The sequence below is a fragment of the Anas acuta genome, chromosome 6 (assembly GCF_963932015.1).
Source record: "Anas acuta chromosome 6, bAnaAcu1.1, whole genome shotgun sequence".
In the NCBI taxonomy this organism is placed as follows: Eukaryota; Metazoa; Chordata; class Aves; order Anseriformes; family Anatidae; genus Anas; species Anas acuta.
The window spans coordinates 6,720,934-6,778,323 of NC_088984.1; the positions used below are offsets into that span (position 1 = coordinate 6,720,934).

The 57,390-nt window shown below is 51.1% G+C and overlaps 1 protein-coding gene across 3 annotated transcripts; it reads left to right on the plus strand.

Annotated features, from left to right (window-relative positions):
- The first annotated feature begins 3,906 nt into the window (after positions 1-3,906).
- Positions 3,907-55,163, plus strand: IGFBP2 (insulin like growth factor binding protein 2). 3 transcript variants are annotated; one of them, XM_068687170.1, is made up of 4 exons: positions 3,907-4,467; positions 50,881-51,104; positions 52,198-52,338; positions 53,736-55,163. In XM_068687170.1, exons 1-4 carry the CDS (start codon positions 4,041-4,043, stop codon positions 53,901-53,903), a joined length of 960 nt encoding a protein of 319 aa, XP_068543271.1. In that variant the 5' UTR covers positions 3,907-4,040; the 3' UTR covers positions 53,904-55,163. The 3 variants fall into 3 exon arrangements, with proteins under 3 accessions (XP_068543271.1, XP_068543273.1, XP_068543272.1); XM_068687172.1 differs by lacking the exon at positions 3,907-4,467 and adding an exon at positions 20,147-20,267; XM_068687171.1 differs by lacking the exon at positions 3,907-4,467 and adding an exon at positions 36,374-36,461.
- The last annotated feature ends 2,227 nt before the right edge of the window (positions 55,164-57,390 follow it).

The following is a 57,390-nucleotide window of genomic DNA, read 5'->3' on the forward strand; positions in this document are numbered from 1 at the left end:
TTTTTTTTTTTTTTTCTATTTATTTTCCTCTTCTTATTTTTTTTTTCCTTACCCCTAGAGCTAAAAATGAGGGAGAGAAAAATGCAGGAGGACACATTGTTTTCTTTTCCCCCCACCCAGCGCTGTAAAATACTTCTTAATGGTTGGGAGCAAGAGGATCTCCGGGCTGGGCCTCCACTTTGTGTTTGCGAGTTTATTTTTCTTAATTCATCCTTGACAAAGGACAGAGCCATAAAAGACCCGACCAGCACGTCTGTGGGAAAAAACTGCCCTGAAAAGGGTCGGAGGAATACTGTAGCATTTACAAACAATCCCGAGGGCTAAAGCCTCTGTGAGATGCAGCTTCAGTTATAACTTGCCTTTCTAGGAACAAGCCTACATCTGTTTGGCAATGCCATATTTTGTAGGGTAAAATAAACCCTTGAGAACAAACAGGCCAGCTTATGCAGAGGGGTAAATGCCTGGGAACAGAGCTCACTTGTTAATCCTAAAACTGTCAGCAAAGACCCACTGGAGAAATTATAGCCGGCCATGGGCACTCAAGCTGTTTTCTCCTCGCCTCCCCCCACAAGCACAACAGCTGTAAAATCTTCTTTATTGTTCTTCTCTGGCCGAGGAGCTCGGCAGCGAGGTCTCTGGTGGGAGAACACGGGCAGCATCTGCCCCGCCGTGCTTGCACCAAGAAAGTGGTGGTGATAAAAAAAACATGGGGCACCTCCGATGGAGGCTACAAAGAGGGAAAGCCGGCTGGATCCCTCATCGGAGCTGCACATTTCTTTCCCCGCAGGGTCCTTACGTGCAAGGTCCTGCTGCAATTCGGGAAGAAGCCCCTTCCCTCCCCCTCGGCTCTCTCCCTGCCCTTCCCTCGCCGGCTCCAAGCTCTCCCTGGGGAAAACCCATTTGTGCACCAGCAGCCGACAGCAGGGTGCTTATCGGGCATCTGCCCCTGCCAGGAGTTATTAATGGCACGCCAGCAAGCGCCCCAGCACAACGGGCCTCGCAAGCATCAAGTGCCTGCTGAAGAAACGGGTTTAAATCCTCCCTTGGGGAATGACCTGCCGGCCACCTAAAAAATGCAGGATCGCTTCACTTGATAATTAAGTTCAGGCCATCTCTTGTGCTTACACACGCAGAAACCCAGATGTCAGCCTGGTACGAGTCAAAGCGCTGGGCTGCTTTTACAGCCCCAGCAGCACGGAGAGCACGAGGGCACAGCGCTTGCCACTGGAAGAAAACCTACTTGGAATACTTGGAATATTTAACTGACTGCAACAGATAATTAGCCAAACCCTCTTACGCCTCCAAATATAGATTCATTAGTCATATGAAAATATCTCATTGGAACCAAATGTGAGTCATTAGTGAAGTCAACGGCAGATCATAAAAAAGGTACGGAGAGCCTCCCCCCCCCCCCCGAAAAGTCGTGAGTGTGCAGCGAGAATAACTCGCTCCCTTGTCTATGGAACATCTGCTCGCAAATCCGTGCTAAAGGGAGGCTTTGAGGGGCTGCTGTGTGCTGTGCGTCCCATTTTCCCACCCTGAGATTTGTAGGAGTAACAAATGCAAAGTCCTTTCTTTTCTTTTCTTTTCTTTTCTTTTCTTTTCTTTTCTTTTCTTTTCTTTTCTTTTCTTTTCTTTTCTTTTCTTTTCTTTTCTTTTCTTTTCTTTTCTTTTCTTTTCTTTTCTTTTCTTTTCTTTTCTTTTCTTTTCTTTTCTTTTTTCTTCTCTTCTCTTCTCTTCTCTTCTCTTCTCTTCTCTTCTCTTCTCTTCTCTTCTCTTCTCTTCTCTTCTCTTCTCTTCTCTTCTCTTCTCTTCTTTCTTTCTTTCTTTCTTTCTTCTTGGCTTTTAAAGGGACTTTCTTGAGTCACTCAGGCTAAGTTTCTGGTTCTGTCATGCAAAAGGGGATTTTGTAACATGAAGTGATGAAGCAAAACAAAAATATCTTCATTATTTGCTTCTAATTTCAGGGCAATGTTTTTGTTGGCTTGGAGTTTTGGAGTCCCTTGCATTCTGAGCAGGGAGTGCTGCAACCACATGCCGCTGCTGCAGGGACCCCAAAAGTGACCGGGTTCCTCCAGAAGTGACACCAGGATGGCTAAAATCACCACGAGGTGCAAAGATGCGGCTGTAGGATTTCACAAATAAAGCGAGCTGGCAGCCCTTTCATAACAACATAGCAGAAGCGTGATGGGTGGTCGGAGAAAGGGACCCTGCCTGATTAAACCCTTGTAAAAACCTGAGTTATTTCTTGGGGGGTGGGATGGGAACGTGTGTTAGGTGCCGGGACGCACACTGTGGGTTTTGCAGCGTGCCAGATGCCACAGACCGCTGTTCCTCTCTGGGCTCATGGCTCCCGCAAACAAATGTGTTATAAAACTCCAAGGCCATGAGTAATCCCGTGCTGAACGTCGTGTTGCATGAGAGGCATAAGCAGCTGCACTTTGCGTTTGCCTTAATTTGAGAAGAAAAACCCAAACACCAGCAAACCTGCAGCAGAAAATGCTAACGCTGAGTGCCACAGAGCCGGCATTCCCGCGGGTGAGGGAGCTCCAGCTCTCAGCGCCTGGCTTTAACCATATCATCCCACAACGATGTTAACAGGGATTTCCAGCTTCATTAGCCTTGTTGCGTTCCCTTGGCTTTGCAATTAACATTTTTAACTAATGAAGAAGTCAGTCACATCTGTGTGATGATTGAGGGTCTGCATCCCAGTCTGAGGGCCAGCATCCCAGTCTCAGGGTGAACATCCCAGTTTTGGGGTGAGCATCCCACTCTGGGGGTTGGCGTTCCAGTCTGGGAGTGAGCACCTCAGTTTGGGGTTGAGCATCCCAATCTGAGGGTCAGCATCCCAGTTTGGGGGTGAGCATCTCAGGAGGGGGTCAGCATCCCAGTCTGGGAGCCAGCATCCCAGTTTGGGATTGAACATCCCGGTCTGGGAGCCAGCATCCAAGTCTGGGGGTAAGCACCCCACTCTGGGAGCCAGCATCCCAGTCTGGGGGTCAGTATCACAGTTTGGGGTTGAGAATCCCAGTTTGGGGGCGAGCATCCCAGTCTGGGGGCCATCATCCCAGTCTGGGGGTCAGTATCCCAGTCTGGGGTTGATCATCCCAGTCTGGGGGCCAGCATCCCAGTCTAGGAGCCAGCATCCCAGTCTGGGGTGAGCATCCCACCCTGGAAGCCATCATCCCAGTCTGGGGGTCAGTATCGCAGTTTGGGGTTGAGCATCCAAGTCTGGGGGTGAGCATGCCAGTCTGGGGGCCACCATCCCAGTTTGGGGGTGAGCACCCCACTCTGAGGGCGAGCATCCCAGTCTAGGAGCCAGCATCCCAGTTTGGGGGTGAGCACCCCACTTTGGGAGCCAGCATGCCAGTCTGGGGGCGAGCATCCCAGTCTGGGGACCATCGTCCCAGTCTGGGGGTCAGTATCACAGTCTGGGGTTGATCATCCCAGTCTGGGGGCCAGCATCCCAGTCTGGGGGTCAGTATCGCAGTCTAGGAGCCAGCATCCCAGTTTGGGGGTGAGCATCCCAGGCTGGGGGTGAGCATGCCAGTCTGGGGGCCATCATCCCAGTTTGGGGGCAAGCACCCCACTCTGGGAGCCAGCATCCCAGTCTGGGGGTCAATATCCCAGTCTAGGAGCCAGCATCCCAGTTTGGGGGTGAGCATCCCAGCCTGTGGGCCAGCACCCCAATTTATGGACCACCACCCCAATTTGAGTGCCACCACCCCAATCTGCTGCCAACACCCCCATCACCTCCCCCCCTTCCCCCCCCCCCCTTCCCACTCCCCAAATCCCCCCGCTCCCCGGCGCGGGCCGGCTCTAGGACCCAGCGCGTCCCCTGCAGGCGGGCGCCCGGCCCCGCTCCGCACAGCAGGGCTCGGGCTCTCTCCCCTCTCTCTCTCCCTCTCCCTCCCTCCCTCTCTCCCCTTTTTTCCTCTCTCTTCTCTCCGAGCCGTGCCGAGCCGCGCCGCCGGGGGGCCGAGCGCCTCGCGTCCACCCATCCATCCACCTGCCGGCCCCGCCGCGCCCTCAGTCCCGCCATGGCGCTCGGCGGGCTCGGTGCTGGTGGCGGTGGCGGCGGTGGCGGCGGTGGCGGCGGCGGCGGCGCCGCGGCTCGGGCCCCGTGGCCGCGGCTGCTGCTGGCGCTGGCGCTGGCGGGGCCGGCGCTGCCCGAGGTGCTGTTCCGCTGCCCTCCGTGCACGGCCGAGCGTTTGGCCGCTTGCCCCCCGGCTTCCCGACCGCCTTGCCCGGAGCTGGTGAGGGAACCGGGTTGCGGTTGTTGCCCGGTTTGCGCTCGCTTGGAGGCCGAAGCTTGCGGCGTTTACACCCCGCGCTGCGCCGCCGGTTTGCGCTGCTACCCCGATCCCGGAGCCGAGCTGCCCCTACAAGCCCTGGTGCAAGGGCAGGGCACCTGCGCCCGCCGCAGGGATGCCGCCGAGTACGGGGCCAGCGCCGAGAGACCCGCAGGTGAGACCCCCCCCCGGGAGCTGCTGGAGCACCGGGGGGCAACGGGGGGGACCCCACCGGGGAGAGGGGAGCATCCCCTTGGAAGGGGGATTTGGGGTTCCTCACCCCCGGGGTGATCCCGGGGAGCATCCCCTTGGAAGGGGGATTTGGGGTTCCTCACCCCCGGGGTGATCCCTCGGAGCATCCCCTTGGAAGGGGGGGTTTGGGGTTGTGCACCCCCCGGGGTGATCCCTCGGAGCATCCCCTTGGAAGGGGGGGTTTGGGGTTGTGCACCCCCGGGGTGATCCCGGGGAGCATCCCCTTGGAAAGGGGGGTTTGGGGTTGTGCACCCCCAGGGTGATCCCTCGGAGCATCCCCTTGGAAGGGGGGGTGCTGCTGTATGGGGAGCCCGGGGGTGGTGGGTGGGAAAGCGGGGACCCCACTGGGAGCGAGGGTTGTGGGGTTGCACAGGGGTTGGGGTGTTATGGGGGAAAAAAAGCCCCAGTGGGGGGATTTAGGGGGAAAGCGTGGGGTGATGCAGCCAAGGGGAAGCCCTTCGGGGAGCAAGGGGAGGTGGAGGTGCACAGCAGGGCTCGGTGGGGGGCTGAAGGCACCCCAAAAAGTGACCGATGCCCTAAAAGCCCCGGACCATGCGCTGGCTGGGGAGCTATGATATGGGGACCCCCAGCCCCATGACCCCAACGGAGCCCACCGCAGAGGTTGGGACCCCCTCTGCCCTCCTCGCCAGCCCTGGCACTGGGTGCTGGGGAGCAGCGGGAGCATCGCGGAGCACCCAGCCCTAAGGACGGGGCGCTACAGGCTCCCGACCTGTTGCTGCGGGACGCAGCTCTCCCGGGGATGCCGATGCATGGGTTTGTGAGCTCCGATCGAGAGGGAGAAGCAGAAGGAGAGAAGGAGAAAGAAAAAAAAACGGAGGTGCAGGGAACTTTGCACGCCGCAAGCTGCTGCTTCGCTGCAGGCACTGCGGCCGCTGCGGGCCCCGCTGCTGTCCCCCTCCTCTGCCCGGCTGCGGAGGACACGAGGATGGGAAATCCTGCTCGGCTACAGCACACGGGTGTCAAGGGAGTGAGTTTTCCACTCGCCAGAAGAAGCCAAGGGCATTTAGATCTCAGGAATCTGGCGCTGACTTCAGGCTTGTGCTTTTGGAAGAGGTTGGGGGGGAGGTGGGGGGGAGTGGGGAAGGCTGCAGAGATGGGTTAAGAGGTGATTTTCTGAGTTAACGCTGCTTTTTTGGTTTTATGGTCCTTTTTTTTTTTTTTTCCAGAATTTTTACATTACTTCACCGGGTGTTTTGCTTGATTTTACTACCCTTACTCCTTCACAGTGCGTGTGATTTATTTGACCATATCTCTGTGTGTATGTAACACGCACACACTCCTATATAAATAGCGCAGTTTTAGAACACTTTAATGTATGTGGTGCTCTGTAATGTCCATAGGGGGTGAATAATAAAAATACTGGCACATCTTTAACCAGCGTGATGTGAAACATGCAGCTGGAATATTCACAGTCGAGCACGTCTTGGCAGAGGAGCTTGGACATCCAGAAAAGGGTTCGCTCTCTTCAGATTACAAAACTTTTAACAGGTTGCTGTAGCCATTAAAAAAATAATAAAAAAAAAAGAAAAATAATTTTTAAAAAAGAAAACAACCCACAACAAAAACAAAACCCCGACCGGCCAGCTTCACTTGATGCTCTTCTGTTCAGGCTCACATCTCTGTTTCCATCTGCAGCATGCCTGCAAAATATATACCAGGGAGAGTTTGCTTTTCGTTCAAAGCAGTGACAGGGAAAGCAGTCTGGCACCCCAAGCGCAGGGATTGGAATTCCCTTTCAAATGCTGATGTCAAGCTTGTTTCACCAGTGCCCCGAGAGCAGGTTTTTGCCTGCAAAAGGCAGGTGTTGAGCCTTTCTTTTTTTTTTTTTTTCAAATGTGCTTAAAGGTATTTGCCCTTTTTCCCCTTTCCAGCTTGAAAAGGCTCCTTTGGCTGATTGAGGACTGGAATGCAGAGCTCGTGCTATTCCTAAATTAAGAGGTTGGCAAGTTTTTTTGTCCCTGATGAGAGGCAGAAGGATTGCCCAAATGAAACAAGGAATAAAACTCTGCAAATTCTCCTGCTGTGGCTCCAGCATTGTTTAGTCTTCCACTTAGGTCTGTAAAGCCAATCCTGAAATGGTTGTAGGCGGAAAGTAACATAAACCACCATGTAGCTAGGAAGCAGGGGATGTTGCTCATTGCACAAGAGGCTTTGGGTATTTTGAAGATGTTGGGAATGTTGGAACAAAATAGCAGCAGTCTGTGGAAATCAGGCTGAGAACCTCTACCTCCTCGGGGAGCCGGGGGCACGAACTCCCGCTGATGGAGGCAGCGAGATGGAGGCTCAGCACCTCCAGGGATCAGGGCCTCTGAAATAGTTTCGATGCCACTGGACCACACTGTTTTCCAGTTTATTTCAGGTCATCGTGTAACAAACTTTACATGCTGCTGCCTGAAGCACACGGGACAGAGGGTTGTTATTGTGCGCGAAGCTCTCATGCCAGTCTCCAGTGTATTTATTTATTCCTGCAGCACGGCCGGGAGGTCTGCGCACCATTTTAAGGCTGAGTAACGGGCTGGGCACGTGGAGCAGAGTGAGGATGGCCTTTGTGTCATGTTAGCACTTGTGTCCCTGTCCCTGATAGCCATCTTCTGGCTAAGCAGGTCCGGGGTGGCCCAAGACCCAAGAGGAGCTGGACTCAGAGCCAGCTTTGAGAGGCGTTTTGGGTACCAGGGGATACCCAGGCTCGTGCTGTCAGCCCTGCAGAGAGCCAGCCCCAAGAAACGAGGCAGTGGGTTTTTCTGTCGGATCAGCGACCTGACCTGGCTGAGGGCTCAGCGGGGTGCTGGTGCTGCTCCAGGGCAAACAGCGGGAGCCGTGCTGGGAGGTGGAGCAGGGCAGAGCTTTGCAGCGTCAGCAGATGGCCCAAAGCGTCTTGCCTGAGTTAGAGGAGAGCTGAAGAACATCTGTTTTCTCCTCATGGAGACACTACCCTAGGATTAAAGCTCGTCTCTCAAAGAGTTTTGTGAAAGTGACCAGTTAAGGGACTTTTTTCCCCGATGGCAGTGCAGTTCAGGTGGGTTTGTAGTCCCGTTTTACCGTGTTGTTGGGATATTTGTGCTAATGGAGTGAGGTGCCTCTCTGAACCCACTGCTGGCTGCTGAGTTCTGCTTCAGAATCCCACTTTTTTAGCAAAGGAAATGCGTCCTGCAGCCCATGCTGCTCAGGGCAACCTTTCCAGATGGAAGGAGAGCTGGGCAAAGACCGTGGCCTCAGGCAAACTTGAACTTGCAAGGCTGGGGCTGTCCCCTTCACCTGGTCAGGGGCTGCCGTGGAACAAAAACAGCGTCAAAATAGTTAACTGTTAGAAGAGCAGCTCCTTTTAACATGCAGCTCAGATCCTTATTTGGGTAGCCCCAAATGCCACACATCCTTCCTTATGGGTCAAATGTCAAAACCTCCATTTCCCCTTGGCAGGCAGCTGCTAAAAGACAGTTTAATGTATTGCTCCAAAACACAGAAGACTCTGAGGCTGGAGGTAGCATAATATAAGTGGAATTTTAACAGCAACTCGAAAACCATGCCAGCAATGCTATGACTACATTTCTCACATCCACTGAATTGCCAGGAAGACTTCTGCTTCTCTCCAGCTTTTCTAGGGAAACGAAGCATTTGTTGTCATCCGCACGTGCGTGCGTGTGTGTGTCCCTGTCCTTCTGCCCCCACGGCTTCTGCCCCTTCGGTCGGTGTGACCAGGTCCGACAGAGCCTCAGAGGCTGTGAATTTGCTGCCTTGCTGAAAGCGGGTGAGATGCAGGGGAGAGCCCTTCTGGGAGCATCCCCTTTGCTCCGTGCCAGGCATCTTTTGGGGTGGCAGCGCACGGGCATGGGAGAAGTTCACGATGAGTGCTGCAACCAGGTCTTCAGCCTGGCTTGTGCAAGCTTGGGCGTTACAGGACATCAGAGAAAAGAGCTGCAAGAAGCCAGCCTGCTGTGTTAATATCCCTGCAGCCGCTGCTGCAGCTCTCCCCCGGCTATACTGAAGGGCTGCAGAGCTCTTTGTTGTGGAAGAAGTTATTAGAAGTGAAATGCAATTAATAACAGCTCTGAGGGTGATACGTGAATGAAAAAGCATACGGCTCGTCCGTCCTTGTTGCCTCTGGGGCTTTGCCAGTAGATGGACCAGGTTTCCAAGCTCTTCTGCAGCAGCTGTGTCTGGTCAAGGACTAAACCCATCAGGTCCTGGGCCGGTTGTCATCTTTAAGTATGAAGATAATAAATAACACCTTGTGGAGCAGCTTCTTGACAATAATGCTCCTCCAGGCCCAAGCCCACTGGCTTTGCTGTGGTGGGGGTGATAGCGGTGTGAAAATGGGCTGGAGGGAAGGGGGAGTCTGGGAGGATTTCAAGGCTCTGGCCCAAAAGGAGAAATGTGTTTTCATGCTGTCCCTTGGCAAATGATCTGTTTCCTTCTTGCCCTTTGCAGTTGTTTCCTTTCCTCTGGGTTTCAGGCTCATGCTCGCTGAGCGTGGTATTTGTCAAGGGAAGAGCGAGAAGCCCCGTCTGTGAGAAAGTCCATGTCGTTTGTTTTATCCACATCCAGGAATTGAGCCGAGATAAACAATTCAGGAGGCAAAGCAGCAAAAAGCTGGAATGCGAGAGGTGTATTCGTGTTTGGCTCTGGGCTAGACCTGGCTGCAGCATCAGCTGGGGCTGCTGTGTCCGACCGATGAGCTGTTGGCATCATTGCCCACAGACATAGCCGGGTTTTGGAGGACAGGGTTTTGTCTGGTGGCACTTCTGTGCCTGTTCTTCCAGGGCAAGTGTTCATCATGATGGGGCTACGAGGAGCAGCAGTTGTCCTGTGTGCATTTCTGCTTGGATTGGGCTACTCCAGCTTTCTGGGCATGGTTACAGCCCAGCTCCCTCCTGGGGCTGCGATTCCTTCGGGGAAGGTCTTTTGTTTGAGGCCAGCAGAGTAAGATGAAGGGCAAGGTAACACGTGAAGATGCTTTTAAAGCATTTCTGTCACACGAGGAGGACCGAGCTCAGGCGTGTACTGAGTTTCCAGATGTTCCTCCCTCTTCCTTGGGAAGGTGCTGCGCTAATCAGCGTGCGTGTAGCCGCTTCGGAGGGTGTCCTTTAGCAGCACATATTGAACACATCGGGCTCTGCTTTCCATCATGGTGTTGCTGACTGTTTGCATCTGCCAGAGAGGCATGTGTGTCCTCAGTGGAAGACTGAGGCTTTACCAGATGGCATTAGTCTCGCTGAGAAAGCCACTTTAGTCCCCCTGTGCCTATTCCCTTGCTAAAATCTTCACTTTTCTGGCTGCTTATTCTGCTGGTTTAGCTCCCTGAATCTTTTCTGCATGGGATCAGCTTTGTACTGATGCAAGGGACATGCTAGGAGCCCAAGGTCAGGCCCAAGGGTACAGGAAAAGTGGGAGCCACACAGAAAACCTGCCTTCAGCAGACCGAACCCCTGGCTGAGACATCTCTGCCCACCTTCGGCAGCCGCCGCCAGCAAGCTGGGAGGCGTTCGACATTCATGAGCTGGCCGAGTGTGCCCTCATTAAACACGCGAGCTGACATCTCATTACACGCGGACGTGGCACGGTGCTTATCCGGGGCGAAGGCTGAAGAGAAAAAAGGGTTAGAGCGTGCTTATGGCAGCCTTACAGCAGCTCAGCGTTTGACAGCCTGGGCTCCGTTGTTCTCGCTGCAGAGCTGTGTTGTAGTTGGTGTTGTGCCCTACACGTATTTAGCGAGATAGCAGTGGGAAGATAAAAATCTCGTGCTGCGTCAGCTTGCGATAGAGGGAAATTGTTTGAGAAAGGAAAGGGTCAGTAATCACATGCCTTTCTTATGGGCTGGAATACAGAAAAACATCAGGTCACTTTTATAAGCCTTAATCTATCTTTTGACATTGCAGCTTTTATTCTGAAGAAAGCCGCACTGTGCCTCTTGGCTGGTAAGGGAACAAGTTCACTGCCTGGTGCTCTCTGTAGTCAAAGATCCCATTAATTCTGCCGGCCGCGAGGAACGATTTCTTGGTATTTCATTCTGGGCTGTAATTGAGAGTGACACAAAGCGCTGGTGGGAATTGGACTGTGTTGAAATCCGTGCTTTTCCTTACAATTTTCTGCAGATAGAACAGCTCAGGTGGGATGAGGGGATTTTTAATGCTCTGCCCTTGAAATTAATAATGTCTCCACCGCCCTACTGTCTGGAGGCGATTTTTGAGAGGAGTTTCTGTGCCTCCTCGCATCTTGTCCTTGTAGCCAGGTAATGCAGCGTACCTACAGCAGTGAAGAGCTGTTGCAATCACTTGCATGACATCTTCTGTGGGAGAGTCCCAAAGCCCTACAGCGCAGGGAAAATTCATTAAGCAATGCCCAGTACTTCTGATCGAGACCACAGCAAATTTCCCTGGAAGATCTTGGTTTTCAGACTTAATTCCGGGCAGCATGTTCTCAGCTCTTCTGGTTCATACTAGAAGACCCAGCCCATGCTAGTGGGCTTCTCTTGGCTTGGTGATCAGGTTTTCTGACGACCTTCCCATATTGTTTTAAAACTAGGAAGGGGTGGGCATCTGATATCTGTGTCCCAGGAATGTTTGCTTTTTGGTCTTGGGGGGACTGGTGGGTGAAGTGAGTTGTAGAAAGCATTTTTGTGGTTTTTGGTGCCTCCGGTGAGGATGTGTGTGTCCTCCTCTCCTGGAGGCAGAGCTCTGTATGTCAGAATTCCCAAATTTTATTCTGAAGGGGAGCAGTACAGACCCTAAGTGGTCCCAGCGAAGGCAGAAGAGCAAAAGCAGAAAAAAAAATGGCTGGAATTTGACTTTTTTTTTTTTTTTGTCTGGAAAATTGCTCGGGGGCGATTATTTTCTGTTTGAATTCGTGAGGGTTTGTCTGCGGCGCCGGGGGCGAGGTGCGCGGTTCAGCTGCGAGCGGAGCTGGAGGGCGGCGCGGGCTTTGCAGCCAGAGCAATGGCAGGCCTCCCACGCGGCCCATGTGGAAACGCTCGGCTCTCGGCGCGTTCGGCGAGCGGGCTGCTCGCCTCCATCTGCTGCCGTTTCATCTGGCACTTCAAAAGCAAGCAGAAACGGGGAGAGGAACGCAGGTTTCGCATGAGGAGGAGGAGGAGGAGGAGGAGCAGGAGGGGCGGCCGGAGTGGGGCCCTCGTCATTCCTGCGTTTTTGGGGTCGTGGTGGGGCTGTGGCCTATATCTATGGCCGGGCTGTGGAGCTGATGGTATTGTGGACAATTCAGCTTGGCAGCTGGGAGATGAACCTCGGTGGCTGGGTTGGGAGCTCCCTGAAGTGCCTTGGTTTGTGTCCTCTGGGTCTCGGCCACCAGAAGGGTAAGGCCGTGTGGGTTGTAAGGTCAGGGTGGTTGGCCGCAGTGGCATTTCTGTTGGCGGTGAGGCTAACCCAACAGCCCTGTGGCTTTCCACGGTGTTTTTCTGTTCCTTCTGGTCCTCCTCAGTCGCCTTGTTGAGTTTTTGCCAAAGGCAAATTCCAGTTACCTGGGTGAATCATGTCTTGTATTTTGGGGACCCTCATCGGGGGTGCTGCAATTCACCTTCTGCACAGCTTTGCTCTTCTAGGCTTGCAGTTGAGCTAATGAAAATGCTGAGTGATAGCACCGCAATGAGTCTCACCACTGCTTTCTGAAGGTTGGAACAACTCCTCCAGCATCCATCCGAGGCTCTGGCAAGGGACCTCATAGTCAGACTGGTCAAGGACAATGGTCCTGTGGTAGAACCTTATCCCTTTCTGCACTGCTGAGCTCCAAGAGCCTTTTCTTTCTGGCACAGTACTTAACCACTGACCAAGTTTGATGCAATCCTTGATGTGTAGAGGGTCCTTTCCCTTCATCTGAACACAATATGAACCTGATTGACGAAATGGCAGGGAAATCAGTGCTGTACCATCTTGACCCAACTGTGGTGTGAATGTTCAATCATCTGCCATGGTGGACACTGGGATCAGGAGGCCTGAAGCAATGCATGGACATGGTAGGGGACCTTCTCCTTTATCCGTGGTGAACAATCCTGCCTCCATATCTTGTGCAGAGGTGGTTTGGGGCGGATTTTGTTTAAACTGTTAGAAATCCAACCAGTCTGTTATACAGGACATTTGAGGCAGAAAATCTGGGTTCCCGGTGGTGTTCAGGGAGCCTGACCATTTTTGGGACTGGATGGTGGGACAGCAGCAGAGGTATTATTTGAGGCTAACCCTCTAACCCATCACTAAATTTAAAGAGCAGTCCAAAATTTTTGGGGAGAAAAAAAAGAGACTATGGCAAAATGGTGCCTTCTTACACAATAGATTGGCTCCCTGTGGGTATTCTGAGTCATTTTGTTGTTGTTGTTGATTTTAGTGACTGAAATAAGTTTATTCCATGCTTTTTTTCCTTGCCAGACCCCACAGACCCTGTCACCCCCAGCTCACAGGGAGCAAGACAGATTCCATTAATTCTTGTGCATTATTGAGGGATTTCGGTCGATGGGATTCTTGCCTGAAATTTCTCTGTGGAGGAGCCTGGCTTCCCACTGACTGCAGATGGGACCCAAAAACCTCAGGCTCCTAGCAGGCCCAGTGGAGCTGCACGAATACATTTTTTAGCGTGTCCAGGAGATATTCGGTACCCTGCTCCTTTCAGGGCACCTGTCATTGAGAGAGTGACCAGGGCTGGGCGGGTGGAAGTGGTTGGTCTGCAGGGCTTTGAATGCCGTCAAACTGCTTGATTTTGGAGGTCTGGCAGGTCTCGACCTTTGTGCACATGACTGGGGCATGTCTGGTCTGGGGGCACCGGGAGGAATTTGGCACGGAGCCCTGTAAGGCAATGGTCCTATTTAGTAAAGCTCGGGCTGTGGGAGTCGGTGCGAGGAAATCACAACATCCGCTTGGGTTTCTGCAGTCTCTGTCCTGGGGGCCAGTCGAGTGTTGAAGGAGGCCACAGGAATCCTGCTCGTGACCACAGCCAGATTAATGGCTATTTTGGCAGCTTTTCAGGAGTGAGGAATTTGGCCACTTTCATAATAATGGCTAGAAATTCCACATGAATTAATTAGTTTTATTACAGGACATGTCCTTCCTGCTCCTCCAGGGCTGCCTGAAACACTGAACTCATTACTTGAAGAAATGAAAATAGTGCTAAAAATAAGAACTGGTATCCCAAGCCTTTGTCAGGAAATGTGCAGAGTACACCGACATCCTCCACCAGACGTGCTTCCGAAGCTGTGGCTTTTGGCCAGATGAGATCTGAACCCAAGTTTTAGATCAATTGCAGCCACTAAAATGCCCCAGCCTGCTCTACAAGGGTGTCTTCTCTCAGCCTCTTGGCCCCTGCTCAGCTTACACCATCCCTCTAGGCTTTTTAATTAATCCTGCAATTTCAGTTTAATGTGTTCACATCTGACCCTTGGATGTTTTATGGCGGAGGCCGTGCACCTTCAGCTCTCTCCCACCTCTGTGATGAGTTTCCATAGTGCTGCTCCTGCCTTGCAAGGACCCTATTTGTATCCGTGGTAGGAAAGTGCTTGGAAACACCCATGGGAAAGGGTCCTCTGCACTTGAGTTTTGGTCAAGGGAATGCCATCAAAATGACAGCATGCGACTTTGGAAAGAGCTACTCAAGAGTAGTCAGAATAACTGTGGACTAAGTAAATATTTTGGGAGCCCAGAGCTGATAACTTTCCCCTGCTTACGTTTGTGGGGAGTCTGTCTGTAAATACTCACCGCCTTTCACGTAGCTTTTTAAACAAATGTGCTCAGTGGACTCAGTGTGCTCAGTTTTATTTGAGTCTCCTTTTTAGAAGCACTGCTGTCCTGAGATTTGCCTGTTGGGAAGGGGCAGGTGTGCAAAGTGAGCCCTGCTTGCCGGTCATTCCAGTGTTTGCTTTATGAATATTGCTTCAGAGACTTGTGTATGGACAGGGGGTTCTCCGTGTGAATCTGAGCAGCCCCACCTTTGTGGATCAGGGCGTGACTGGCTTGCTTTTTTTTTTTTTTTCCTCCTGTTTTGGAGGTGAACATGGCAAAACTGACCAGGGAGGTGATCAGGTTCCTGCAGGTCCCACCACACAGAAAATGGCTTGGTTTGTGCTCGGGCCTCTTGGGAACTATGACTGTCATCCTACAAGGACTAAGGCCAGCTGAGCTGACAACGGATTAATCACAAGTCTTTCAGCTTTAACAAAATATGCCTGTTAAAAAAAAAGAAAAAAGAAAAGATAATGCAGAGAGCTTTCTTCTAGTCTCAGCTGGTTGGACAGCTTCCGACTTTCTAGTAATGACTGTTATTGATTTCAGTCCTTGCTTACCTCTGTTTTGTGTTTATTCTGTCTTTTTATCAGTTTGATTTCAAGGATTTGTTACCTTAACCCCTGGCCATTGGGCTGGCCCTTCGTGTCCTGAAACAGACCTTTATGAATTCAGGCTGTGCTGAAAATGCTTGGGCAGTGCGGATATGACTGGGCAGCAAACTGAGCTGGCCAAAGGTCCATCAGCCCCATAATCCTGCCTTAGGTGGTGGCCAGTAAATTGGGCATTCGTGGAAAAGGGTGAGTATGGGGTGAGCCGTGCCTTCAGCTGCCCTCCTGACTTCTAGCAGTGGGGCTTCAAGTGCCGGGGAAGCAAACCCTCAGCCGTGTACGTGACTGCTGTGTCTTGAGGCGTTGGGCAGGAAGATCTCCACACATAAGACCAAGCTGGAGTTGCTCTTACAAACCCCATTTGCTGCCTGCTGGCATCTCTCAACGCTTCATATATCTGGGAGCAGCAGCCGTGGTGAGAAGGGAGGTTTTTTTCCCCCCCCAGTTCTTTTCTTTCTTTTTCCCCTGCCCATGTGGGGATAGTTGCCTGATGCATAACCTGTTCGTGGCATCCCATGATGAGGCTGCATTTTAGGCAGCTGAATAATGCGTCCTGCTTGTCGCCCGTCATCACTACCCATGTTCAAGCCTGACGTTGAGCTATGTGTTGAGTGTGTGAATGCTCCTCTGGGAGTATTTACAATCCGCTCTGGACTGTCCACTGCCATAAAAAATTACATTTTCGGCAGTAAGCTCTCGCAGCTTTTCTCTCGAAGCAGTCCATGGTGGATGCCAGCAGATTGAGGAGATATTTTTTAATGGGAGGAATTCCCCCAAATTTCTCCATGAAAAAGCTGTTAATGATCTGCGGGGTGAGGAAGGTGTCCCTGTGAGCAGGCAGCAGACTGGGCTGTGCTTTGGAAATCCCTGCAGCCGTGGGCTGAGCAGTGTCAGCAGCGGGAGCGGGGCAGGGCTGGGTTGGGCTGACGCCGGGACCTGGGCTTGTTGTGCAAGGCTCGGAGCTTGCAGTTTGCCCTGCACGGGAGTTACCTCGAGCCGGTTGCACCTTTTTTCTCTCCAACCCTGCAGGCATGCACGGTGCCTGGAAGGCAAACAGCCACAGCCTGTGCCTCCGGGCAGGGCAAGAGGGATGGGGACATCAGGGACGAGGTGCTGTGCTGATCGGGGAGCTGGAATTTGGGCCGGGGGTGCTGGTTTTGTTTCAGGAACATTGCCACCATAGCATGTGATGTAGGATCCTGGGCTGTCGCTGCCAAAAATGGAGCAAATGCGGGTTTTCCCATGGCAGCGGTGGTGAGCGGCTGCACTTCGGAGCAGGAGATGTGGCGTTGGTCCCTTCATCGCTGAACCTGCACTAACGTGGTGCAGTGCTGCTGTCGTGCCCCGGCTTGTGGTGTGGCTGGGTTTGCTGTTTTGGGCTGGTGAGTCAGACCCCGGGCAGCCTTAGGCCAGAGCTGCAGGTTCGCCCTTTTTCCATGCATCTGTTCAGAGGCAGCCTGCTCTACCCGGGCACCGAGCAGAGGAGCCTGACCTTCCCCCCAAAAACCCTGCCCTCACGCAGGGACCCCGGTGCAGGTTTAGACACCGAAGTTTGGGCAAAAACATTTTGTGGGGCCACCTGGAGGACTCCTGCCTCTCTTGTGTAGAGGGACGTACCCGGGAAGCAGAAATAGCAAGTGACTAAATGTCACGGCTGCGTTCCTGCCGTCGGAACAGAACTCCCTATTTTCTTTTGACGGCAAAAATCAACTTCCCCTTTCCCCCCAAGCTGGCTGCCCGTGGCCGTGCCCTCGCTGCGGGTATGCAGGACGGCTCGGGTCAGCCTGAAAGGAAAATGCTCCCGCTGCGGGCTTTTCACTGCCTGGCTTCTTTCTGAAAAAAAAAAAAAAACAAAAAACGTGCCGGGCTTTCGCTGCTCCTAGTGCAGGGCTGTAGCTGGATTAGGGTTCGGCGGCCTCGTTTTGGAGCTCGTCTCAGTTTTGGGCTGCTCTCATCCCCTTCTGCATCCACGTTTCTTAGAGTAAAACAGCCTGCGAGGTGCTCCGCTGCTGAACGCTACAGAAACCACGGTGGTGCCACACGCGGCATGTGCTGCCTAGTTGGAACATGCCGGGGTGAAGAAACCTCTGAAAACCTCCAATGCAAAATCCCCGGGGATTTTTTTGGAATTCATTTTGATACTCTTTCCAGCAGCAGAAACCTGGTCTTCTGCAGGGTGGGAGCCTGGTGGGTGAGCCAAGAACTTGGTCCCCGTTCGCAGAAGGCTTCTGGGGGCCCTTGGGGATCTCCTTGGTGCCGAGAGGGAAACACACCGTAATACCCATGCTGAGCAATGTGCTCACCCCAGTCCCCCTTTGCCTTCTTTGGTAGCTGCTGTTCCTGTCCTTACAGCCTTGTACATTCTTCCCATTGCATCTTTTTTTGGTTTATTATTTTCTTTCTGCTACGAAGTACTCTCTCTTTTCCTCTCTCTTCCTCTTGCTGCGTTTCTGCCAGCCTCGCCTTCTCCCCCTGCGCCCACTCTCGGGTTCACTTTGCATATTTTCACCCAGGTGCTGGCAGCCTCCTTTGGACCCGTCTGGCTCGGTGGAGACCTGCTCAGACCTGCAGAGAGCAAAGAGAGCAGCCGGCGGGGTCCGTCCTGGCAGGGTTGGGAGTTGCAAAGATGTCGAGGGAGACCAGAAGCAAAAAAAAAATAAAAGAGCTCCCATCTGAGCATTTTTAAAGAAAGGGAAGATCAGCAATACTCTCAAAAATGGCCCTAAATAGCCAACCACCAGCTTTTCCTTTCCCTGAGATGTAAATGCTGTCTGTCTTAGGTCCCCCGTTCAAACTCTGTGGTCTTTCCAAATGATGATACTTGAGTTCATGGAAGTCCACCAAATCCAGTCTCCAGACCATGCACCTGAATGCTGTAGCCATTTGGTTGCTTTTATTTGTATGGTTTTTCCAGTTTTTGCTGAAATTGTGCCACAAGTGTACCTCCTTGACGGAACTGCTGGTACTTAGGCTCCCTCTTTTTTTAGAAGGATTTCTTTTCCTTCTAAAAACACCAAAAAGAAGCCTCGTGTTTGACCATAAGCAGACCTTTTTGACCTACCAAACAAAACAAAAGCCCAGAACATTTTCTGTAAGTCCAATTTTATTACCACTTCCCTTTCTTCCAGGTCATCAGCCAAGCCAAAAGACCCCCATGCAGCTGCCACATCTTTGCACAGTCCTGCTTTCTGTGCAATCTCAGAGTTGCTTTATAAAAACGTGTGCAAGCATTTTAACTACCTTGATTATTTTTTCTACTTGCATCTGGAGAGAGCGTCTCCTTTTGTTGCAGCTGTACTGAGATGAGATGTTTTAGTCCTGGCTCTCCCCCTCAAAGAGCAGGGCAAGGAGAAAGCCATCAGAAGCTATGGAGAGGGCAGCACGATGGTGAACACCAGTGGGACTTGAACTTGACATGTTCAAGCTGTATGAGAAGGCTTTCCTGGGGCTGTTGTTGACCCTCCGGATAGGTACACCTGTAGTCATCTCCTTCCTCTCCCTCTTACCAACTATCTGAGGGATTCCTGGAAGCCCATCCCAAAGCAGGGGCAGGTGGCTTGGCACCACGTGCAAATCCTGCACCCGGGCTGCTCTTGCACTGTTGCCCATCCCCTTCCAGAGGCTTTGGGGCAGCCCTGCACGGGAACTGCCCCGGTTTGGGTTGGCAGGAGGGCTGCCGAGGCAGCGGCCCTGCATCTCCTCGCTCTTTATTCCTGTTACCTGGGGCACTGTCTGTCTCCTCAGCATGCAAATTACCCTCTGCTTTGCATCTCCTGTAATTCAAACCGGTGCAAATTGCTTTCCTCTGCTGCCGATATCCGTTTTCTGACCTAGCGTTTCTGCTGTCGTTGAGTTTTGGCCTTCACCCTTTCGGGGCTGGCACCCACTGAACCCGGCTGAGAAAGTGGCCCTTTGTGCCGAGCTCTTTGGAGGAACCGGGGAGCTTTGCCTTCCCCGCTGCGAGCCTTTTTGGCCGGCGAACGCCTGCCCTGTTCTGGTAGGGAGGGATTTCGGGGTGAGGGGGAGGTGAGAGCGCTCCTTGTGCTCGAAGAAAAATGATGAATGACTCTCTTGTGCTTCTGAACAAAACCAGGAAATCAGAAGGGGGGGGGGGGGGGGGGGGGGAGGGAGAAAAAAAAGCAAAAAAAAAAAAAAAAAAGGAGGAAATGAGAAACAGTAAAGAGGCCTCCCCCGCCTTCATATAAGCAATCACTCCACAGCATCTGGAGCCCAGTAAAAGGGCCGTTCCCAGGAGCTCAGGCACTCGCCAGCCACGCAGATCTCCTCCGTGGGGCTTGCTCCGCTGTGTCTGCCCCGTGCCCACCGCCGCGGGCAGACCCGAGCTCCATCTCAGCAGCCACCGGCACCGGAGGTGCACGTGTCTGCCGGGGCTGGATCCGGCCCCAGGACACGGTTGCATTGCTGTCGGCTCAGCCAGAGCACCCGATACGGTGTTTATGCTGGCGGGCTGCCCTACGCCGGCGTTGTGTTACAGCGGTGCGGGCAGCACGACACCCGATCCAGCCTGAAATCTGCTGGAGCGGAGTCGTCCCCCCCCACCCTCCGCCCCCAAAAATGTTTTGGGCGCAGTAGATGTAGCAGGGGCGAGAGCAGAGCGGGTCAGCATCCCGTCAGGCTTTGATTTAAGCATCCTCGAGCTGGAGTTGGCTTAGGTTGGGTTTCTCAACGCGCTACGTGGTTGAATTGGGGTGGGCAAATGCAGCTGCAGTGGGGCTGGAGGTGGTGGTGTTCTGGTGTGAGCTGTCCCTGCCACCTTGCGTGGCCGAGGAAAATCGTAGAATATACAGAATCGGAGAATATCCCGAGTTGGAAGGGACCCACAAGGATCATTGGGTCCAGCTCCTGGTCTCCCTGCAGCGAGTGGTCCAGCACAGCTCTGCTGCAGCTTGCTGAGATGGAGCCCCAGCACACTGCCTTTCCCTGGCTCCCTTGGGAGGAGCCCTTTGGCTATTTGGTAAAGCACAAATCTGGTAAGGACCTCAACAGACGAAACTTTTCCTTGGCATAACCTTGCTGGTGCTGCAGGTGACTCGTTGTGGAACAAGCTGCCTGTAAGGGGACAGCTGTCCCTGAGGGCGGCTTTAAAACAGCAGTGGCAGTTCCCAAAATAGAGGCCCTGCCAGGGAAGCTGCTCTCACCCCTTTCCAGCTGGAGACAATCTCGGCTGAAGCAGCTGAGCATCCTCACCATCCAGGCACAAGCACCAGCTGCTAATTTGGGCGTAGTTTTTATCCCTCTGTTGTCTCCATCAAGTCCCACCTGAATTTAAGAGTTAAATAGGGGGGTCAGCAGGGGTCAGCTTGATTCTTCTTTGTGGTGTGGAGGCTGCAGGGGAGCTCTTCCTCCCTTTTTTTCCATGTGTAAGTCCATGGGGTGTGTTTTACCGCCTGTCATCCTCAGGTCTGGGGATTTTCAGTGTTTGGGGCTCTGGGGGAGGTTTCTTTGTAGCAGCAGCAATGCAGGTGTTGTGGGCTCTGTGCTGATGAATGGTTTCATTTCTGAAATTTTTGTTTTTTATTTGCCAGGATATAGCACAGCACTCGTTCACTTGTTTGCATGGCCCCACGTTCATTCTTACGGGCCTGGAACACGTCTGAAAAATGGACTTGCTTTTGAGTGAGGGCATGGGGAGGGAAGGCTTTTGAGGCCTTCGAGGCTTTTGAGGGAAGGCTTGTGATCCAGCACGGATCCTGGCCCTGTTCTAGTCAGTGGGGTTTGGGCAGTGACCCCAGGTCAATTTTGGGGCAGCTCCTCAGCTGCACGAGTCTGGGGGCAGCAACCCAAGAGGCAGAGTCTGCAAGGCCTGAGCCGTGTGCCCTCGTGGGCTCCTTCCTCAGCTGGGCCTGTAGGCAGCCTGGGGGGGGACAACGCTGCCCCAGCACTTGTTGAAGTTTGTTGAAGGTTTCTGTTGAACCCAGAAACCCTGGGCTTGTTGGTGAGGCTGTATTTTGGGCCTGAGCCCTTCAAATTAGCTGTGCCCTCTCAAAGGGAGAGAAATCCCCATCCCTGTCTTCCTCAGGGAAAGCTCCTGAGGGAAGCCTGCCTCCTCTGTGGTTTCCATAACACCATGTGGAGGCGTCTGCATCTCCTGATGTCTTACTAATTTACCAGTAATGACTTTTTGGGGTTATTTTTAACAGGTGCATTGTGCAATTAATGGGCTTTTTATTGGTGGTAAACAAGCTGTGTGAGGCAGGGGTGCTGCTGGGGCTTGACCAGCAGACTTGCTGCTGCTCCGTGCTCTAGAAATGATTCATTTTTTTTTTCTTCTGCACCTCCTAGCCTGATGTATGGGGAGCCCCAACCCATCCCTGTGGGATTTGTTGCAGGCCTAGGTCTTGCCCAATGCTACCACTTGCTGATGGGGCCCCCCTGTGTCCCCATGGATCTCACAGTGCTGTGTGTGTGCCTCCACCATCCAGGCTAACTCTGAGTGAAAAGTATCAAACTTCAGTGGCCAAGAAAAGAGTGCTGACCTATTTTGGACACTTATTTATATTCAAGTTGCTTCTCGCTGTCTCTGTGAAAAAGCTGTTGTGACTCCAGTGCTTTAATTTTTTCCCCTCCCAAAGCTTTTGTTTCTCACAGGATATAATCTAGGACTAACATCTGTATTTTCCAGTAGTCAGAATAAATACCTTTTTAAATCTTTATTAAGTTTTCTGGATGAAGCAACACTTTTGCAAAGCCAGCTCTGTAATAAAGCAAAGTCTTTGGTTGTGTTGTTTCTCAAGCTTTACAGATTCTCTTGAATTTTTTGCTGTAACCCAAAGCTTTCAGACCAAATTGGGGAAAAAGTTGAAAATGTCATTATTGGCTCTGGTAATGAGCCACACAGGAAAGTCATCTAAATGTAGGGTCAACAAAATACTGTGGAAAGCTGTTTTCAGTTTTGTTCAACTATGGTTTCCTTTAACTACACTTATTGTGTATCATTTTGCTGAAATCTTGAGATCTTCTCCTGAAAGATCTTATTAATGAAAATGGCTTCTCCTGTCTTGTTTTGACAGCTAAGCTATTCTCTAGCTTTATATGCTGTGGTTCACAGTTAATTTCTGCTGCCTTTTAAATTGAAAGTGTAGTGTTTGTCAAAACTGTATCACTGGAGTAATCATGAAACTTGAAGGGCTTGGTCAGTGCAGCTGTGTGCACTAACTGTGGCTGGATACTTGTCCTGCATATTTTGACCTCCTTATTACTGTGAACTGTAGGAATATAGGTTAGACAACCAGCAAAAAAAAGAGTAAAATGCTGCAGGTGTCATCCATATGAATGATGGTTGTTTTAGTCCCTTGTATTTCATTATTTTCTGTTTCAGCGTAGGAACTTAGTGTATGTTTTTCTTTAAGGCCTGAAAGAGCAATGGTAAAAAAAAAAAAAAATCATATCTGGAAGTAGCTTGATTGATGGAAACTGCAAGCCCTTTGGCTTCACTAACCAAGCTTGCAGATTCACTGAACATACTGGCCTTATGGATAACTAGCTGTGCCCTGAGTGCATTTACATGATGACCAGCTCCCAAAAGGTCAATGGAAACCTTTCCATCACCTGTCTGCAGCTGAATTTGACCCAAAGTGCATCTGTGAAAAACTAGGGAAGTTTCCTCATTATGCAGTCATGGTAAATGGCTTTAATGTATGTGTTCCTGTTTTTGGAGTGTGTGTCATGAAGTTAGTGAGATCACGTATACAGACAGACACGTGCCAACTGAAATGTCTCCCTGTATTGATGTTGCAGGGTTTGGGTCCCAAATTGTGCCCTTGCAGGGGGGCTGGTGCCTTAGCATTGGCTCCATGAGCTCTTGGGGCTGATGGCTCTGTGGTTCCTGTCAAATGGAGCTGCTCCTTGAGTGTGGCCAGGGTGCCAGTGGCCCTGCTCAGGTTTCCTTTGCATCACTTACCAGGTCTGAGGCCACAATTTTTCTATACTGGAAACTCATGAAGGTGTGATTTTTTTTTGTCTTTATTTTCTTTGCTTGAGCCCATCGATTCAACCCTTTGTACTTCTGCTCAGTGGTCATCTTGGTGCTGACAATGCTGCTTACACGTGTGTTGGCTCTGCGTCTTACCCTGATGACATTTTGGCTTGCAGAATTTCCCAAAAGCTGCCAGCAAAAAGATCCTGCAATTCCAAATGATCAATCCCTTTGATTCAGGCTTTGGATGTTCTTCCCCTGTGCTGCTGCCACCATGTTTGTCTCCGAGCAGGAAGGATCTGATTAAATCACAGCACACCTCCATTAATGTGCAAGCGTGGCAGCTCCCTTAAGTTTCATATTAGCTGTATTTTTCATGTGGTGTGAGTAATCATGTTCACACATCCAGAGGGCTGAAGAAAGCAATGTGCAGAAATTGCTGCATATGCATTTCAAAACTCCCTGTGGAAGACTGTTTAATTAGCTTTAATGAGCTGGCTGGTGTGCGTACACGTGTGTGTGCTTTCACCACTTCGAGCTCGCAGGCTCAGAGGCGCTGGTGTGCGTCCCAGGTAAATGGGATGAGTACGTGGGAGAGGTGTTTGTGCGCTTGCAGACAGCAGGTCTGAAGCAGGCTTTACCTGTGTTCGACAAGCCTGTGCTGTAACAGACCTCCATCGTGGAGGGGAAGCACTTGGAAGCCAGGTTTGCTGTGGTTTCGGCTGCTTAGGTGCGGCGGGATGGGAGCAGCGCCCTGGCTCGTCCCACGAGCTGTCGGTGGCAGGGTTGCAGTAGGTCACAGGTGATGTGTGCCACCGAGGTTTTAATTAGAGGGGAAAAATGGTCAGTCAGAGGGGCAGGTAACCACCTTGCACCTTGCTGCACCTCAGCTCTGCTCCCCTGCCTGATTTTCATTGCTGGAGTCAGCCCCGAGCTGGCTGCGCGTAATTTGGCTTCCTTGCAGGGGTGATGGCCGGGGGTCAGTGCTCAGCTTCCAGGAAGGACCAGGCTGGGTCGAGAGCCATGCCGAGAGGGTGGCCATTTTAATGAGGGATTTCTTTGTGCTTTTTTTTTTTAATTAACCTTTGTTTTCTGTCAAGAAAGCTGTCCCGAGGCACGACTTAGCAAGGCAAACATGCCTGGACAAAGGGAGCATTAAGCCTGCACAGAGGGAGGGGAGAGGGTTACACCTCTAATTACTTTGTGTGCCTGTAATTTTTTTCCCCTCTGGTGACTGATGGGTCATGAAAGGACTTGCTGGGGCTGGTGTGTGATTCACTGGGGCAGAGCACGTTCTCGGCTGATGCTGAGGGCTGTCTGGGTGCCCAGGGCAGGCAATGCCATCGCGCGGGTGTTGCTCACGCCTGAGTCAGCGCTTGTGCTGGGGATTGAGCTGTGGGAAGGAGATGGTCCTGAGCTGCATTTGTGGCCCTGTTTAGGAGAAGGGACACCCAAGCAGGGACAATGAGTTTGGAGCTCTCCCACCTTCCCCATGGGCAGTAGTTTCCAAACTGTCTGAGCTGCCATCCCATCCCGTCTTCTGGTCCTCACATCTGCTCATGGAGCTCAGGGTAGACATCTGTGCCCTCCTCAACCAGATTGGGGTTGGAGGTTGGCCAGGAGGGGAGTTAGGGCTCACGGTGTTCATGTGGGAGGCAAGAAAAGGGAGGAAGGGGAACTGGGGCAGGAGTGGAGGTAGAAAATAAGCAGTTGTGGGGTTGGAGTTCTGGGATCAACCACCATATGAAACATCAGGACATCCACATGGGTGCCGAGCTGACCAAGATGAGCTGCACTATTTCTGGTGTGGGCAGCTATCCTCTTAGGAAACAACACACTTGCTGCACCAAAAAAAAAGTTTGGGGATGGCCTCCAACCCGCTTCTCTCACACCTCCCAGTTTCCTTCTCCAAGCAGGTGAGATGCTCAGGCTCCCCCTGGGGATTTGCTGCCCTTGAGGAAGTGTTTTTTGGTCTGTTGCTGGGAGGATGCTGTCAGGGTTTTTTGTCATTTTGCTGTCATTTTGTCAGGGTTTGGGGTGGCTGTTGGTACCATGTGGTGTTGAGACCCTCCTGTACACTGCTGCTCCATGTTTCCTTCCTATAGCTGGAGGCTTCCCCTGGTTTGGTGATTTCCAGTCCGTAACTTGAGTCAATCCTGCTGCTGTGACTCTTTCCCCTGCTTTTCCCTTCATTTCACCAATTTTTTCTTTCTTGCTGGGAGATGATCCCACATTCTAATAAATCTCGCTTAATGTTTTAGAGAAAATATTTGTCAGCAGATTTTCCCTCCTCCCCTATGAATATCTTGCATTGTTTTTCATTAATTTGTCTCCAGCTGAAGGGAATGAGCGTCTTTGCCGTTTTGAACAAATTCCTCGCCCAGCCAGTGTGGGGAAATCTGTCTCCAGTGTCACCCGTTTGGCAGGGGAGAGCTGTGGGAACCGAAGTATGGAAGCTCAGTTGCATCCTCCAGATTGCAACAGGGCTATAAGGAGGTCTATTTTTTAAGGAGAAATTAAAAAAAAAATCCAACCAAACCTGTCTGGGGGTCCTTTCATTAAGCAGAGCCGAGGGACTGCAGCAAACTACCTCTTTTACAGGAATCCCTTTTGGCTTGAAAGGAATTATTCAGGCACTTACGCAATCCACGCTGAATTTTCAATTTGTCACAGTTTTTCCCCTACCCCCACTCTGTCCACCGGCCCAACCGGGCTCCTGCTGGGTCCCTCCACTGACTGATGTGCGTTAGAAAAAACCCCTAACACGTATGTACGGTCCCGATCCGGCAGCCCTCGTGCACTGGGATCTCTGCTTGGAGCAAGTGCCTGCGGTGCGGATGCAGGTCGAGAGTCCCTCCCCGTGTAAGGTTACCCCCGCCAGGAGGGAGAGCCATCATTTTTCAGCCCGAATTCTTTCCTGAAAGGCTGCGGTTGCCTGGTGTCTCGGCTTCCCTCTGTGGATCCGTGTGGGAAAGCCGCTAGCATTTCTCAGCTGTTTGCATTCCTTGCAGGAGGAAACCTCAGAGGCTGAGGTCTGTGGTCCTTGGGGCTCGTAACCTGAACGTGGCTGCGGAGCAAAGATACTGGGGGAAAGCTCAGGACCTTTGCAGTAATACCGGCTCCGATGGGCGATGGCTGAGCTTGGTGTTTTATCATAACTCAGTTTCAGGCACCGGGTGGGGTGGTTTGCTTGCACTGCTGCAGCATTGTCCTGGAAAAAATGATTTTTTCCTCCTGGCCATGCTGCGCTGCTGCGGGAGCACCTGATGGCCATCGTCCCTCCTTGCTCTCCTCCAAGAGGAGAGCAGGGTCTGAGCTGCAGGCGATGCCCGTCAGCGTGGGCAGTGCCCGCACGCACGCAGGCTGATTCATGGTGGTGATGCAAACAGCTGAACTGCCAGGGGATGGGGCAACAGGGATTTTTTTTTTTGTCCTGCTCCTCCCATTCAGTGCTTTGCAAGGATCGGCGGAGGGAATGGTAGATGATAAAGCTAGCTGCTGCCGTTCATGGAAGTATTTTCTTCTGGCTCCCTCAAAGCTCAAGGAGGGGAAAATAATAAAATTTGGCTTGTCCTTCTTGTTTTCAGGGTGTTCCATCTTTGGAGATGCACATGGAGACCTCAGGTGGTGCACCCTTTCTGGGGCTGTGCTCAGGAGTCTGAACGAAAAGAAAGAAAACAGAAGAAAACCAACTAACCCTTACCTCAGGCTGCTTTTGCTGCTCTTTGGAGCAGCTCGGGCCTTGAATACGACACCCCCACCTTTCCCCATGCCTCTTACTAATTCCTCCTGCTGCAACAAGTGCTCGAGCCCCAGCTGCTGAGCAGCAGCCCTGGGCTGTGGTTCAGCCCCTGCCCCTCCCTGGGGCTGTGGACGTGCTGGTGCCTGCATCCCTGTGCTGTGTCCTCCAGCCTGACGCAGCTTTTTCCTTTCTTGCTCGTTTTCGAGGGGTTTGGGCTGGGGATGGGATGTGTTTTTCTTCGGTATGTAAGCCTTGACACTGTTTCTGAAGTTGTTCTGACCCGAGGAGAACAAATCTTGCGAGAGTACTTGAGTTGTGAACTAGTTTGGTCTCCTGGGTGACACATCACGGGGGCAAATACTGCTCCTTGCAAACAAGGTTAGTGGGAGTCAGGCGGTGTCTCACCTGGAGAAGGTGCACCTGAATTCCTCCTTTGTGCTGAGCTAGCCCATACCCCAGCCAGTGGCAGGGTCTCACTGACCTGCTGTATTTAATTTGGGTCCTAAAGTCAGTTCAACCTTAATTCAACTTGCTCGAGCCAGCCTTGTCCCTGGACTTCCTGCACGTGAGAGGTGGGAACAGCCCCTGGATGGTGTTTGGGGTAAAAAAAAAAAATAAAAAAAAAATCCTGTGTGCTACTGGGCTGTTGATCTCTGCCCCTTCCCCAGGTTGCTGCCCCATCAGCATCTGCCTGTGCTGGGGCAGCATCTTGCTATCGCTGCGGCTGGGTGCAGGCAGTGAGCAAGCCTTGTCCCCAGGCTTTGTGAGGTGAGCAGCTGCCTTTCTGCTTCCCCAGGGCAGTACTTGCGGTTGCCCTGCTTGTGTGTGCATGAGTTTTGCAGAGCTGGGTGCACCGTGCCTGTTCTTTGCCTCTCCCCCACCCCTTAAAATCCCCAAGTTTCATGTTTTTTCTGATCCCGTGCTCGCTGCTCGCCGTCACGTGCGCGCATGCTGCGTGCATCCTGAGCACTCAGTGTCTGATTACAAATCCTCCCCTCTGAATGTCTCTGCTCTGCCGTGCCATTTTAAATCTATAAGGAGGGCATCTGAGCAACGAAGTGCAAACGTGATCATTGTTTGGCTCTTGTGCTCAGCAGAGACTTCTATTTCTTGTTTTAAAGCTGTGTACTGGCTGTCCCATTTTGAGCCTGGCTCTCTTCCAAACGAGCCTTGTGTGCGGGCACGTGTGGATTATCCTTGTCTCTATGGCTACCCTGAAAACTTTTGAACCAGAATATTCACTGGGGGGGATCGAGCTCTAAGGTGCTGGTTTCCTACAGCTTTTGTGAAAACAGTTGCTGGGTGGTGGGACTGCACCTCGTACGTGTCTCCTGATGGGTTGTAGCCAAAACTTCTCCGGTATCAGGGAGAACCAACAGTCTCCTGAGCACAGTCTCAGGAAAGAGCTACACGAGGAAAAACAAATCAGAAAACCCTAAAAAGTCAAGCTCTGTTAGATCCGTCACTCTGGTGCATTAATATTAATTAGGTCATTTTTACTAATTACCTGTTCATCTGTATATAAGGGGCAATCGATAGCTTGCTGATGGGTCCCAGCTGGAAACTGTAGAGCATGAGAAACATAGACCTTATGAGTCACATGTGGGCAAGAGGGGTTTGATTATCACCTCCAAGAGCTCTTGTTTGCTGAGATTTTAAATCATTTTGGCAATTGCTAAGGTCTCACGTGGGATGGAAAAGTGCTCTTTGAGGGTTAAATATGTGCTTTTTAAGAGAGAATTAGTGCATGTAAGCTATTCACTGGTGTATGCTTGCTAAGAGCTGCTGTCAACATCTTGGGAAGATAACAAGTAACAGCAGTTACAAATATCATCAGTATTATTATTATTATGTTTTGGCTTTTTTCAGGCATCTCCCCAGTTGGGGATTTAAAGATGTTTCTAATTAGTCAGCGTTTCTAACTGTGAGAGATGACTTGCTGAGACTCCTGTTGCAGGGCCGTCTGTCTTCAGGGCTCTCTGGAGCTCGTTCCTGGGTGAGCACCATCTCTGCTCCCCTCCTGAAGGTCACCCTCTCAATGGTGAGAGTGAGGAGCTAAAGTGGGGGATTGGAAGTGGCGTTGTGTGGACCACTAGTAACACGAATGGGATAACACCAATCCCAGTTCCTGTGGACGTTAGGTCTCTTAGATGGGAGACCTTCGTTGGAGACTCACTGGCTTGTCTCATGCTTTGGTGGGACTTGGAAAATAGTTTTTATTTCTCTGCCTTGGCCAGCCACGGTGGCACATGGATGCAGCTCAGAAACAGTTTTTCCAGCCCCACCTTGACTCTGAGCTGCTCTGTGCCAGGTTGGATAATGCTCAGTAATGAAAGATTTGGTGGTAAGTTGGTGTATAGTTCCTTATCAGTCTTTCTAGACTGACTGTGGGAGTCAGGTCTCCTAAAAAAAAAAAAAAAACAAAAAACAAAAAATAGCCCTGTTTTTTCAGCCTGGTCTTTAAACAAACAAGTGGTGACATTCCCCATGTTTCAGTCATTCCATTGCATGCCCGGTGTAATAATCTTTGAAGCCAGTTGAACTATTTGTTGTTCATTTTGTGAAAATTGGCAGAGAGGAGACCCTTTTAATACTTTGAATTTGACGTCAAAGGGCTGCATGGGAAGCATTCCTCTGTGCCAGCCCCCTGGACTGCTGGCCTCCTTGGTTCTGCTCTCTGGAGGACACACCAGTACATTGTCATTTTGGGCAGGGGAGCTGCCAAAACTGGCTTTGTTTTTTTTTCTTTTTTTCTTTTTTTTACCCCCCTGTGAGTCTTCTGGGAAAGATTTGGGCATTTTAATGCAATTGTGCCTTTCTGCCTCCTCAAACCTTTTCTCTCCTCTTCTGAGAGCTGCTGCTGCTGCCTGAGTCCGGTTCCCTTTCTTTAGGCACTTGTTGATCGTGCAGCTCAGCAAAACCCTCGTCTTCAGAGTAAGGTGTGAAAGAAACTTCTCCAACTCCTGGAGAGTCTTCCAGGTGGGAATCATCAGCATGCAGTGGGTTTGGGCTGGTGCTTATTTGCCACAAGAGCAGAAGGAAGGACAGGGTCACAAATTAACCTTGTTCCAGGGAAAGGGAATGTGAAGGCTTGCTCCCAGATGTGGAAACGTGGGGAAAATCAAAGAAAACAGGGAAGAGGGGAAAAAGTGTCCTTCTCCGAAATGAGAGCTGGTGTTGCTCAAACCAAGGAGTGAAATAGGTTTTAGATATAATTGAAGTTGCAGCTGAAGTGGTGGAGACAAGGCAACAGAAACATAGAGGTAGATGCCTCTGGACATCTGTACGTGAACAAACAGCTGTCCCAGGAAGAAATTCATTTGCCCTGGGAAGAAATTAGGCTGGATGAGAACTGGTTGGGACAGGTTTACTTAAGTTCAAGGGATTGCATCATGTGGTTGCAACCTTTTTTTTCCCTCCCCGTAGGCCATCTGGGGATTTCCTGGCTGATCCTGTTCATGCTCTTTTCCCTGGGCGCTTGAGATCTCTGATAGGTGCTTGTGAACAGCTGTGGTGGAATAGCATAGACCTAGCCGAGCTCATTAAAGGAAAAGGAGTTCAGAGCAACCGAGGTGATCTGGGGGCATTAATCAGTGCCTTCAGTGGAAGCTAAGGGTTATTTTTCATTGCGGTGGCCTCTTGAAGGCATGATGGAGCTACTGAGGTGGGTGGATGGCTGCTATCTTCATGGAAGCGATGAAATAAGATTCTCCATGGCCCTTGGCGAGAGTCCTTTGCCCTGCTGCATTGCTTCAGCAAGGCGCTCGTCTTCCAGTCATTACTCATCTTGTTATTCCATTTTGTGGAAGAGATTGTAACCAGCTGAGGAGATAGGGCAACACGAGCAGTCAGGCCGCCTTTCCATACCGCTGTATTGTTCCTTCGTCTCTGCCTTGTCCTCCTTCCAAACCCGTGGCCATCGAGACCGTACAATGGAGAGCAGGCAAGAGCATTCCTTATGGTGAGAGGAGCAGCCAGTCTGGACTTGTGCAAGTGGAGTTGCCTCACCCTGGGATTACGCTATCCATTGTGGAAAAAACAAGGGCTGGAGTCGGGAGCACGGGGCTCGATTCCTCGCGCAGCCACCGACGCCTGCATGATCTTGAACAGATGACCCTCGGTTGCTCCAGCTTGCCTGTCTGCTCTATTGTAAGCACCGAGACAGCAGAGTTGTTGTTTTCCCCGAGTGCTTCGAAATCTTGGTGCATTCGAGGAGAGCGAAGGCTCTGGGCTGGATGGAGGCCTTCTCCATAACGCGGCCTTGCAGTCAGCCGGGCCCCTGGGGGTTTGGCAGGAGCAGGTGGACTCGAGGAGGCCGTTTTCAGGACCTGAACCTGAAGATCCTTATTAGCTAATCCAGCCACGAGGCAATGAGATAAGAGCTGTGTATCCCTAGAGGCCTGGCTGTTTTTCTTCTTTGATGAAGAAGGCTTTGGGAGACAAGATTATCTCTAAATGGGTTTGTTCAGCAAATCATACGCTGGGACCCCGTTGTCCTGAGGGGACCTCAGGTCAAAGTGGTCATCTTCAGTGATGATAACAGCATTTGACTGGCTCACCTGACTCAGAGGTAGAAAGAGATTTATCGCTTCTAGGAGGTGGAGTCTGGCCTTCACTCCTAGGGTCTTAGAGGTTCCTGCAGGACCAAACCTCGGTCTCTGAAGCTGCTCACCACCTGGGAGCAACTTTCTCCCCATGAGAGTAAAGAGCCGATTATTGCCTGACTTTTCTTAAGGGCAAACTGGAGACTGCTGTTACCTGTTAATGTGCCTAGGCTCACGTACATTTTGGCACGTACACCTCTTTGATATGAGAAACGACTGGGTTGGGAAAATGCAAATGACTTTTTGCAGAATTGCTGAATCTTCTTGCATGGGAGGAAGAGGCGCACCCAAATTTTTCCTGAAAGTCCTGAGTTTGAGGAGTGTCTAACCTCAGCCACCTTCAATAATCACAGCGCCTGGTGCCAAGCAAGAACAATTTTTCAGCGGGTAATGAGGCGATACCGTGGGGTGTGTTTGGTGCTGCAGGTGGGCAGAGGCAGCTGCCTCTCCTGGGGTTTTGCATGGGGTCAGCTTTGCTTAATATGCATCGCCTGAGATAAAAAAGCAAGTCAGACACGCAGCTCAGTGTTACTGCCTGGGGTTGTCTCGGTTTGGGCAGCTGCAGTGCGTGAAGCTTCTTGTGAAGAGGCAATCCTCAGAGTGAGGCAGGTGAGGTAATTGCCACAGATCTTTTCCTCTCAGGTTTCACAAAGCAGCTCCAGCCTTTGCAGGAGGCTGATGAGAGAAAGAAACCTTTTTTTTTTTTTCTCTATTCTTTTTATCCAACCTGTATGTTTGGAGATAAGAGGCCAAAGAAAAAAAGGAATTATTTATGTGGTACTAAAAAGCACAGTATCGGAGCAAGGGACTTGAAGCGAAATATCTGGTGTGGCTATGTGGCTGTCCTTGCCAGAGTTACAAGGACTTCCTTGTATCTGCTGGCTTGATCTTAGCAGTCATTCTGTCAAGGATGGGAATTTTATGATCGTTTTTTATACTGTGGAATAAAGTGACTTCCTCAAGGTCTCATTGAGGGAGTGGGGGAGCAAGATAGGAGGGCTTGAATCCAGTTCTCTTGACTCCCAGCTTGTGAACTTGGCCCCAAAACTATTTCTGGGACCTTCATGATGTCAGGATTGACTCCCCTGAAGTCAGCTATATTGCATCAGTGTAAACTACCTTAAGCAGACTGTGGCTGGAGCCGTGTTAGCTGCTTCCAAGGACTTTACTGTGAAACACAGCACGCACACACACACAAAAAAAAAAAAAAATGGAATGGGAGCAGAAACAAAGGCAGTACTGAAAGCAAAGCTCTTTGGTCTTGTCATCAGGAACAAAGTGGGCACTGGGAATCTCTTGTCTACCAGAATTCATTTTTGTCTTAGTCTAATTCATCCTTTCATTTGCATTTTGCCTTTTTTTGTGTAACGCTAGTTTTGATGAAGAAACGCCAGAGCTTGTGACTTCCATGACAAATCCATTCACAGCCCCTCACAACTTGCCTGACTTGTGTCCCTGTCTTCAATCTGTTCGAGCAAAAGTAGTGAAGGTATAAATTATCTAACGATTTTCAGCGAAGGGCCATGACAGCCTGACTTTTTTGGAGGAACATCCTGGTGATAGGACCACTTGGAGGTATTCATGAAATACCTAGGGAGATGGCAGCTCATTTAAGCACCTTGGGAAATAGCCATGGGAGGACAGATAAAGAGCTGCAGCCTGTGAAATGAGGCGTAGCAGAGTTGGTATGGATAGACCTCTGTAATGTTACTAGAAAGATAAATGTTTCCAAAATAATACTGCTGTGGGAGCTTAGGTATGTATCTTTATATCTAGGAATACACATTGGCAAACGCATTGTATTAATAAGGTAAAACAGATATTCCTGGATGTAATAGCCTGGATTTTTTCATTAAATAGTAACAGCACCAGCAAATGGAGGTGCTATTTTAGGTTTTGTTTTGGTAACTAGTGTTGATGTTACAGAAGGGCCTTGTTGTACAGAGGAATCTTGGACTTAGTGCTCATAAAATGGATTCCTTTTTAAATTAAATGGAAGCCTAAACAAAAGTAGGCCTGGAGCTAGGATACTTGTCTTTGAAAGGGCAAACTTTGAAAAATGAAAATCTGGCTGGTGAAGTCATCCGGGCAGGGAAGCATGGGAACTTGAGTGTGGAGGATGCAAAGCCTTCCTGGAGTTCAGAGGTGTGGAAACTCTCTGGACCAAGGATCCCAAGGAAAAGGGGAGAACTTGGTAGGAAAGGGCTCCAGGCTGAGGCTAGCGAGTAGCCACCTTAAAAAGGGTAGTTGGGACCGAGCAGAGTGTCTGTAAGGAATGGAAAAAAAAGACTAATCGGCAAAAAAGCAGTGTCTTAGAGGTCAGGAGGGGTAGGGATGAAATGAGAATTGCCAAAAGTCAAGCTGCGTTAGGCCTGGCAAAGGAAATTAAAACAAATAGCAACAGGTTTCTCAGCTATATAAATAAAAAGACTTGAATCCGCTGTGCGATGAAGACCAACTGGAGATTAAAGATGATCTAGGTATGGCTCCAACATGAACCAACCATTGCCTCAGTTTTCAGTCCAGTCGGAGGGGATGAGGACATGGAAACCTTGAAAACTGATGGGAAAAACAGAAATCAAAATTGAAATTGGTAGGAGAGCAGAGGCCAGGAACTTTATAAAGGGACAGATACCAAAAAATTGCTGTGTCATGAGTACGGATTCGTAGGTCATGGTGTAAGTAGCAGCCAAGGACCCAGTATTTAGGCTCCCCGAAGGTGGGGGAGTGAGTCAAACAAATATAGAGCTGTAAATCGGACAGATTAATGGATGACTGATCTTGTAACAGATCTGGAAGGAGGAGTAATGAAGGACTTGAAGGTAAGTGCTGAGCAGATGGAGTGCCCTGGGAGCTAAGCAGAGGCAGATCGTGCCAGGCTGAGCCAATACTTCAGTAACTGATTTTTTTTTTTCATTTAAAAATTAAAAAAAAACATTGCCATGTGTCAGGTCTGAGTGATCTCTAGGAGAGCAGTAGGTACAAATGTGCATGAGATAGTCCTTAAAATGGAGCCAGTTTGGGAAGTGGTGGGTGAGGGAGTGACAGAAGCTTGTGAGGGGATGGTGGGGCTTGGCTGCGGGGCTGCTGGCTGTAGGGGACCCCAGGGATAGGACTTCAAGTGGAGCTGGCGGTGGGTTTGCAGTGATGGCCCTGGTGCAAATGGTAGGTGTGAAGGGCTTCACTGGTTGATTGCACTGAATTGGGATTGTTACGGAAAGAGAAAGTTCAGGAAAACTTCTCAGGGTAAGTGATTTGGAGGGGTGACAAGGTCCGAAATGGGATAAAATGCAATCACATGGGGTGCTGAGGCGTGCAGTAAAAGACCAGACCAGAGACTGATGAACAGGACACACATTAGCGGGATCCATCAATAGATAAGAGCATTTTCATTGATTCCAGGGAGAGGGTGGACACTCAGGTCCTGCTTTGCAAAACCTGGTCTCGCCCAAATCTGTAGAGAAGCCTCCTGTGGGGCGAGGGAAGTGTTAACCCCTCTGAAGGCAGCTGGCGAGCCCTTGGCTGCAGTCATGAGCTTGAAAAAAGAATGGCTGAGGGCCGGCGCAGGTGCACGGAAGAGCTCCAGGGGAGCCAGAGCATGTGCAATGGGGAGGGCTTGGCTGCTCCCTCGTGAGATGGGAGGAAAACAAAGACGGGGAGAGAAAACAGCACAGCGAGCTAGAGAGGAGTGCTGGCATGAGGACAGCATGCCATAACTCGGCCCTAATGACATCCCATCTCAAACTTCTGGAACACTCTCCTTCTAGGACATCTTCTCCAGCTGGCACCTCAAGGGCAGGGCAGGAGGTTTCCTGTTCCCACGTTGGGTGGTACCATGTGGCTGATGGCACAGGCAGGTCCCCAGTGCCATGGGACACCTCTGCACCAATGCTAGGGAGGATTTTTTTTCCCTTAAACAATACCTAGTTATTTTTGTTCTCCTGCATTCTCCTTAGTTTTGCAGTGCACAGGGAAACGGAGTGGTGACCTTGCCATGCTAACGCTCCTCCAGCTTGGCAAAAGGAGCTTTTGTCAGGGGGCAGGGGGTTGATAAAGATCAATATTTATCCACCAAATGCAAAATAAAATCCCTCGCAGAATTTAGGGTCTGGTTCAAAGTGCAGTTGGATCTACACTAAAGCAATGATCCTGTTTTGCAAGCAGTTGCTGTACTGAGTTTTGAAAGGAAATGGAAATGCAGAGGCTTTTTCTGTTTTCTGGGTGCAGGACTCCTATTTTCTTTTTTAAAAAGGATTTTTTTTCTAATTTTGGCAAATCAAGCAGTGTGACATAGTCTGACCTAAAGCAAGTTTCCATGTATGTATTTATTTACTGAGGTTTTATTGCTCAGCATTTCAGGATAACAGAAGTGTACTATGTGTTTATTTTTGTAGGCTCTAGAGTTTGCCCTGTAGCAAACCCAAATCACTCCAGCTTTGGGGGAGATAGAAATGAGGAAATCTGTCCTTTGTGACCTTAAACTTTCAAAGAAACGGGACTTAGGGAATGGAGAAATTGCAAGTGCTCAGAAAGCGAATATTTGCAGTGGGGAAAGGAGGGAAGATTTTTTTAAGCAAAGCTCTTGTACAATGCCAATAACTAGATATGGTAAGATTTAGGAAGCCTTGATAGTGAATTAGTTGCTCGAGAGGAGTTATTGGGTACATCCTTGGAGGTCCCCAGCCCCCAGCAGGGGAAAGGATAGCTGGCATCTCTGATACTTGAATTGCAAATGAAATAGAAGCTGGCAGGAAAGAAATTGAGACGTGTCACATGCCTCAAAGGCCTCCTGAAGGCTCTTCCCCAGCTTATGGCAGTCCCGTGTAGATTGCTTTGGAATGATTTATTCCTGTGACTCAGTGAGGGTTGGATTTTAGGCATTTGCTTTTCCCTACCTCTGAGCTCCCCCAGTGTGGCTCTTCTGCCTTTGGGGTAAAGGAGCAAGATGCACTTCAGACTATTTATGGCTCATTCTACAGTTTCATTCTGGGAACATCCCAGGGAAGCTGATGGCTGTTTTGGAGCCAAATATTCATCAGCCTTCTGCCATTTTCCAGTTAATTTGTCTGTGTGACTTCTCTGACTTCTCACACTTTCCACCACCTGATGCTCTGTTAAGAGTTTGTTCCTTTGTCTGTTCCTGGGGCTGTCGTGTTGTATTGACACTGCCTCGTTTCGTGTCTGATTTAAGGATTTAGGCTAACCTCATCTGTCGTGGCAATGGATCAAAGCCACTTTTGTGAGGAATCTGCATCTGGAGACCTCCATCCCATGCTCTGCTCCACGGTAGCAGGTCTGATCTGAGCACCGTCCTTCTCTTCCATGGAGTTACTCAGTTCAGCCCATACAACATCAGGTTTTTATTGTGGATGCATCCAGCTCGGGTACTCTTGGGTTCATTTTCCACAGCCTTAAGGCTTTGAAGAAAGATGTCCTTGAAAATCTTGAAAACTTGGAAGTCAGTGACAACAGGAGAGGCCATCACAGCCCTCCTGAAAACAGTGCCAGTGACTAATTAGCTCTGTTGTCCAGGTATGTCTCATCCAGTAAATAGTTTTCATCTCAGTAACAGTTGTGTATTTGCAAGAGTCATCAATTCCTTTCTAGTCTTTATATACTTAATTATAGGTGAACTAAAATCTTCCCTGGTTGCCTTTCTATCCTCTGACCAATTTATCCTGCTTTTATCAGCGGCACTCCATTACAATTGGATTTTAGGCATGAATAAGCTTGTGAAGAGTTTTCTCTATGGCTTTTATTCACTTTTGCTTTTATTATTGATTAGCAGTTTCCATTATTCTCTCCTCTGACACTCCCTTAAGTATTTATGCTGCCCCACCAATTTACATAATATTTTGTGGGGATCAAGAGGCAGAGCCATAAGATCTCAAATCTTTCCATGCGTCTGCAGAGTGGCTGTGGGCACTGGGAGCAGTGGTGATACAGCTTTACTGGAGGTGCTGAAGGCATTTTGCTGCTTTGGAGCTCTTCAGGATTGGAAGATGCTCCGTATTTCTCCCCCAGAGAGAGGTGAGGCATCCATGGCTACACCAAGCCCTCATTCTTCGTGTGCTGGGCGACCAGACCCAGGGTGGAGGACCCAGTTTGTTCCCAGTGAAACTGGACCTGCCAGCTCAGCTGCTGCTGGTGGCAAATCCCATCTCTAAATGCTCTCCCACAGCAGAATTTGCATGACCTCTCCAAAACCTTCCCTCCGGGGCTGCCTGCTTGCTGCTCCTCCAGGCACGTTTCCGAAGCAGGAGGGAGATGCGGCGATGAGGGAGGGAGCTCCCCCTCGGCTGTCACAGCTTTGGGGTGTCTCTGGGTAGTAAGAACTTGATGTTGAACAGACCCATAACTGCAGAGGGACCAACTCAGTGAAGCTGGTAAAAAATGAGGTCATCCTGAGGATTTTTCTTACCCTGTACTCAAGAGGAAGGGTCCAAAATGCAAGCATGATGCTTGCAAGCGCATATGGCTGAGGCTGGCCATCTTGAGGTCTGTTCAGTGAAAACCGGGTTTATCTATTTGCCAAGAGCAACACGTTTTTCCCTTTAACCCTCAGCTTCCAGCTTCGGCCTGGCTGTGATCATCGCTGTTTATTTGGTGAGGCAAAGCGTGGCCCTGGCAGAGGAGAATTGGCAGAGAGGCCACGGCTGTGCGTTGGGACTTTGGGGAAGTCAGGGATGGGGCGGGGGAGAAAGCAGTTGGGGGAAAAAGTGTTTTGGTGCAGAGCTAGAAAGTGGGATTTGTAATGTTCGCAGTGGTAAATAGCTAGTTAATTAATGCCAGATCGTCTGTTGGATGTTGTCTTAATTACTTCAGCCTGTGCCAGACACTGATATCCTTGAAACCTGAAAAATCCCACTAGAAGGTGCTTTCGTTGGGGCCCAGCCAAGGCGCTTTGCAGGCTTTTGAGAAAGAGCAGCCCGTGACAAGGATGGGTGCTGATGGGTTGGGGCTGTCAGGGCGGCGATGGGATGGCCCTGGAAGGGTGTCCTGAAATGTTGGGCTCTGTCCTGCAGAGATCATCGGGAGCTTGCGATAAATCCCTCGTGAGCTCGCTCCGGGGCGGTGTCCCAGCTCTCAAATTAGGCAGCGGCAAGAACTGCTGCTGCTGCTGTTTTCCATGTGCTTTGGCTTTGTTCCTGTGCCCTTGGCTTGTGCCAAAGCCTTCTGTACTTGTGAAAAGGCCGGGCATTTTTCTTGCTCTTTAAAGAAGAGGTGTCCTGGCTCCCAGCCCCTTGGGGAGGGCTACGGCTGATTTCAGAGGTGCGAGAGAGACCTGTGTGACATGCAGCAGGTGCCCGTGGCTTTCTGAAGGTCACCTCCCGATTAAAGGGTCTTCAGAGTCCCTTTCAACAACATGAAGACCTGGCCCTGGGTGTTTGGGTCTTTCTGTTGGCTTGTTCTTGTGGGCCGAGAGCGTGCTGTGAGGCGCTGAATAGTGGGAGGAACAAGGAGGTCACTGCTTTTGTTTCATCGAGCATCCCATGGAAAAGATCAGGCATGGAAAAGATCATTCTTCCTTAGAAGACTGGGTATCCTTGTGGGGATGACTTGGTTTGGTCTTTCCGTGGTGGGTAGTGCTCAGCAGGATTCACTTGGAAAGCAAAGGAGGGATTTTCTGATGAGAACGGTGTCCTCGCTTTGTCTGCGTGAGCCTTGCTGGATGTGGGGAAGGGGATGGGAGAGGTTTAGAAGTTATAATTTGCTTGTAGCTTCCTCCCAAGGAGCCCAGAACACCTCCAGAAGATGGGTCTGTTTTACGCTCCAGCGCATCCAAGTAACTCTCAAGCACACAGCAACACCCACACCGGGACAGCAAGTGCAGTGCTTAATTACACCATGACCCCCTTTAGCTCTCCAGTTCAGTTGTTTCTTCTCCTGGGCCTGAAATCTTTTAGGACTGGGGCAGGAAGGACCAGAGGAGCTTGTTCAGCTGCTGCTAGTGTGCCTTTTTTGCTTGCTTTTTTGCTTGCTTCAGGGGTGGCTTTTGTGCTTAGACATGGAAGAAAAGGTACCAGGCAGCAGGGATAAAAGAGGATTGAACTCCAGACCGCAGCATGAAATCAAACTGGAACGTGGCATGGGGAAGGCTGGCAGTGCTTTTAATATCTTACTCTGGTAGGAAGGGGAGCAGGCAGGAGGACACGGGTGCCTGCTTCCATCAGGAGAGCTGAAAGCTGGAGTTTGCAAGGAGGGATCAGAGCGATGCTGGCTGAGCAGGGCTCTGTGTGGGTGGGTGATGATGGTTGGAGGGATGTGCTGGGGGATATGACAGGGGCAGTGTCAGAGCCAGGGTTCAGAGACGTGGTTGGTACCTGCCCGTGCCAGACACGCCGTGGCCAGAAAAATGTGGAAAGATGCTGGGCACAGGTCCCTGGGAGGATGCCAGCGCCCAGCGGTGGTGCCCCGATTCCTTCCTGCAGGAGGGCCCCGCCGTGCTCTTCTCCTGGGAAGCATCTGGGGTGGCTTAGTGGGAAAATTGCCAACTTTGCAGCCAGTCCTCATCTCTGTTCCCAGCCCCTGCGTGCCTGGCTGCTGCTCCTCAGCGGTAGAAGCCAGCGTCTTCCAGCACAGGAGCTGGCAAAGGGGCACGAAGGACCTCTGCGCTTCCTGGAAAGGATTTCAAGCACCCCATGTATTGGATGCAGGCTTCCTGAGCTGGGCTTTTCTGCTGTTCAGGCCACCTGGAAGGATGTGCCTGAGGAGGCTCACAGCGTAATTGTTTGTGAGCGGTAGCTGGCAGCAGTGCAGCCTGAGCTGCATGGATGGAGAGGGATGTGGGGGCTGTGTTTTGATTTCTGCTTTTCCTGTTTGTTGTAACTTGGCAGAGGCAAAGTTTTTGGAGATGGCAGGGGCAGCGAGACCTTTTTCTTTTCTTTCTTTTTCTCCCTGGCTTGTACCGTGACACCTCCCGCCAGGTTTTTTTTTTTTCCAGGGCAGAGGAAAGCTACGGGGAGATTGCATCAAGGCTCCGTGGTGTTGAAGTATGTACACCAGGATAATTCGGGATGGGGTTCATTGTGCTGGGGGGAGGCTTCACGAAAAGCACGCGAGTGACTGCAACAGGGTTTTTTGTTCCCGTTTCAGGTGGGATTTCTATGGGGAGAAAAATTTGAAAAAGTAAGAACAGAAAACAAGTGTCCCAAGCACTCTCCTCAAGGCCTGTTCAGCAAACGGAGATAAAGCAGCAATAAAGTCAAGTGCTCAGTCGAACCAGATGTACGCGCTCTCAAGCGCTACCAGATGTGGCAACAGTGGCTCCGATGAAGCGGAGCTTTATGGACTGAGTGCGGTGGAGGCGGATGTGTGCGCCCGTGCTTTCTGATGGGGAGCAGCGCAGAGATTTCGGTTTTGGAGCTGCTGAAAGCGCTTGGTGGGGATGGGGATGGAGCAGGAAGTAAGAGGGTGCTTTAAGCAGCAAGGAGGTGAATGAAGGGCAGGTGGGACTTGTTCAGGTGCTGTGTAATTCCTGCAAGGCAAGGCAGTGAGCAGCACCCACTGCTGAGCAGCCCTCTGGGGTTTGGGGTGTTTGTGTGGGGGGAAGCGACTCACCTGGTCCATGCTTAGACCATGGGCGAGGTTGGTTTGGACAGGGCATTAAACATCACTGTGGCAGAAGCTAGCCAAAGCTGTCTGGCGTTCTGGGGTAAATGGAGAATGCCCGTCTGTCTTGAAGCCAGAGGATCGCCTGGCATTTTCTTGTGGAAACTCAGTATTTTCCCCATTTGGTGTGTTAATGCAGATGTGGATGGCTTGCTCTCAGTGGGGGGGTCACCCATACCAACAGTTCGCCCCCAAAAGGGCTCTTGGCCACAAGTCTGGGGATATCTTCCAAGAATACTTGTCCTGCAGGCAGTAGCCAGATCTTTTCAGCATCAACTGATGGGAAGGCTGAGGTGGAGCTGAGCAGGATTGCAGTGTGGGGGGTGCTGCCAGGATCAGGTGCACGGCGAACGTGCCGGGGCGCTTGGTGCTGAGCACGCTGGCTGGATGCATGCAGGATAACGTCCGGGGCTCTGTGAGCAGCACGCTGACTGCTGCACGTCAGAGCTTCCCTTTCGGTGGTCCAGCTGCTTTATCACATTTGTCTCCGTTGCTGTTTTGTGGTGGTCTGCGTTTTAGGCGTCGGGATGCCTCCCTCCTCCTGGAGAACGCAGCCGACTGATCTTCCTCTTTCTTTTCTTCCTTCCTTGACCGCAATTTTATGACTCTCTCTCTTCCTGCCTCTTGCTCGGTGGGAGTCTGCGTACTCCTGAGGTTGGAGCTTGGGCAGCTTCATGGGTGGCCCAAAATACAGCATCGTTTGGAAACGCAGCGAGATCCAGCCCCCTTCCCTTACAACGGCAGGAGACCAGAGCAGTGACACAGCAGAGCGATGTGGCGGGGCTGCCTTGTGCTTATTCCTCCCACCTGTGTGGGAGGAAACTTCCCCTTCTGAAAGCCAAATGACATTGATCTGCGTGCGCTGTAGGCTTTGAAGTCAATGAAGGACCGTAAAGGCAACAAGCGTGGCTGTTGTATGCCATCAGCTGCTATTCCCAATCAATTGATCTGCTGTAAATTGCTGCCTTCGGGTAGCATATCGGTGAGTCTGAGCCCTTTGTCAAATTCCTTCATGTCTCCGGGTGTCATTCAGCAGTGGGACAAATCGGCAGCTCTTTATTTTGGCAGAGCTCCTGTTTGTTTGAACAGTGGCTCCCCATCAGTGAGGACTTCATGCCTAAAGAGTAGCAGTCGCCTGGCTTCCGTGAATGGTAAATGCATGATCAAGATCAGGGTCAATCTGCCTTGTGGTGTTCTTCGCCGTGAGGGTAAAATTTAGCTCTGTTCCTACCTGGGAGAAGGATAAAACAAGGGTTAAGGAAATCGAGCAAAGTGACTGCCAAACAGAGTGAAATATTGTTCCAGGAACTCCATCGGAGATGAACAAAGTGTTTTGACATGACCTGAAATAATTGCAAAGTTGTTGTGTTTGGTCATCAAATGAGGGGAAAAGCCACGATCTGTGAACACCTCAACCTGGGGCTTAACTGTGGGGTCTGACAAGCCTGTGGTGGCCCCCACGAGGAGGGGAGGATCACGTCTGAGAGTGCCTGAGACAGCTGGGAGCTGCTGGTGGGCAGAGGAGACTTGCAACTAAAATATGACAGATGCTGCCTTTCCACCTACAGTTCAGTGCTCCGATTTTATTTGGAGGCAGTTGTGCTTTGCCTCTGGGGAATGCAGGTTCCTGGGGAAAAATCCGACGGAGGGTTGGCTTGGAGAGCTGGTGTTCAGCCAGGGGGTTGCACGGGGACAGTAAGTCCGGCAGACCTCGAGGTGACACTGGTGGTAATTGCAGCTGGGGTCTGGCAGGGTTTCTGAGGAGAAGGTAGAAAGGAATTACCATAATAATAGCGTGTTTTGAAAAGGCAGACTTTGAGGAAATGCGCAATGAGATTTGGGTGGGTGGTGAGGGGAGCCCTGGACCGGGCTGCTGTCTGGAAAACTGACTGTGGAAAAGTGAGATGTTATTTAAAAACTAGTAATACAAATGGCTGAAGTTCATTCCATTTGCATGCAATAGTCATAATAACTAGAGAAGCCAATGTGGCTGAGAAGGGAGTGGAGCCGCACCGGAGATAGACGAGAGATGGCTCTGGCAGGCAGGGTGGGGCACTGCTCTGACCTTTTGAGGTTTGTATTTTTTTTTTTCACTTGTTTTTCTTCCTGATTTTCAAGCTTTTCTACCTTTCTGCAGAGCGGAAGGTCAGATTTCTGGCACCCCTGCGTGTAGCCTTCCCAGGAGACACAGGGGAATGATGTTGTAGGTTCCTCTGGTTGCACGCTGTCCACAGCTGCTTGTGCACTAGCCATTGGTCTTAGTTGGGGTTGTAGGTGGGCACCAAAGGGTACGGGTGGGTTTACAGGGTCAGAGGACACCTTTCTGTTGAACTGAGCCATCCCTGAGGAGCTGGAACAGGTGGAGGGCACTGCTTGCCTGCAGAGGGAGCGCTTTTGTGACCATCTCCCAAACTTCGATGAGAAGGACCCGAAAGATTCCCTTGGCCACCTCCGTTTGGAAGAGGATACCTTGTATTTGGTTAAAGCACCCTATCCAAGAGGCGTGCTCCATGTGTTGGAAGACCCTGGTGGGTAGATTTGAGCAATTGATCTGGTAGCATGCCTTTCCTTGGTGCCTGTCTCCAGCTAACTGGTGCCTACTTGTTGCTGCCTGAACCTGGAAAGGCAATCATCTCGAAATGGGACAAGTCGGAGTCCTGTATGTTACGTTTTCTCCAAAAATGTGAGGGAGACAGAAAAGTTCAGAGTGAGTTTGGGTTGTACACGATTGTGTGTCCACCAGATCATTACTCCATCATTCCTTCCCAAGCCCCCAAATCATCTCTTCTTCCTTCTGGCCAAGCTGCAGAGCTTCATACCTGGGAATTGTCCTCGTTAGGACTTGAAGCTTCTGTGACTGCCAGCAGCTCTTCTCCTGCAGTAAAGAGAGGTGCAGCATCCTGCTGCCAAACCGAGGTCGCTTTAGATGATGATTAACTTGGGGGCACCATCATGTAGGCTGCAGAGAGGAGTGCTCACATTGTCCAGACTATGTGAAGCAAAAGCCTCACTGGGCTCTGCTGATCCTGTGTTTCCTAACAAACTGGGAAAACAAAAGAAATTTGAACACAGCAGTGAAGCCTGCAGGAAGTCAGTGAGGTGGTTTTGTGGTCTTATTTCGTTTTGGAAATTCATAGGAACTGAGGATTTAGGGGCTGAGCTTGTAATGGGAGTTGGTGCAGGCTTTTTAGGGTGGCCGAGGCACTGAAGACCACAGGGATACGTGTGAGTGATAGAGGATGGAAGGCAGAGATGTGGCCTGGTGATGTTAACAGCTCGGTTCATTCAGGCAGAAGCCCCTAATGACTAAGAAGTAGCTACCCTAGGGATTTTACAGGCGAGGTCAAGGTCAAACAGGGAAGCTGCAGTGCAATTAATTGAAGCTTAAAGTGTTTTTGAGTTAATTCACTTGGTTCTGCGGGGAAGATTGCAGCTTTGCAGAGGGCTAATCAGAGAAGTGTGTTGAAAGGGCTGAGATACGGCTCGTTAACAAGGGGGAATGCTTTTATGGTGGCAGGGAGCTCGGAGAGCCTCACTCAGCAAAACCTTTCAAACATGTTAACGTTTCTTCCCCTTAGCCAGCTGCCTTCACACGTGTTGAAATCGTGCATGTGCTGCTGAACAGGAGCCTTGGAAAACATCAAAACGTGGTATTTGCCACTTTTGGGACTGGTGTCTTAGCAGCATCCTGGGAAAACAGTGAGTGAATTCCCCCTGTACCGCAGGATGGAGGTGGAGAAGGGCAAGTCAGCCTGCCCGAGGTGTCTCACTGCGTGGCAAAGGTAGGGACAAAGCCACTGTCATCGGCCGTGACCTGAGACCCTCTGGTTCTTCAGCCTTGGCATTTAGGAGTCCCGGGCATCTCTGCTGTAAGCACCTTCGAGGATGATGATTGCAGCTCTGCAGTTCCATGCTTGGGGGAAGAAGTGGAGGAGAGAAAAATGAGATTGCGAGTGTACATGGGGTGAATGAGAGGACTGGAAAAGCATTTTTTGAGTGACCCAAACAGCGTTTTCCCTTATCGTTCTTAGCACAAAGCAAACGACTGGCATGGAAGGGAGCAGGATGTCACAAACAACACTTGTGGGCTGGCTTTTGGCAGGAGGAGGACCAGAGCAGACCTTCCCCAGCAGTGGTTTGTGCTCTGCTGGGCCCACACAGAGTGGGCTGGTGATGTGCTCCGTAGCCCATCAGCTGAATCAGTTGGAAAGAAAGCTTAACAAAACAAACCTTGCTATTTCATCTCTCCAGCCTGGCTGCACATTTCCATGAAATGGTGGAAACTTACTATTTTTGAGAATTCGGGTTCCTGTTTGAGATTTAGTTGGCATTTGCTGACGTGTTTGTAGATATATTGGGAGGTGGAGGAGGACTAATAGGCAGTCATGCAAACGCATGCACATGCAGAAACACATAGGGGCAGGCTGTGTTATTGCACAAGCCCTGTATCCTTGGGAAATCAGTCTACAAACATGATTTAAAAAAAAAATAAAAGGCAATTTGAAATAAAGCCCAGGGGAAGGGACATTTCAGTCCCTCTTCCTTCTTCATTTGCGATCAGTTCTGTCTCAGCATCGCTTCAGTGCTTGCTCCGGTGTGCTGGAGGAGTCTGGGCGTGATGCAGTGCTGCAGGGCACTCTGCACTAGGTGTGGGTTTTTTTTTTTCCAGCTTTGGACCCAGAGGGATGGAGGAGGGAAGGACGCTCCTTGTAGCCACCAAGAACTAGCAGAGAAAAGAGTTAAGTGACTGCTGGAGGCTGCGCTGCCCTGAGTCAATGTCCTGGCACTTTGCAGGAGCATAAAGCATTTCCTGCGAGACAGCTGAGCCAAAGGAAGGCACTGGGTGCCCCTTGGATCACCCCTCGGTGCCAGCGGCTTGGGGCAGGGACAGGAGCTTGTGAAGCAAGCCCTGGACAGGACATAGCGTTCCCTTCAGCGAGAGATGGACTGAAAAGATCGGATGGCAAAAAAAAAAAAAGGGAGTTTGGAGAGCCCCAGGGGAGCTCTGGGTGCTTTGTGGACAGCTTATAGTGGAGGTAAAGCCATCTATTGTAGAACAAAGTGGGAATTTCCTCAAACCCCAAATGGGATTCCTCCCATCTTGGTCTGATGGCTGTTAAACCTGGTCTGGATGTGTCTGGTGGGAGGGCTTCTCTGCCCTCCATCCCTTCTGCCTCCCTTCTCCTACATTGCCCATTACTTGCACTCCCTCTGTGGCATTTTCCAGTCCTTTTTTTTTTTTTTATTTTTGAATGCAAAGAGTGAAATTTGAGTGACTGCCTTGGTTTATTCTGCCTCTGGAGAGTCACATCCAGCCTGGCTCAGTTACTTGTGGGCCTGGGCCATGCACCGGTGCCCCAAAGCCCCCCTCTCTGCTGTCAGCTGAGCCCTGCTGGATGCTGAGCCACTGCGGTGCTTCTTATTCTGGCAGCGATAGTGACAAACCTGGGTCCTTTTTGGGTTAGGGTGGGCCAGAGGCCTGGGGGGGACTTTGTTCTTGGCAGCCCCTGCCGCAAGGAAATTGCAACGCCGATATAATCCCTGCTGGCAAACGTTTCCTGAGGTATCCGAGCTCCAGGTCAACAACACCCACACCAGAGCTATTGCACAGGAACCTTTGCCCAGAGCTCTCCTAGAAATGCTTTGCAGAGGGATGAAGCAGAGGTCACCGAGGCTGCAGTCAGGGTTTGTCTGCTCCTTCCCCACCTTCCTGCGACTCATTCCCTGGCTGTGGTGCGTGGTAAGGGTCAGGCTTACAGGCTGTGTCTGCTCTCAGGCTGTGCAGGACAAGGGCTGGGCTCCTGGCAGCTGGGATGGGAAGCAGAGCTCCTTAAAGTCTGTCTGTCTGTGTCCCAGGAAGAACGCTTCCCTCTCTGGGGTCATTATTGGGCCGTAAAGCTCTTTGTCTTCAGATAAGGAGGGATGGCTGCGGCAGGGAGATGCGAGCCTGGTGAGCATCCAGGCCATGAAGCTGAGGGGGCTGCGAGCAGGGTGTTGAAGGCCACTTGGTCAAAACTTTCTGTGGATTTGAGACCACAATCAGCACTTGGATGCTGTGTAAACGCCCTGGGCGGATAAGCAAATGCATGTGAAACTTCTGAGCAAGCAGGCAGCTGCCTCTCTGTGCATGGGGCTTCTTTCTCCTTTCTTCTCAGGAGCCATCAGGTCCTTTTTAAGCCCCTCTGTTTCTCCACCGTCTCGGTGGGGGTACCTGAAGGTCTTGAACCAGATTCCTGAAAACTTTAGTGCTGGAAATTAGTAGCCGCTTCTGAAAATGTTGGCGAGACTGCGTGGCTTGCTACAGACATTAGCTGATGGCCTTTGGGATAAACTTCCTCAGCCAAGTCCTCACCCCATTGAAGCCAATGGGAATTTTCCTTGAAAAAGGCCATAAGGAAATCATTTCCTTGGCATGGAGAGAGGTGTTTCATGGGCTCCGCATCGGCGTTCAGGAGAACTTGGGCTATCTGCTTTGATTCCTGCCTCGCCGCTCCCGCCCTGCGTGGCGTGCTCTACCTTTTGATCCAAAATAGCACAGGAGATGTTTTCCACATGCCACAGGAAAATGGAAGAGCTATAAAACATAATTGTTTTGGAGTTCGGCACCGCTCTGTTCACGGATATATTTAGCGCAAATTGAAATTGGTCAGCGAAAGGGCGGCTGCCAGGATGACAAATGGATTAGGCCTGTGTATCTTAGGCCATCTCAGACCTGCCCATCCCATGCCGGTGGGGTTGGTGGGTGGCTGAATTGGTTCATAGATAGTCATAAGCAAGCATGTACAACTCGCTCCTCTCGGCTGTTTGGCTGTGAAAAGCATTGTTTGGCTCTTTGTTCTCCCAACCTCGAGGCTCAATGTCTCTGCTCTTGCCATGGCTGAAAGGCCCTGGACTCTTAGCGCTTTGAAATGAGGCCTACCAAATGTCTACCCAAGCTAGGCCTCGTTTCATGAAGGAATGGTGGGCCCAGCCTCCTGTCCTGTCCCCTTCCCCAGCTGCTGGGAAGGGGGGGATGTCCTGGTTGTTGGCTTGCGTGAAGTTAAACAAACGGGGAGGACAAAACGGGGCCTAAATCAAAATCAAAAAGTGCCATCTCTGAAAGCCTCAGCCCAGGAGGACTCCTCTTAAGGAGCAGCGCAGGCTTTGAGAGGGGGGAAAAGCTGTGCTGGGGCCCTGGAGTCTGCCCAAGGTGGATCAAGCCGTCTCAGCGGCATGGAGGAAAACTTGCAGTTGATAGCAGCTGGACCTTTCTGGCCTCGGCTCCAGGTTTGTTCCTGTGAGGGTGCCCGAGGAGCCAAGACCAACCTCTCCCGTCCCTGGGTGTGTTCGTGCACATGGGCTTGCACGCTCTGCTCCCATCAGGGGTTTTCTTTGGGCTGACATTTGTTAGCATTGGAAAGTGAGAAAAATGAGCGAAAATATTATCAGAAGCAGGTTTTGTGAATGAATCAGCCGACAAGAGGCTTACCAGCTTGCCTTGATTTACTAGAGCAGTGCTTATTTGGGCAGATGTCTATATATTTTAGTTGGAGGGAGAAAGGAGCGAGAGCTGATCAGGGAAGGCACTGCGTTCAGCACGCTGCTCCTCGGTCACTGTGCACCAGCAGATTTCTGAATGGAGCAGGGGACTGCGATGTGTCCAAAAAACTGCCTTGCTACTGCTCTCCTCATGGTGTTGGTCACTTCGTGGGGTCACCCAGGAGAGGACAAAAGACACTGAGAGGCTGAAAACCTCCTAAGCAGCTGGTTGCGAGTCAGCGCCTGGCAGGCCTTGCCCATCTTCTGCACGGTGCTTTTTCATTTGATCCTGTCTGCAGGGCGGCCTCATGGCCTTCTCTTCTCGCTATGTGTTTCTAATTAATGGGGAGACTGGTGGATAAACAGAAGATTCTTGCTCAAAATGTTCCTTGCCCAGCTCCTCGGATGATAGCCAAGGCAGCAATCGCCAGGCAGCAGCCCAGACTTTGAGCTCGCCCATCTGGCTATCAAGCCTCATCCAAATTCTTGTCTGGAACCGGTATTGAGGAAAGTCGTGGACTTTGCCAGATTGGTTTTGCCCCATGTTTGCTTTTCAGTCACTACCTAAGCAGCTAAAAACCTGCAAACCAAACACATTTAGTATTTCTGGGAAGTGAGACGATCCCAGTACTGGGAGATCTGGGGCCAAAACTGGGAGGAAGTTCAAAAGGATATTGGACAAATCCATGGAGGATAGGTCCACTGGTGGCTTTTAAATCCTGTGGATCAGATGCAGGCTCCAGCACAGAAGGGCTGTTGCTGCTGCTCTCCAGCACAGATTGGGAAGTGTCCTTCTGACACTTGTCCCCAAGCAGCTTCTGGTGGTCTGTTGTGGATGGGACGTTGGGGTTGGTCTGTCATCCAGCCTTCTTGGGCTGTTCTTCTGCCATCAGTCTGTAGGCAGCTGCACATTTACTGAGTAATTGTAGACAAAACTCTCCTTGCAATTTCCCCTGTGGGACCCTGGGGTCATAACACCTGCAGAAAAGAGCTTGGGAAGCTGTGGCAGAAATAAAACACTTCCTATTATGATTTTCCACTCTGTGTCAAGATGGTACAGTTATGTCCTGTCAAAACATGATGCAGCTCCTAAAAGGAAGGAAATGTTAAACTTTTTAAGTGCTCTGCCTGCTTGGTCTTCCAAAAAGCAGGGCAGGACCATAAATTAAGCCTTGTTACATGAACTAAAGTATTGTGTACCCTGTCATTCACAGTTTAATGTGACTTTGTACAAGTGTCTGGGGTGCTGGAAAGCTGAAATCAGAGGTGTCAGACAGTCTGGACTGTGTTGCTGATGCTTGGAGGCTGGGTGCTACAGTTCTCCTTGGTATGCTATGAAACTTCATGCTTGTCACCACTGTAGGACCAGAAGGGCCTGGTCTGTCACTGCCATCGTACCAATTGAACTGCTGAAGAGCTGTGTGTAGACACATTAGCTTGGGTTGTAATGAGAAGGGTGTTGTACATGCATATGTTGAATCGTGATTTGGGCTGAAAAGGACCTCTGGAAGTCTTGGTCCAAGCCCCTGCTCAGAGCAGGGCTAGCTCAAGTGTTAAATCCAGCTTCAGTGTTAGATGTGGTTGCTCAGGTTTCTCCGTATCTCAGCCAGGTCAGACCACGGGTGCTGCCAGCCACCAAGGAGGAGACCGAGCTGTCACCTGCTGGAGCAAATGGGAGGATTTGAGATCTGCCTCCACTGCGAAGTCCAAAGGGACTGCAGCACTGCTGTTGTTGTGTCCTGCTTTGGCAAGGATCACCTACAGAAACAGTGCCCAGCAAACTGGGAAAATGCACAAAGCAGGGAACGGAGGAGGTGGGAAAAGCCTGGCGTTTATCCAGCTTTTCTGCTAAGAGATTTGAAATGGCTGAATTAGGTAGGGGTCTTGTGGCTTGCAGCAGTGACAGAGTCAGGCCCAGGACATGTGGGGTTGTTCTACAATGGGAAGTGGCCAAACACAGAAGTAGGTAGGCTGCGTGCTTGCAGCTGGGTGAGTAATGCACCATATGACAATGTGAAAGGCGATACGGCAAGGACAATCACTGAAATGGCAGGATCTTGGAGGGAAATTAGGGTGGCCATAAAAAAAAAAAAAAGAAGAGGAAAGGTATTTTTGAAAGCAGTCCTGAGAATTTATTTTAGCACATTAATATTGAGCAAGTATTCCTGGAGATACTCTGGGGGATGATAGATGGACTCAAGGTATTGTTACTAATCACTGTGGTTTTTAAGTTTTGGAGCTGAAGTACACTTGGCATCACTAACTCAACTGGACTTCTGATGGGAAAATTACATTCTTCGGGAAGTAATTTAGAAGGTCAAAGAAAAACCAGAAAGAACTTCTCCAGCAGCAGCGATTTCCCCTGATCTCTAAACTGTCTTTTCGTGTGGTAATAACTCCAGAATGAAAGGATCTATTCTCACCTTCCAGATGAAAGGGCTAATGCAATTTAAAATTTTTGCATGCAAAGATTTTATGGCTTGGTAACTGTCCATGCTTGAAAGCGATCCAGGATGGGACGAACATGTGAGAGAGTGCCTGGCTGAGCTTGACCCTTTCCTTCTCTGCCCTCTCTCTTGCAGACAATGGCGATGACCGGTCCGAGAGCATCCTTGCTGAGAATCATGTGGATGGCACCCCAGGGATCCTGAGCGGAGCTGGGGGCAGGAAACCCATGAAAACGGGCATGAAGGAGCTGGCGGTTATGAGGGAGAAGGTGAATGAGCAGCAGCGGCAGATGGGCAAAGTGGGCAAGCCCCATCACAACCACGAGGACTCGAAGAAGTCGCGGGTGCTGACGGCCAGGGTGAGAGGAGGGAGCGTGTGAGGGGGGTAGTGGGGGCACGGGGGCCTAACAGGCTCTCAGGGGGAGATGCTGAACGCAAAAGTGACATTTGCAGCTGCCTTTTAAAGAAAGGGAGAGAAAAAGAGAGGGGAAAAAAAAAAAGAAAGAAAAGCAAACGTTTGTTTTGGCCTGAAGCTGGGGTTGAACACGCCATCTGATGAACTTTGATGTTGTGGCGAGGAGGCGTTATTTTCATTGCAGCTTCACCCTCTGACAGCAGGGCTGGAGAAGGGGGGTCCTGCTGGCTCAGCACCAGCCCCTGCAGGGGCGTGAGCATGCCCTTTGCCTGCAGCCTGGCTTTTGCACACCCTTTTTCCCTAAGCAGCCCCCAGGGATTTATGGCGGGGGGTTTTGCCTGCTGCAGGACAGCCCCAGCATGGGTTGAGGGGGGGCCCTGAAGAGTGTTGTGGGGCTGTCATGCAGCAGGACAGTGCCCTGTGTGCTGTCCCTGTCCTGCTGCCCTCCGGTTCTTGGCCATGGTTTCCCTCTAGTGGGCAGCTAGGTCAAGGCAACTAGGTGGCATAGGGCTGGAAAGCCACCCCAAAAGGTCTGTAATACTTCTCTATAAACACAAGGCATTTATATGCGGGGAGTACAGGGGCAGACAGGAGCTTTTAAGAGCCTTTATCTCCAAGGAAAAGGCATGTTCATGGCCCAGTCTCCCCAGTGTGCACTCCCTGTGCTTACTCCTGCAGCCCTTGGGTCAAATTTAGCTTAACTGGCTGATTTCTGTGGTACAGACGTGGCTCTGTGGAGTGGTGGTGGGGGATATAATTTTAGAGAGTCTCCATGCTGTTACTGCTGCTGGGGGGGACGGGCAGACCCAACATAAATCAGAAGCAGGCAGAGCTGCCTCAGCTGGGAGCCCAGGCTCAGGGCTTCTGCGGAAGCATCTCTGAGGCTTCTCCATTGTGCCTTCAAGGCCTGCAATCAGGTGTTGGGTTGGCTCTTGGCCACGTGAAGATTTGGGGATATGATGCTGTGAACGGTCTCGTTACACAGATTTGGGATTACATTGGGTTATTTGTCTTTCTGTTTTCTCGGCTCTTTTCAGACCCCTTGTCAGCAGGAGCTGGATCAGGTCCTGGAACGCATCTCCACCATGCGGCTGCCGGATGAGCGAGGTCCCCTGGAGCACCTCTATTCCCTCCACATCCCCAACTGCGACAAGCATGGCTTGTACAATCTCAAGCAGGCAAGTGGGACGAGCTGGAGCCCAAGCTGTGCTCCTAATGGCATCCCTCTGCTCAGCACTGCATAGAAATCCTCCTCTGCTCCTGGGGCAGGGAGCAGGTCCCAGGGGCCCTGGAAGATGGGCTGGGGCAGCTCTAAGATGCTGTGGTGCCACAAAGCCTCTGGGGGCCTGATTCAGAGCCAGGTGTTTGATGTCTGCAGTGTGAGGAACAGTCACAGGCTCTAGGAGAGCATCGTGTGCTGCAGGAGAGTCTGCAGACAGGAGAAAGCTCTCTTTGGCAGCAAAACACCAGCTGGTCCAGGGCTGACCTGCATCAAAGATACCTGTATGCAAGCACCCCTTCTGGCTATGTGGAGCTGATCCCTTGGAGGGATCAGGTGGCCTGCTGCTTTCACGGCTAAGCCTTTCTTTTATAGACTACTTTCAACCCTTGATCAGGAACACTTTTTTTTAGTATTAAGAAAGAGCAGGATGCTTTGAAATAATCTTTCTCTGTCCCTTCTCTTTCTGGAGCATGCAGATGTTACACATTGACCATAGCTGCAGAAAAAAGAAGGGACAAAAATGCTGTTTCTCCTCCTGGTCTGGTTGAGGGCAAACAGGGCAAGCATGAGGCTGTTCCTAGTTTTTTCTCCATCTAGTTTCTAGAGCTGAGTGTTGGCTCCTCTTTCTTTGCTGGAAATTGGATGCCAACAAAAGCATTCCTGGCTGCTCCCACCTCCTGTGGGCTAGAATGAGATGGAGGGTGCCTGGGTGCGCACTCATGCTGGGGCTCCTTTTTCTACCTCTTTTCCTGCTTTTTATCCCCATGAACAAGGCTGTGTTTTGACCTCAGTCCAGCTGCAGAAAATGGCTGGAATTCAGCTTTGCAGAGCGCATGCAGAGCCTGGCCGGCTGGATTCACCTCTGCTGCGGGGGCTGGTTCCTGCTGTGACTTGTTCAGGGATGTGTCCCTTGGGGTTGGAGGGATGAGCAGCAGGTACAAGGTGCCCGCAGTCCTGCTGGTGTAAGGGGTGGGTGATAGCAGTTAGGGCAAGAAATTTTGCTCTAAACCAAAGCCTGCTCTGCTTAGAGCAGGCTTTGGAGGACAGAGTCCAGGTCCAGCACACTGTGGTCCCTGTCTCTGTATGGAGACAGGTAGGGACCCTGTTCCCAAACACGGTTGAGTGCTTCCATGGGGCCTAGCTGGTATGTTTAGCCCAACTGCAGGCAAAATGAAGCTTATGGAGGCCCTTTGTCAGTATATTTAATCCCTCTTTTCGCACAGCACCCCTAAACCTTGCTTAAATCCAAACCATCTGTGCTGAATCTCCAGAGAAACCACGCAGAGGTGTGATGGGGGTGGTCTTCTCCACGTATCTCCTCAGCTGACGTCTGCCCCATCCCTCTCCCTGCAGTGCAAGATGTCGGTGAACGGGCAGCGTGGCGAGTGCTGGTGCGTGGACCCCATCCACGGGAAGGTGATCCAGGGTGCGCCCACCATCCGTGGGGACCCCGAGTGCCACCTCTTCTACACAGCCCACGAGCAGGAGGACCGGGGAGCACACGCCCTGCGGAGCCAGTAGACGGACGTGATCCTGCTCGCCGTGGCCCTGGTGCTGGATTTGTACATGGGTTTCAGCGTGTCTCTTTAGGCTCTGGAAGAGACCAGGGTTGGGTCCCACGTTCTGCCCTCCTGCTGCCCGGCTCCTGGGGAGGGAAGGGACGAGGGGAGGGGAAGGGCGGTGGGGGGGGGTTGCAAGGAGAAGGGACTGCTTTCCTATAGTCTTTTGCCCAACGTCAGCCAGAGAACCGGTCTTTTTTTGCTCCTCGCCCCGTGGCCCTGCCCTCCCTGCTGCTTTGCGGCACCTTCCGCAGGCAAAAACCCTTTGCCGTGGAGGGGAGGGGGGAAAAAATAAAAAATAAAATAAAAACCAACAAAAAATATCCCACTTCCCCCCTCCATCCCTCCCTCCCCCGAGACCAAAGACTGTAAATACTGCTTCTCGTGTCCTGTTGGTCCTGGCGCGGGATGCGGTGTGGGAGGGAGGGAAGGAGGAGAGCCCCCCTTCCCAGCTGGAACATGCCAGCACAATGGGGATGCGTCCCCCAAGGGGGCATCACCAGGGGATAGAAACAAGACAGCCCCCCCAAAAACCCACCCCTGGCTGCAGCCAGCCCTGCTGGTCCAGGAGGATGGGGCCTCTGGGTGACTGCGGAGCTGAACGCTTGGTTTTCCGAGGGGTTTGGAGGGCTGCTGCCCAGTATTTCTTAGGATCGGCTTAAGCTGAGGGAGCTAAAGTGAACTTGCCGGGGCTGGGTGGAAGGATGCCTGTGTAGATTTAGGATAACCAGCCAGGGAGTGTCTCTCTTTCTCTCTTTCTTTCTTTCTAGATAGGAAAAACTCATCTAAAACCTGCACTCCCAGCAGCTGCTCTTGTCCCTCCATTTTCGCTTGGGACAGGAGTGAGCATTTGCTATTCAGCACACACTTTTTTTTTTTTTTGTAAGTACAGTATATATCATGCTTTGTAAAGGCCCGGACACACACGCACCCGTCTGCCCACGTGCACGTTTGTATAGGTTAAAGCCAAGCAATTGCAGGCACTCTGAGAGGTTTTGCACTGGACATGCCGCTCTGAGGACCGATGTGTCTCTGCCATTACTTCACCTGTTGATTTCTTTCTGTACAGAACACACCGACGCTGAGAATAAATAACTTCCCCGTCGCCTAAGCAAGGAGATTTTATTTTTTTTTTTTCCTCCCCTTTTTAATGTGGCTACCCTTTGCAAAGCAATTGCAAACATCCTTCTCCTTACATTAAAAGCAAGCAAATTGTCTTAGAGCTTTTTGCAGGACTTTGGGCAGGGCTGGGGGTGGGCATTGCTAACAGAGGGGTTGAGGGGCTGGTGCTGTCACTGTGCTGTCCTTGGAGCTTCTGGAGAAACACCACAGTGGAGTCCTCCTGCTGATATCCCTCATCTGGGGGCTTGAAGCTGGGTAAGGAAAAGCAAAAAGCCCCAAACTTTGCAGGAAAGGGAGCACTGGGATTTGTTGCTATTTTTTTTTCTTCCTTCCTGTCCCTATGTTTCACATCTGAAGTGGAAAGAGCATGAATGGTCTGTGTCTATTAAACCCCTTGTGTCCTTGCGGGAGTTTGGAAATATCAGTGGAGGAGAAAAGGAAAAGACCTTGGGGCCTTGGGGCTGTGGTGGGAAGGCGATGGAGATGTGTGAGAGGGAGCAAGAACGTATGAGGGGAGGAACGCACCTGCATGCAAAGCCAAGTAACTGTAAAAATGATGCTACCTGTTTTCTGTTAACAGCCAAGGGTGTTCTGCTTTTTCATGTAAACCTTGTGCATGCTGGCTCTCAGCTGCAGTTTGTACTTTTTGTTTTGTTTAGGAGTCAGGAAGTTTTCTTTTGTTTTTCTTTTCTCTTTTGGAAAAGCTGAGCTGCATAAAGTTGGAATAAATTAAATGGGATGCCAGAAAACTGTCATCTTCCCCCCCCCCCCCCTTCCCCACTCCCCTCTATTAATAGAGCATGTTTTCTTGCCTGCTGCATCACACACAAATTTGGGCCTGTTTAGCTTTTGCCCTGGGGGTGTTGTAAAATGCCGGGCCCAACAAGTGACACTGGGAGTTTGGCTTTCATCCTCACTGGTCCCAGTTGTACGAGCGGAGAGGAGCTGGTGTCACCCCCATCCCCCCTTCTGGGCCATGCTGCATGCGGTGTTTTTTTGTGGTTCTGCAAAATGCAACCGTGCCTTCGAGTCCTCTCAAGTCAGCATCTGGCCAGCACATGTGCCGAGACCGTTTCCCTGCCTGATGGCAGCCAGGTTTGGTGGAAAAGGGTGGGTGGTTTTGTCACACTTGGTTTGGTGGGGAGGGGGTAGCGGGAGCACCCTGACCAGCCTCGTGCTCGCAGAGCTCTGAGGAAGGGTCCCTCTGCCCGGTGTGGGCACTGCTTTTTGGGGTCGTGGCAGATATTTGGCTGAAGACTGTAAAGGGAGCTCTGGTGCTTGTGCCTGACCATGCTGTTGGTTAGCCAGCAGATGGACCTGTTCTCCATGGCTCAGCCAGGTCTTGATGGTTTTGGTCTCCTCTGCCCTCTGTGTGAGGAGATTTTGGGCTGGGCAGAGTGCTGCTTGGAGAAAAGTCCCCTGGCCGAAGCACAGCGCTTGGGACACACCACCACAAAACAAAGAATAACAACAAACCATGCTATATTCGGTTAAAATCCCAGCATTGAGGGCAAGGCCCCGTGTGGCTGGGGTTAACCAGGGGCCTTGTGAGGAACGTGCTGTGGGTGGGCCTGGTGGGCCTTGCCCCTGCTGGGCCTGGGCTGCATGGCCGAGGGAAGGCCGGGCTTTGTCCCCAGAGGGATTTGGGCACCCAAATCCTATGTTTAGCTGTACAGCTCGGGGGGAGCACCCAGAAAAGCACCCCAAAGAGGGCTGGGGGTGGCAAAGGAGCCCAGAGCCCGGCCATGCCTGGGTTACAGTAGGGTTTACTGTAGGGCAAGGGGGGCAAAGAGCTTCTGGTTAGATTGCCCCAGCCTTGTGACATGTCCTCAAGGACACACGTGCACGTACACCTCTGCTGGGTGTCACAGCTTGGATCTGGGCTTTGGGCTTTCTTCTTGCCCAGCTTTGTGTGTTTTGGGTGATGGGGTGGGAGGTCAGGGTGCAGGGACCCAGCCAGCAGCACTTGGGTATCAGGGAAAGCCCTGTGGGGTCTGGTGTGCGCTGGCAAATTGCCCTTCTAGTACAGCATACCTTATACACTAGGATAATGCAAATAATATTTAATATAAACAACATAATGAGATAGTTTGTGCAGCTCTAGCTACTCTCTACACCTGCCTGTAGCCATAGCGTGGTGGTAGGGCTATAAATCACTGTCCTGTGAGCTTGGGGGGTAGTGCCCTCGCTTTTGGGGTGGAAAGCCTGCTTTCAGTGCCTTGCATGCCTGACAGCTGCAGCAGCAGCGCCTCCCTGCCCAGCAGCACGAGCAGCTCAGGCTGCAGGAGCAGCGCAGGCAGGCTCAGCGCGCCGCCTGCTGCCGGCCG

What these genes read in the sequence shown, in the direction of transcription:
- IGFBP2 (XM_068687170.1), top strand. Translation starts at nt 4,041, where the DNA reads ATGGCGCTCGGCGGGCTCGGTGCTGGTGGCGGTGGCGGCGGTGGCGGC. An exon ending in CAGCGCCGAGAGACCCGCAG is followed by an intron (nt 4,468 to 50,880) that starts GTGAGACCCCCC and finishes TCTCTCTTGCAG; the next exon opens with ACAATGGCGATGACCGGTCC. An exon ending in GCTTGTACAATCTCAAGCAG is followed by an intron (nt 52,339 to 53,735) that starts GCAAGTGGGACG and finishes CTCTCCCTGCAG; the next exon opens with TGCAAGATGTCGGTGAACGG.